We start from the raw sequence: 72,089 nt of genomic DNA on the forward strand, positions 1-72,089 counted from the left end.
GCCACCTGCTGCTGCTTCCCTCAAGGGTAGGGGAAGTGCTTTCAGACCCAGGGCTGGAAACGCAGTCTCTAGCCATGCTTTCTCATTCTCTTTGTCCCTCACTGACCTGGGCCTTGAAATGTCCTCCCCTGTCCACTGGTTCCTCAAATTGTGGGAGTATGTCTCACTGCTGTGAGAGATTTTATAGTCTGGGTCCCTGTAGGGAGTGTCCTGTTTGCTGGTTCTGTGCCTTTTCCACACTGGGACTGAGTGATGGGGAGGGGAGAGGACTGGCTGCTCTGGGACAGAGGATTCCTACCTGATATTTCTTCTCTTCCTTCAATTTGTCATTTACAGGGTCTTTCTCCAATCTATATCCTCCTCCAGAGTTTCAAACAATTCAGAATTGTCCTTTTTTTCAATGAATCTCTAGAGAGGAATTTTCAGTGGTTGCTTACATTGCCATGCTGATGATGTCACTAAGCTCTTATTATTTTTTGATCAAGTCCCCTATGTAGGAAATAGTTTATAACTGCACAATAATGTTATCTAAGAAGGAAGGGAAAAGGCAAAATATAAATGAAGATAGGACAAACACCCACTGCAATTTGAATTCTAATATACAATGGAGACAATATAATATCCTACAGAAAATGGAGGTTGAATTCACAGAGTGAAAAAGTCAGGGAAATAAAAAAAATAAAGAAATTTTGATGATTATAGAAAAAAGGACACAGAGCCAACTTGAAGGCATTCTCAAAGGACAAGTATTTAAAATTTTGAGCTGCAAATTGAATAATTATAGTGTTGGATTATAACCCTAATAATAAAGTAAGCATCCATGAGCTCATAGAGATATATAAATAAATAAATGGATGTAAAGGACAACTCTTCCTTACAGAAAAATTCAAGTTAATAAAAATAGAAGAAATGAAGAAAATGTAAAATTACCACTAGAACACCATAGAACTCATTGCTGCTAGCACACAACTGAGGAATGCTGAAATTGAGCAAAACATTAAGGAGAAATAGAATATTTGCATAGACTCAAATTGCTTCCCACAAACTATTTTCAGATTACTGTGGTGCTTTCAACACATCAAATTATTTGATACACCAAGAGGAGGGGCTTAATTCTCCTACCCTTGAAGGAGGATTGGACTTGCTCCTAATGAATAGAGTTTGGAAAGAGAAAAAAAAATAGTCATTTTAATTAGCAGAAACCTGAATACATAACCATAACCAAATGATCAAGGCTAATATTATGAATAAAATCATATTGATATCATGTACCCAATGCCAAAATGCACTGTGACAGGCAATTCACCTCTGTATAAAAATGATGGTAAAATCTGAATAAACTCTGTAATTTAATAGTGTTGTACCAATGCTAATTTCTTATTTGTAATAATTGCTTTATGCTTATTTAAGATGTTAACATTAGGTGATGCTAGATTAATGGTATACAAAATCTCTCTGTACCATCTTTGCAGCTCTTCTCTAAATAAAGAATTATTTCAAAATAAATTAGTAAAACATGTCAGAGCAAATTCTGATTCTGGTAATGGAAGGCAGAGTTATTTGGTGAAAGTTTATCACTAAGGACAACTTTTCCTAAAATTTGGGAATGAGGTATTTAAAAACCTTCCTTAAAGCACTATGTTCTAAAAACAGTGAAGTATAATGAGATCAAAATCTAGCAGAAGCTAAGAGCCCATTGATTAAGTCATGAATTTGACTCTGCTTTTCATTGAGAGCATTAGCTAATTCTGAGGAAAGAAAAGTCAAAAAACTGAGCAGAGATATTCTTAATCTCACATGGGAATGGGGACAGAAGTCAAAGCATAAGGCCTGCACAAAAGGGGAATCTAAAACAGTTCTTTAGAACATTAAGCAGAGACATTGAATGGCTGTACATTTAGTAGTGACCCAAGAACCTGTAAGAAGCAAGAGCCAATCTTTTCAGGAGAAAGAAAATATCACCCTGGGACTTGGGGAATGGAAACCATTATTTAATGTCAATGAGTAGGGCACAATGATAACCATATACAAAAGGAAACAAGGCACCAAGAGATAAAACCATGTCCAACAACAACAAAAATATATGCAGTGACTATTGACAAAAATTGTCTGAACTCTTAGTCCCAGTTCATGGATGAAGAAGACTGTCCATAAAATGATGATTAGATATATGGTCATAAACTTTGCAAGTGTTTATTTACTGTGTGGTTACATTACATAATGATCAAGTTTCACAGAGCTGACTGAATTTTTAAAATAACATAAGAGGAAGAAAATAGATTGTTTATTTTAATTGAAATGCACATAAATATTCACCTGCAGCAGGAACATTACTGCAAATATGAAAATAAAAAGATTATTAAATCTGCGTAAATGAGATTTGAATACATATTTTATGGGTTCTTCTTTTTTTTTTTTTTTTTTTTTTAAGTTTAAAAAAATCAGCTTTATTTAGATATAATTTACATACAATCAAATCCACAAATTTTAAGTACAGAATTTGATGAGCTTTGACACATGAATACAATCATGTGATCATCACTATAATCAAGCTATAGAACATTGAAAGAGAATTTTAAAAATGTAAACAAAATTTTAAGGGAAGCACAGAGTTTATTACTTTCAGAGAAAGTCATGTGATGTACACACAGGACATTCACGTGTAATCCCATGAATACACAAAAATAAATGCCACTTTTCCTCCTTTTTTTTTTTTTTTTTTTTTTTAATCATCATTTTATTGAGATATATTCACATACCACGCAGTCATACAAAACAAATTGTACTTTCGATTGTTTACAGTACCATTACATAGTTGTACATTCATCACCTAAATCAATCCCTGACACCTTCATTAGCACACACACAAAAATAACAAGAATAATAATTAGAGTGAAAAAGAGCAATTGAAGTAAAAAAGAACACTGGGTACCTTTGTCTGTTTGTTTCCTTCCCCTACTTTTCTACACATCCATCCATAAACTAGACAAAGTGGTGTTTGGTCCTTATGGCTTTCCCAATCCCATTGTCACCCCTCATAAGCTACATTTTTATACAACTGTCTTCGAGATTCATGGGTTCTGGGTTGTAGTTTGATAGTTTCAGGTATCCACCACCAGCTACCCCAATTCTTTAGAACCTAAAAAGGGTTGTCTAAAGTGTGCATAAGAGTGCCCACCAGAGTGACCTCTCGGCTCCTTTTGGAATCTCTCTGCCACTGAAGCTTATTTCATTTCCTGTCACATCCCCCTTTTGGTCAAGAAGATGTTCTCCATCCCACGGTGCCAGGTCTACATTCCTCCCTGGGAGTCATATTCCACGTTGCCAGGGAGATTCACTTCCCTGGGTGTCTGATCCCACGTAGGGGGGAGGGCAGTGATTTCACCTTTCAAGTTGGCTTAGCCAGAGAGAGAGGGCCACATCTGAGCAACAAAGAGGCATTCAGGAGGAGACTCTTAGGCACAAATACAGGGAGGCCTAGCCTCTCCTTTGCAGCAACCGTCTTCCCAAGGGTAAAACTTATGGTAGAGGGCTCAACCCATCAAACCACCAGTCCCCTATGTCTGTGGTCATGTTAGCAACCATGGAGGTGGGGTAGGCGAATACCCCTGCATTCTCCACAGGCTCCTCAAGGGGGCACTACATCTTTTTTTTTTTTTTTTTTTTTTTTTTTTTAACTTTCCCTTCTTTTTTCAAATCACCTGTATGAAAAAAAAAGTTAAAAAGAAAACAAACATACAATAAAAGAGCATTTCAAAGAGACCATAGCAAGGGAGTAAGAAAAAGACAACCAATCTAAGATAACTGCTTAACTTCCAACATGTTCCTACTTTACCCCAAGAAAGTTACATAATATAGCAACATTTCAGTGAACTTGTTCCTACTACAACCATCAGAAATTAACAGACCATAGTCATTTCTGGGCATCCCCAGAACGTTAAATAGCTTATCTGTTCTTCCTGGATTATTGTTCCCCCTTCCTTAATTGCTCTCTACTGCTAGTTCCCCTACATTCTACATTATAAACCATTTGTTTTACATTTTTCAAAGTTCACATTAGTGGTAGCATATAATATTTCTCTTTTTGTGCCTGGCTTATTTCGCTCAGCATTATGTCTTCAAGGTTCATCCATGTTGTCATATGTTTCACCAGATCGTTCCTTCTTACTGCCGCGTAGTATTCCATCGTGTGTATATACCACATTTTATTTATCCACTCATCTGTTGAAGGACATTTGGGTTGTTTCCATCTCTTGGCAATTGTGAATAATGCTGCTATGAACATTGGCGTGCAGATATCTGTTCGTGTCACTGCTTTCCGATCTTCCGGGTATATACCGAGGAGTGCAATCGCTGGATCGAATGGTAGCTCTATATCTAGTTTTCTAAGGAACTGCCAGACTGACTTCCAGAGTGGCTGAACCATTATACAGTCCCACCAACAATGAATAAGAGTTCCAATTTCTCCACATCCCCTCCAGCATTTGTAGTTTCCTGTTTGTTTAATGGCAGCCATTCTAACCGGTGTTAGATGGTATCTCATTGTGGTCTTAATTTGCATCTCTCTAATAGCTAGTGAAGCTGAACATTTTTTCATGTGTTTCTTGGTCATTTGTATTTCCTCTTCAGAGAACTGTCTTTTCATATCTTTTGCCCATTTTATAATTGGGCTGTCTGTACTATTGTCATTGAGTTGTAGGATTTCTTTGTATATGCAAGATATCAGTCTTTTGTCAGATACATGGTTTCCAAAAATTTTTTCCCATTGAGTTGGCTGCCTCTTTACCTTTTTGAGAAATTCCTTTGAGGTGCAGAAACTTCTAAGCTTGAGGAGTTCCCATTTATCTATTTTCTCTTTTGTTGCTTGTGCTTTGGGTGTAAAGTCTAGGAAGTGGCCTCCTAATACAAGGTCTTGAAGATGTTTTCCTACATTATCTTCTAGGAGTTTTATGGTACTTTCTTTTATATTGAGATCTTTGGTCCATTTTGAGTTAATTTTTGTGTAGGGGGTGAGGTAGGGGTCCTCTTTCATTCTTTTGGATATGGATATCCAACTCTCCCAGCCCCATTTGTTGAAAAGACCATTATGGCTCAGTTCGGTGACTTTGGGGGCCTTATCAAAGATCAGTCGGCCATAGATCTGAGGGTCTATCTCTGAATTCTCAATTCGATTCCATTGATCTATATGTCTATCTTTGAGCCAGTACCATGCTGTCTTGGCAACTGTGGCTTTATAATAAGCTTCAAAGTCAGGGAGTGTAAGTCCTCCCACTTCGTTTTTCTTTTTTAGAGTGTCTTTAGCAATTCGAGGCATCTTCCCTTTCCAAATAAATTTGATAACTAGCTTTTCCAAGTCTGCAAAGTAGGTTGTTGGAATTTTGATTGGGATTGCATTGAATCTGTAGATGAGTTTGGGTAGAATTGACATCTTAATGACATTTAGCCTTCCTATCCATGAACATGGAATATTTTTCCATCTTTAAGGTCCCCTTCTATTTCTTTTAGTAGAGTTATGTAGTTTTCTTTGTATAGGTCTTTTACATCTTTGGTTAAGTTGATTCCTAGGTACTTGATTTTTTTAGTTGCTATTGAAAATGGTATCTTTTTCTTGAGTGTCTCTTCAGTTTGTTCATTTCTAGCATATAGAAACATTACTGACTTATGTGCATTAATCTTGTATCCCGCTACTTTGCTAAATTTGTTTATTAGCTCTAGTAGGTGTATCGTTGATTTCTCAGGGTTTTCTAGATATAAGATCATATCATCTGCAAACAATGACAGTTTTACTTCTTCTTTTCCAATTTGGATGCCTTTTATTTCTTTGTCTTGCCGGATTGCCCTGGCTAGCACTTCCAGCACAATGTTGAATAACAGTGGTGACAGCGGGCATCCTTGTCTTGTTCCTGATCTTAGAGGGAGGGCTTTCAGTCTCTCACCATTGAGTACTATGCTGGCTGTGGGTTTTTCATATATGCTCTTTATCATGTTGAGGAAGTTTCCTTCAATTCCTACCTTTTGAAGTGTTTTTATCAAAAAGGGATGTTGGATTTTGTCAAATGCTTTTTCAGCATCTATTGAGATGATCAATTGATTTTTTCCTTTCGAGTTTTTAATGTGTTGTAATACATTGATTGTTTTTCTGATGTTGAACCATCCTTGCATGCCTGGAATGAACCCCACTTGGTCATGGTGTATGATTTTTTTAATGTGTCTTTGGATTCGATTTGCAAGTATTTTGTTGAGGATTTTTGCATCTATATTCATTAGGGAGATTGGCCGGTAGTTTTCCTTTTTTGTAGCATCTTTGCCTGGTTTTGGTATTAGATTGATGTTAGCTTCATAAAATGAGTTAGGTAGTGTTCCATTTTTTTCAATGTTTTGAAAGAGTTTGAGTAAGATTGGTGTCAGTTCTTTCTGGAAAGTTTGGTAGAATTCCCCTGTGAAGCCATCTGGCCCTGGGCATTAATTTGTGGGAAGATTTTTGATGACTGATTGGATCTCTTTGCTTGTGATGGGTTGGTTGAGGTCTTCTATTTCTTCTCTGGTCAGTCTAGGTTGTTCATATGTTTCCAGGAAATTGTCCATTTCTTCTACATTATCCAGTTTGTTGCCATACAGTTGTTCATAATATCCTCTTATAATTTTTTTAATTTCTTCAGGATCTGCAGTTATGTCACCTTTTTCATTCATTATTTTGTTTATATGGGTCTTCTCTCTTTTTGATTTTGTCAGTCTAGCTAGGGGCTTGTCAATCTTGTTGATCTTCTCAAAGAACCAACTTTTGGTGATATTTATCCTTTCTATTGTTTTTTTGTTCTCTATGTCATTTATTTCTGCTTTAATCCTTGTTATTTCTTTTCTTCTACTTGGTTTAGGATTGGTTTGCTGTTCATTTTCTAGCTTCTTCAGTTGATCCATTAGTTCTTTGATTTTGGCTCTTTCTTCCTTTTTAATATATGCGTTTAGTGCTATAAATTTCCCCCTTAGCACTGCTTTTGCTGCATCCCATAGGTTTTGGTATGTTGTGTTCTCATTTTCATTCGTCTCTATATATTTAGCAATTTCTCTTGCTATTTCTTCTTTAACCCACTGATTGTTTAGGAGTGTGTTGTTTAACCTCCAGGTATTTGTGAATTTTCTAAGTCTCTGATGGTTATTGACTTCTAATTGTATTCCATTGTGGTCAGAGAATGTGCTTTGAATAATTTCAATCTTTTTAAATTTATTGAGGCTTGTTTTATGTCCCAGCATATGATCTATTCTGGAGAAAGTTCCGTGAGCACTAGAAAAGTATGTGTATCCTGGTGATTTGGGATGTAATGTCCTGTAGATGTCTGTTAAATCTAATTCATTTATCAGATTGTTTAGGTTTTCAATTTCCTTATTGGTCTTCTGTCTGGTTGATCTATCTATAGGAGAGAGTGATGTGTTGAAGTCTCCCACAATTATTGTGGAAACATCAATTGCTTCCTTTAGTTTTGCCAATGTTTCTCTCATGTATTTTGTGGCACCTTGATTGGGTGCATAGACATTTACGATTGTTATTTCTTCTTGCTGAATTGCCCCTTTTATTAGTATGTAGTGGCCTTCTTTGTCTCTCAAAACATCCCTGCATTTGAAGTCTATTTTATCTGAGATTAATATTGCTACACCTGCTTTCTTTTGGCTGTGGCTTGCATGAAATATTTTTTTCCATCCTTTCACTTTCAGTTTCTTTGTGTCCCTGTGTCTAAGATGAGTCTCTTGTATGCAACATATTGATGGTTCATTTTTTTTGATCCATTCTGCGAATCTATATCTTTTAATTGGGGAGTTTAATCCATTTACATTCAACGTTAAAACCGTGAAGGCATTTCTTGAATCGGCCATCTTATCCTTTGGATTATGTTTGCCATATTTTTCCCTCTCTCTATTAATATCCTTTATTGTATCCATACCGAATCTCTTTAGTACTGAACCTTTCTCCAAGTCTCTCTGTCCTGTCTTTGTTTCTCTGTCTGTAGGGCTCCCTTTAGTATCTCCAGTAGGGCAGGTCTCTTGTTAGCAAATTCTCTCAGCATTTGTTTGTCTGTGAAAAATTTAAGCTCTCCCTCAAATTTGAAGGAGAGCTTTGCTGGATAAAGTATTCTTGGCTGGAAATTCCTCTCTCTCAGAATTTTAAATATATCGTGCCATTGCCTTCTCGCCTCCATGGTGGCTGCTGAGTAGTCACTACTTAGTCTTATGCTGTTTCCTTTGTATGTGGTGAATTGCTTTTCTCTTGCTGCTTTCAGAACTTGCTCCTTCTCTTCTATGTTTGACAGTGTGATCAGTATATGTCTCGGAGTGGGTTTTTTTGGATTTATTCTATTTGGAGTTCGCTGAGCATTTATGATTTGTGTATTTATGTTGTTTAGAAGATTTGGGAAGTTTTCCCCAACAATTTCTTTGAATACTCTTCCTAGACCTTTACCCTTTTCTTCCCCTTCTGGGACACCAATGAGTCTTATATTCGGACGCTTCATATTATCTATCATATCCCTGAGGTCCATTTCGAGTTTTTCAATTTTTTTCCCCATTCTTTCTTTTATGCTTTCATTTTCCATTCTGTCATCTTCCAGGTCACTGATTCGTTGTTCAACTTCCTCTAGTCTTGTACTATGAGTGTCCAGAATCTTTTTAATTTGGTCAACAGTTTCTTTAATTTCCATAAGATCATTCATTTTTTTATTTAGTCTTGCAATGTCTTCTTTATGCTCTTCTAGGGTCTTCTTGATTTCCTTCATATCCCGTACTAGGGTCTCATTGTTCATCTTTAGTTCTTTGAGTAGCTGCTCTAGGTGTGTCTCTTCTGGTCTTTTGATTTGGGTGCTTGGGCTTGGGTTATCCGTATCGTCTGGTTTTTTCATATGCTTTATAATTTTCTGTTGTTTTTGGCCTCGTGGCATTTGCTGTCCTTGATAGGGTTCTTTTAGGGTTTGTAGACCAGTTGAAGTCCTTATCTCTAATTTATCAGATCTACAGCTTCGTGGAGTACACTTTCTCTAACTAACCAGCAGGTGGCGTCCACGAGCCACCTGTTCTCCACAAGCCAGATCTCCCCTGCTTAGCCTTTTTGGTGAGTGGGGGAGTGAGTCTTGTGTGGCCCAATTGGTGTCCCAAGCTTGCGTGTGTAGTTGGTGTTGCCTGCCCTGTATGTGGGGCGTGTTTCTGGGCAGTCGGGGAGGGGGGGTGGCCCTAACAATCAAATCTCCCTGATGATCCTAGAGTTTTAAAGCTACTGCAATAGTCTAATCCTTCAGTTCAGTCCTGCCACAGTTTGTCTCTGCCATTGACCCACAAGTCTTTGGTATTGGCGTATGGCTCCTGAGACTTGCAAGTGGGCCCCTCTTCCAGGCTGTGCACCCCGGGTCCTCTGTTGAGGGATGACTGTGCTATGTCACAGGTGAGTGCCGTCCCTCCAGGGCAGTTCTGGGCTGCTGGGCTGTGTTGGGAGGCTCCCAGTCTGCTCAAATGATGGCTGAATGGGGCTCTGTTAATTCACACTGCTCCCCCTTCCCAGCTCTGGGACATTCAGCTGAGGTTGCAGGGAAGGCTAATGTCCACGCCCAGTTTTGTGGTGTGTGCCTGTTATTTGAAGCACTTCCGTCACACTGGGTTGTCTGGGGCAGCTCCGGGCTATGGGGCTGGCGATGGGCAGGAGTGTTTCCTGTCCACCAGGATGGTGGCTGTGAGCGGACACCCCCCTTTTCTTGGGAAGTTGTGTTGTTTAGTGAATTTTCTCAGCCACTGGATTATTGCCTTTTGTCTCAGAGCTCTCTTATTTCTGCTCTTGACTTGACGTGCCCAAATTTCAATTCTTTGAAGCTTTCTGTATTGAGCTTCTTAGAGTAATTGTTTTAGAAAAAGCAAAAAGGATTTAAAAAAAAAAAAAAAAAAAAACAACGGCCCTCCTCAGAGATCTAATGGGTTATTGAAATGCTAATAGACAAAGCAACCAGGGCCATTAAGGAAAGGTGCCCTGGGCAGAGAGATCAGCCTTGCTTCAGGATTTGCATATGCTCCTCAAGGCCTGATCTCCGCCCTTCCCCTTTCTGTGTTCACCAGAACTCCAAAAATCCTCTGCTTTTACTTTGGAGCTTCTCGTGTTGTTTTCCTTCTATGCCCGTCTCCTCTCTGCTGGGCTGGCTGCTCTCAGAGTCTCTGGTGTCTGGCCTCAGTCTATCTATGGTTGGAGTTTGAATCAGTAGAATGAGTTTCCGATGAGAGCAGCCACTGCAATTCTCCCTTCTCCTTCCTGGAGCTGACAGCCCCTCCTCCCCCGGGACTGAGCCTGGCAGGGAGGGGCGCGGGTCCCCTGGCCGCAAAAACTTACAGATTTCGCTGATCTCAGCAGTTCCACGTTTTCATGAGTGTTGTATAAAGTATGCCCAAAGACAGATTGCTCTGTGGTGTCCAGTCCACGCAGTTCCTGGCTTTTTACCTACTTTCCTGGAGGAGTAACTAAAACATACAGCTCACCAGTCTGCCATCTTGCCCCGCCTCTATGGGTTCTTCTTTATGCAACTTAATTCATCATGATATATTCATTCAATATTACTTAAGGCTATTTCAAAAATATTCCTTTGATTTCTTCATAACTGCAGTATAGAATATCCATTATTTAGGTATGTCTTGATTTATTTGAAGGTGCCACCTGAAATATATTTCTACTTCTCTACCCAAATAAGAGCTTTTTTTATAATATTGATAGATTTTCACTGTCTCTTCTTGATAGAAGACATTATGAACATTACATACAATAAAACTTGCATTCCTGTTATGTGTTACTTTGTTTAAATCTCTATGAATGGATACTTAACACTAGTTTTGCTTGGACACTTGTTTTTTGTGTATTTGTATGTTTGTTATTTTGTGTTTTTTTCTTTGTTATTTTCTTTCTCCCTCACTACTGTTAAATTTAATTGTTCTGTCTTTAAGTGCAACTTGCGTACTGGAAGTAAGCACTTTGAAATCAATAAAATTAACTACTAATTTAACTTCAGATTCTATTTGGAAGAGGTTATCTCTATTTTGTCTTGTGCATCACCACAGTTTGAAAAAATTATTGGATTTAAGATGGTGGGAAGAGTTATGCAGGGTGACAAGGTGGGAAAAAATGAGTCTTTCAATTTTCTTTTGAGTTAAAACTTGACCAAGTGTTTCATTATTTTTAGGTGGCATTGAAGCACAGAAAATAATTAATTCTCACATTTATTCCAAATTTATTTTTCTTCACATAAAAGAAATACTGGTTTATTGTAACAAGACACAGAGGGGACAAAAAAAAGAAAGGGAAAATCATTCAAAATCCCTTTACCTAGAGATTACTTGTTACATTTTTTGTACTTATTTAAAATCAGCTTTGTAATATGTGTCTTATTACAAAAACTCACCTATATTTTACATCTGTTTGATAACTTCTTTTGTTGCTGATTGTGTCAAAAACATGTTTGCACATCATTTTTTTCAATAAATAGTTTCAATGGCTGCATTATTGTTTATTTATTCAAACATCTATTTCCTCAAAGCAATTTTACTGCTTTTCTTTCTCATTAGGTAATGTGTGTTCATTGTGGAACATTTGAAAAATGTAGGAAAATATACAGAAAATTAGCCTCCTATATTTGTTCTATATGAACATGAGTGCTATTAACATTTTCAGCATTTGTTCCTAAATTCTTAGTGCATTTTCAAATCATATTTACATACTGTTTTGTATTCTGTCTTCACCACTTACCATATCAGAAGCATTGATCTTGGAAAACAGGATTTTTTAAAGGCTACATGATATAACATTCTATAAATATCTTTCAATTTATTTTACATTACTATTTGACATTTAGATTGGCTCCAGTTTTTCATGCTCATAACAAGTCTTTAATGAACATCTTGTAGTGAAATCTTTACATATTTTCCTAATTGTTAACATAAATTCCTGGAATGAGAATAACCAAGTAAAATTTATGCAAATATTAAGTTTTTAAAAAATACATGAATTGACATAAGCCCTCAAGAAATTTTATGTCAATTTGTAAGTGTCTAAATAGTTTAAGAAGGTCACCATTAGTAATATTCCAACAGCATGGATATCATCACTTTTTAGATGTTTGCCAATCTAAGTGAAAAGGCTTTAAAATTTGCATTTCATTATTGAGAATGGAATAGTTTTCAAACGTTGATTGGTCATTTGTATTTTTAAGTGCTTATTCAAATCCTCTTTTCGTAATTATAGTAGAGTGCCCATGTATTCTTTTCTCTTTATATAAAACAATATTGACATTTTGCCTCTCATGGATATGACAAATCATTTTCCAGTGTATTCTTTACATTTTTACATGTAGAAATAAATATTTTCCATTATAATTCCTGCTATTTTCCTGGTTATGAACTTTGTACTCAAATCTGAATTGTATTAAATATCCTCCTGTATATTCCTCCAGGACTTTCTAAAATACACATATAAATATATAATCTATATTGGGATGCTTTTGTTGAATAATGTATAGGGACCTATCCTACCTCATTTCTTCACAATTTTTGGCCAACTGTATAACAATACTAATTGTAGAATAATGCATACTTCTAAAACAGAATTTAAAAGTTGCTTTTGTGTCATATTATGCTCTTATATGCATACTATAGATGCAGATTGTAAGCCAAATCTTGCCTGCCAACTGTTCCTGTAAATAAAGGAATACAGTCACACTTATTTGTTTAAGTATTGGCTACAGCTGCTTTCACACTACAACATCCAATTTGAGTAGTTACAACAGAGACTGACCATATGGCTGGCAAATGAAAAAAATGTTTACCATCTGGCTCTTTTCAGAAAAAAGTTTGCTGACTCCTTCTCTTATATAAACTTGGGAAAACTTTATTATAATGTTATTATACATAGGTTTAAATGCATGACAGGAACATCAAGTTATATTTTCTCCTTTTAATTGGCATTTTATGTATGTGTTCTTCTACTCTAGAAGAATTTCAGAACTATTTTATGTTCCAAATTAATTCCGTAGATTTTTTCCTCCTGGAATTGCATTGAATATACAGACAAGTTTGGGTAAGATTGCTATCTGTATAATACTTCATGAAGGCATAGCGATTTATATCAGTGCCTGGCATGTGATTAGCCTTCAATAAACAAGTTACCAATAACTAAAAAACTATCCAATACCGTAGAATGGCACACTTCTGAGTTTATTGATATCTTGTTTTGTGTCTCTGGGTAAAGTTTTGTAGTTTTCTCGGTCTTAAATATCCCTTGTTAAGCTAACCCTTTAGTGTTTTATTTTTATAATTTAGTTGTTTTGTGAATAATATTTTCTCACATTATTTTCCAACTGATCATTCCTGATTTATAGAAATGTTACTAATTTCATAAATTTCTACTGCAACACTCAAAATTACTGAAATACATTATTAGTTATCATACCTTGCATGTTTTAATTGAAAAATTAAAATATGCCCACTGAATATGATTAAAAGGAAAAGATTCAACTGTTTGTGTGGTAACGGAATAAAAAGTTTTAAAAATCCATGGAACTATACTGCCCCGGGGACCCTAAGTTAAACCATGCATTTTAATTAATAGTACAATAATAAAAAATGTGCTATGATTAATTGTAACAAATTTTCCACACCAATGCAAGGTATTGTTGGTAGGGTAGTGTATGGAAATCCTGTACTTTATGCGTTATTGTTCTATAGCACCATAACTTCTCTGACAAAGAAAAAAAATAAGAACAAAATAAAATTTGCTCAATGTGGACTGCATGAGATATAAAACAAGCACAAAGAGGTAAAATTCTTCAATGCTAAATGTAAACACTGCTAAAATCTGACAGTGTTCATTTTAAGCCATTCATTGTCTTTCTTCCACTTTCATATTGATGGTATAGCAAGCAAGCAAAAAAAAAAAAAACACCCTTCAATTTCTACATGGGAGTCTCTGTGATGCAGGAATCCATATGTACTGATACTCTTATAAAATTAACCAATGTTGTTAATATTGCCAAATAATATTTTATATGCAATTTTATTGAGATACAGTCACACAACATAAACTCCTTCAAAGTGTACAATCAGTTGTTCATAGTGTCATTATATAGCTGTGCATTGATCAGCACAATCTTTTGATATTTTCATTATTCCAAAAAATAAAATAGAAATTTGAATAACAAAGAATGTCCAAAACATTCTATTCCCCTCCTCCCCTCATTGTTCATTTGTTTTTCACACTCATTCATTGTTCTTTTAACTTTATCAAAAATTAAAAAAGAAATGATAAAAAACATTTCAAACAAAACCAAAACAAAGGAATAAGAAAAAAATAACCTAAAATAACTACATTGCTTCCAACATGTTCCTACCCACCCCAAGAAAATGAACAGAGCATAACCCAACAAAGGTATAAGAAAAACAAATAACTTGAAATAACTACATTTCTGTGAACTTGTTACTACCATAGCCCCCCAGAAATTAACAAACCATAGTCATTCCTGAGCATTCCCAGAACATTAAGTTTACACTCCATAACATATCTGCTCTTATTAGATTATCATTACCCCTTCATTAGTTGTCATCTCTAGGTCCCATACATTCTACAATATAAGCCATTTATTTTACATTTCTCATAATGTTCACATTAGTGGTAACATATACTATTTCTCTGTTGTTGTCTGGCTTATTTCAATCAACATTATGTCTTCAAGGTTCATCCATGTTGTTGTATGTTTCACATCATTCCTTCTTACTGCCAAATAGTATTCCATTGTGTTTATATACCACATTTTGTTTATAACTTGTGCCAGTTTGGATGTATTATGCCCCCCCCCCAAATTCCATTTTCTTTGAATAACCTTTTGGAGGCAGATGTATTAATGTTGATTAGGTTGGAACCTATTGATTGTTTCCATGGAGATGTGACCCAACCAACTGTAGGTGATAACTCTGATTAGATAATTTCCATGGAAGTGTGGCCCCAGCCATTCAGCATGGGTCTTTATTGGATCACTGGAGTACTTTAAGAAAAGCCACAAAGCCCAGATGTGCAGCAGCTGTGAGTGACATTTTGAAGAGCAACTGTGATGCCTTCAAGAGTAGCTGCAGCTAAGAGAGGAAAAAATGCCCCAAGAGCAACATTTTGGAGAATGTCATTTTCAAACACAACCTGGGAAATTTTCCCCAACAATTTCTTTGAATAATCTTCCTAGTCCTTTACCTTTCTATTCCCCTTCTGGAACACCAATGATTCTTATATTTGCATGCTTTATGTGTGTCCATGATATCCCTGAGATCCATTTTGAATTTTTTTTTATTTTTGTCTCCATTCTTTCTTTTGTACATGGATGCCAGCCATGTGCCTTCCAAGCTAACAGTTTGCTATTCATTTTCTAGCTTCTTCAGTTTTTCCATTAATTCTTTGATTTTAGCTCTTTCTTCCTTTTTAATGTATGCATTTAAAGCTCTAAATTTCCCCCTCAATACTGCCTTTGTTTCATCTCATAAGTTTTGATATATTGGGCTCTCATTTACATTCATCTGTATATATTTAGCAATTTCTCTTGCTATTTCTTCTTTAACCCACTGATTGTTTAGGACTGTGTTATTTAACCTCCAGATATTTGTGAATTTTCTAAGTCTCTGATGGTTATTGGCTTCCAGTTGTATTCCATTGTGATAAGAGAATGTGCTTTCAATAATTTCAATATTCTTAAATTTATTGAGGCTTGTTTTATACCCCAGCATACTGTCTATTCTGGAGAAAGTTCCATGAGAACTAGAGAAGAATGTATATCCTGGTGAATTGTGATGTAATGTTCTCTCTCTCTCTCTCTCACTCTTTCTCTCTCTCTCTATATATATACATATATATATATATATATATATATATATATACATATATATATATATATATCTGTTTATTCAAAGTCATTTATCAGATTGTTTATATATTCAATTTCCTTATTGGTCCTCTGTCTGGTTGATCTATCTATAGGAGAGAGTGATGTATTGAAGTTTCTCACAATTATTCTGGAAACATCTACTTTCAGTTTAGCCAATGTTTGTCTCATATATTTTGGGGCATGTTGATTGGGTGCAGAGACATTTATGATTGTTATTTCTTCTTGTTGAATTGTCCCTTTTATTAGTATATAGTGACCTTATTTGTCTCTTATAAAAAGTCTATTTTATCTGAAATTAATATTGCTACTCCTGCTTTCCTTTGGCTGTAGCTTGCATGGAATATTTTTTCCATCCTTTCACTTTCAATTTCTTTGTTTCTCTGTGTCTAAGATGAGTCTCTTGTAAGCAACATATTGGTGGTTCATATTTTTCATTCCATTCTGTCCATCTATATCTTTTGATTGGGTAGTTTAATCCATTCACATTCAATTTTATTACTGTGAAGGCATTTCTTGAATCAGCCATCCTGTCCTTTGTTTTTTGTTTATCAGATATATTTTTCCCTCTCTGTATTTCCTTTAATGCACCCTTACTAAATCTCTTTGGTTTTGAACCCTTCTCCATAACTCTGTCTCCTTTCTTTGCTTCTCTTCTGGTAGGACTCCCTTTAGTATTTCTTGTAGGGCAAGTCTCTTTTAGCAAATTCTCTCAGAATTTGTTTGTCTGTGAAGATTTTAAGCCCTCCCTCAAATTTGATGGAGTGCTTTGCTGGATAAGGAAATCTTGGCTGGCAACTTTTCTTTCAGAATTTTAAATATGTCATAGCACTGCCTTCTCACCTCCATGGGGGTCACTGAGTAGTCAGTACATAGTCTTATGTTGTTTCCCTTGTATGTGGTGAGTAGCTTGTCTCTTGTTGCTTTCAGAACATGCTCCTTCTCTTCAGCATTTGACAATTTGATCAGAATATGTCTTGGAGTGGGTTTACTTGGATTTCTTCTGTTTGGAGTTTGTTGGGTTCTCTGATTTGCCTATGTATGTTGTTTAGAAGGGCTGGGAAATTTTCCCCAACAATTTCTTTGAATAATCTTCCTAGTCCTTTACCTTTCTATTCCCCTTCTGGAACACCAATGATTCTTATATTTGCATGCTTTATGTGTGTCCATGATATCCCTGAGATCCATTTTGAATTTTTTTTTATTTTTATCTCCATTCTTTCTTTTGTACTTTCACTTTTAAGCCTGTATTCTTACAGTTCACTTATTCTTTCCTTGGATTCCTCTAATCTAGTACTGTGTGTATACAGAATCTTTTTAGTTCGATCAAGTTTCTTTTATTTCTGTAAGATCATGTACATTTTTTTTTTAATTTACTCTTGCAAATTCTTCCTTATGCTCTTCTAGGGTCTTTTTCCTGTCCTTTATATCCTGTGCCATGATCTTGTTGTTTGTGTTTACATCTTTGATTAATTTCTCCAAGTACTGTGTCTCCTCTGATTTTGTGTGTGTGTGTGTGTATGTGTGTGTGTGTGTGTGTGTGTGGAGGAGAAAATATATTCATGAACTTGCAAGAATGAACACACAACCAGAAACTTGGCAGGTGTGCTGGACAATAGAACACAGCAACATTTTATAACCTAAGTCTAAGATGCAGTTCCCTCCCCTGTTTCTCCATTGGCTGGATACTCCAGAGGGTACAGCCTATCCGAAAGAGCAAACTAGTTCACCTTTGGGATTTTAAATTGTACAGCCTATCTGAGAGAGCTAACTAGTCTGCCTTTGGGATTTTAAATTGTACAGCCTATCCAAGAGAGCTCATCCAGTTTAAATTTCCTGCTGAGAGTTCCTGCCTTTGATTATAGCTAGCACCAACTCTGGGCTTACATCAAGGGGCTCTCTCCTTCCCTTTAACCATGGAGCCCATTTGAGCCAGTCTTGTTTAGTTTCCATTTTCCCTACTCCCTGTTGCCCTTATGTGTAAGCTAAACTTAACCCTCTATTACAGATTACCTCCTCTTTCTTTTTAAACTCTTTTTAGTTTTCACATTCTAGTTTCTCAAATATTCTAAGACCTTTTTTACATTCCTCATCATAGGGATCTTTCTCTTTGAGGAGGGTATAGATTGTTCTGCTGATAATGCAACACCCAAGCACTGTGAGTACCATGGCTGAATGATAAGGGAAACTAAAACAGATATTGCAACTCCTTTTCATTTCCTGAACCAATTTTGAGGCTGTTAAGCCTTGTAAAGCCTTGGTGATAGTTCCTTCAGATGCTGTATTTTTGGGGATGAACATGCAACAGCTTTCCCCAATTATAACACAGACACCTTCCTTTTTAGGTAGCATAATGTCTAGGGCTATCCTATTTTTCCATGCCATTCAGCTAGTGGCATTTAACTGTCTTGCTATTCCCTTAATGGCATTTCTGATAGAGTATTGATGGTGACCCACCAGAATAAGAATGATTCAAATCCTGCAGCCACTTGATTTTTAGCTTTAAACTCATCTGGAACTCCCATGGGAACCCCTATACTATCTAAATAGATATGCTCATCAAAAGAACCAGGTACATTTCATACATTTCTTTTATCTCTTTTGCCTTGGGTTGGTACTTTTTTTTTTACTTTCAAATGCCGGGGTGAATGGGATAGCAAATTGAACCAGAGCACAGGTTCCTCCCCACATTTCATGTAATGTTGGGTGGAGGAGGCTCTTCCCCGCAGTACCACCAGATGTCTGCTTGGGGTATAGCTAAGCTGGGGAAATTGCCAGTACTATCCTTACATTCCATGCTCTTGTACACAAAACAATATTTTCAAGATCCTGGAGCCCTTCTTCCCATCTGGAGAGACAGGTGGAGTGGTTTCTGTGACCAAGGAATGAAGATGGTATGGCCTTGACACTTCCCTTCTGGACTGGGGGGAAAAGGGAGGACAACGTACTACAACTTTCACCAGGAATAGCATTTTGAAAGAAGAGTATCATACACTTAAACTACTTTTCATGCTTTTCCATACCCAAGGGGAAGAGGAATATTGCACTACACTGAGAAAGTGATCATGAAGGGCAGGATTCAACCAAATTAACCAAGTCCACTAATAAGACAATTTGATAATCCAGAGTAATTGTCCGGCGCCTTCTCGCTCGGTCCCACGCGTCCTGTCCTCGGCCGGCAAGGAGAACAGAGGGAAAGAGGGAGAGACACAGACAAACTGACACTTGAGGCACACAATGGCAGTGAATGCAAGCCCTTTACTGGAGCCAGGAAGAAAACTTTCTCTGTTACATATTCCACACGAGGCCCTACGCCCCGTGGGAGAACAACCTCTATGCGGCCGTCAGGCACGGCTCCCTGTGGGCTGTCTCCCCGAGGCTAGCCCGGGCAATTTCTTATATACAATAGTTACAACCAATGTGCTGGCACTACGTAAGCGTGTACAATAGGCTAGCAGCAACCGCTGCCTCATGCGTCATATGCGGAAGCAGGATACGGGCGCCATCTTGGCTCAAACGATGGGCGGGGGCTACTCTAGAGCAGGTCGCGGCGTGTCCACCAGGCCCCAACCCGGAAAGCGGCTCCCCACATCTCCCCCTTTTTTATATATTTCAACCCAGTGTCTCCATTGATGAGTGTACTCCCGTGGGCTTGAATGACCCACTACATGTTTTGGTGCTTTGGGGAGTCTGGACTAGGCCCCTGCCATTTTACGGCGGAACCTCTGGCACCGACCAGAATGCTTACCTCATATAGAGACCGGAGAGCCCGTGAGCTGGAAACAACGTGACTCTCCCTACAGTACTTCGCCTCGTAACTGGGGAAAGACGGTTGGGGCAGGAGAGTGGCAACCAGTGTCAAAGGCGTCACTAGGCGTCTCTGTGCAATGGCCAGAGCCCAGTCTGGCCACAACTGGGACTCCGCCTAAGAGACTCGCCTGAGACAAAAATTAAGACTGCTGGAGCTATATGTTATATCCGGGATACGGCCATGGACTTTGCCGCGAACCTGGCCCCAGAGCGCCCCACCCCGAGTGGCCGGGACGGGGATCGATCAGTGTAGAAGCTGCTGTCAAAAGTACTACAGGTTGAAGACATAGCCATCATAGTGGTAACACGCAGTTGCTGCTGTGCTTGAAACAAGCGTTCTAACAGGCATTTGACGATTACTAAACCCACCAACAGCCCTATAGCGAGGAAAACCCAAGTGGTCAGATTGGGCCATGAAAACCAGGAGGTAACTCGGTTCCACAGGTCAGTTACCAAACTGGCAAGGTTGAACTTAACGGGGGTCAACTTAACGGTTCCAATCTTGTCCAGGCTGACGTCCACCTGCTGGGTAAGATTGGCAAAAGTTGGCAGATAAGTATTTTTAAGCCAGTCAGAGACTTTGTGGGTGTTAGTAGTTACATTGGCCCTGACCGGAGTGACACAAAGTCTGAAAAGGATCCATCGGGTGTCACACAGTTGCACAACTGTTTTCCAGAGCCCATCTATCTCTTGTCCAAGTTCCTGTATTTCACTTTGCATTTTCTGGATCGCTTGCGAATTCAACTCTAACATTAGATTGTGGGCGTGCAACGCGTCCCGGGTGGCATTGGCTAAAGTGTTGACTGTTTCCATCGTCAGGGCGATCTGCTCCGTTGTCCAGGCTTGAAGCACCGCATTCCCTACTGCTGGGACGAACACTGAAGCGACGATGCCGCCGAGGTTCCACAGCCAGCTTTTGACACTTCTTGGTTTCCTGTTAAGGGAGGGATTAAAAGGCCCAGAAAACGGAAAGTTTTCCGTTGACACAACCTGGGTAATAGGGCCTACCCAATCAGTGGTATTGACCGGGACCCAAACATAGCTGGGACGGTAGGTTAGGATGGCGTAGGGAGGGAATCCGTTCCAGCATTCAGACAGGGTACAGAGGACGCTGGAACAGTTGAAGGTAGGCTCTGTAGAGAGTAGAAAGGCGAAGGGAGGGAGCACGCAAACCTGTCTGTGCAAAGGGAAGGAACAATTTTTATCCGCATATGTTCCCTCTGCACCCGAAAAAGAACAATTGGGAGAGTTACCCGTCGCGTCGGTTGACGTGTTGGTAAGGGTACCATTCAATAACATGAAATAGCGCAGGTCCAGACATGCCCCCAGGGGGTTGCAGGCCAAATGCTGAGCGAAGGTTTGGATACGGGAGGCTATGGGGTCAATTAGCGGTTCTCGACATTGGTTTACGGTACCCCACGCCGATGCCTCAGTATAGTTTCGGATCTTGCTTATTGCTGTGAAATTACGTATGTGAGGGCGCACGGACCAGAGCCACCAGTCCTCACTTAAGAGGAACGGGTGTCTCACGGGCACACAGCTGTGCCAAGAGAAGTCCTCCAGAGTGGCTTTCCTGTGCAGGTCATGCGCGCAAGGAGGGAGAGAAGGCTGCGGGACATCAGGATCTCGAGAGCAGTTAAGGACTGTTGGTCTAAACCCAAAAAACTTGAGGCATCTTTTCGTCTCATTTTTGTTAAGCAACCCCTCACAGTCCTGTTGATAGCCAGCCGAGGTATTAAGAAATTCTAGCAAGACTCCAAAAGTCACCTGAGTGCAATGGGTATCACAGGCAGTACTTGTGCTGTTTGCGCAGGAACAATTAGCTATAGAGCGATTAGCAAATGAAAGGATCAGCGTATCATCGGTTAGAGGAAAAGTCTCGTTGAAGGTTATGGAGGAAGCATTGGCAGGCAAAGGTAGATGATGGAGGCTAAGAGTTAAATTAGGAGTGAAGAACTGAGGAGAGGCGGGAGACCCCGCAGAAAAGGGAGCTAACGTCGGGGGATGGTGCCAGAGGCCCCAGAGGAACTGATCTTCTCCCTGAACCACTGCAACACTGCTGAGAAAGAGAAAACAAATCAGGAGGGTATTTATAGGGGAATAGGGGTTGGGATCACCGGTCCTCCCCCTGGACGACGGGGAGGCGGTCAGGATCATTCTCATCATCTTGCTGGTCATCTTGCTGATCGTCACCAGTGTTGAAGGTTGGGTCTCTTGTGTCATATTGGGGTTTTCCCAATTGGTCAGGCTGCAGCTTCTCAGCGCTCTCGGGCGTTGATACGGTTCTCACCAATCTCTCCGGAACCCACACCGGTTGACGTCCTGGTTCCTGTGGGAAGACACAAACAGAGCCTCTGGCCCAGCTGAGCACGGGGTCAGGGCCTTGCCACTGTCCTGACAGGACATCCTTCCATCGGACTAGACCTCTATGTGGAGGACTCGGGGTGGTGTGTTGAAGGGCAGGTGTCATGCCCTGCGAATTTTCATTTAAGAAATTATACGTAAACAAGGCTACAGACAGTTGAGCCCTTGGGGATAGGCCGTGACCTATCCCCTCTTTCTGTTTGTTGAGCAAGTCTTTCAGAGACCTGTGTGCTCTTTCAATGATACCTTGTCCTTGAGGGTTGTAAGGGATTCCGTGCTTCAATTGTACTCCCATATTATCACAAAATTTTTGGAAAGTTTTACTGGTATAAGCAGGTCCATTATCTGTCTTTAACATTTTTGGCTTGCCCCACGCTGCCCAAGCGGCAAGGCAGTGTGCAATGACTTGGTGGACTTTCTCTCCTGTCTCAGCAGAGGCAAATAATATTTGAGAACATGTGTCTACTGACACATGCAGGTATTTGACTTTTCCGTACTCTGAATGATGAGTGACATCCATTTGCCAAATGTCTCCTGGAACGAGACCTCTAGGGTTAACCCCCACAGATGGGATATGCTGTTGAGTAACACAATTTCCACAAGCTCGGACTATGTCTCTAGCGGCCGCTCGCGGTATACCAAACCGCTTAGCCAGGGTACCTGCATTGATATGAAATTTGGCGTGGAACTCTCGGGCTTGCTGATATGGTGTCAGCACGGGGAAGACGTGTGGCTGTCGAGTGGCCACATCTACTATGTGATTTCCTTGGGCCACGGGACCAGGTAGGCCTGTATGGGCCCTAATGTGAGTTGTGTAAAAGGGATGTTGCCTAGTACGAATCGTCTTTTGCAGCTCGAGAAAGAATGTGCTTACAGTGGAGGAGCATTTTATAATGCCCACAGTTTCTAGGATTTGTAGAGAATTTACGACATAAAGGGAATCAGAGACAATATTCAGGGGGCCAGGAAACTCTCTCAGGACTGTAATAGTAACCTGCAATTCAACCCACTGCGGTTTTTGTGGTTGAAAAAACACTGTTTTGGGAGTGTCCCCTTCCACACAATACGCCCCTGTACCGGAGCTGGAGCCATCCGTGTACACGGTGAGGGCGTTCGCTAGTGGCTTAGACGAAGTCACTTTGGGAAAGATTACCGGATGTTGGGTGACAAACTGTAAGAGGGGGTCTTTGGGATATTGGTTATTAATACATCCCGAAAAGGTGCATCGGAGAACAGCCCACTGATCTATGCATCCGGTAAGCACCTCAATTTGTGGGAGAGAGTAGGGTACTCTAAGGTTTTTTGGTGGTTGGCCAAAATGTTGGATGGCCTTCTTGATGGCCTCCAGGGCCAGATCTGCAACTGCGGTAGGGTAATGCTCTAAGATCTTTTTTGGAGAAACTCCGGGGTGGATCCAGAGTAATGGCCCCTGTTGCCACAGCACCGCCGTGGGCTGTGACACCGTCGGCAGCAGGCAAGCTTCGAAAGGCTTATCAGGGTTTATTCTTTTTAACGTGGCACTACTGAGTGCCTGTTCTACGTGGCATAGTGCTTGTCTCGCTTCAGGGGTGAAGGACCGGGGCGAAGCTAAGTCCGGATCCCCTTTAAGCAAGTCAAACAAGGGTCTTAATTCGGCATTGGGTAACTTCAGGTATGGGCGAACCCAATTTATGTCTCCCATGAGCTTTTGTAGGTCATTGAGGGTGTTCAGGTTATCTAACCTGAGAGACACCTTTTGGGGGGAGACTTGAGTAGACGTAAGTTTCGCTCCCAGGAAGGTGACAATCTCGGTCATCTGGATCTTCTCCGGGGCTATTTCGAGATTGACCTCTCTAAGTGTAAGAACCAAATGTGATAGTGCAGCGTTAAGGAGATCTGGGCTTTCATGAGTCAGCAAGATATCATCCATGTAGTGAAGGATCCTTACTTTGGGGAATTGCTGCCGGGTATCGGCCAACTGTGCAGCGACATACAACTGACACATGGTAGGGCTGTTGGTCATGCCCTGGGGCAGGACTGTCCACTCAAAGCGGTGACAGGGCCCCTCTTGGTTTAGAGAGGGCACAGTAAAAGCAAATTTTTGGGTATCCTCTGTGTGAAGTGGGATAGAGAAGAAACAGTCTTTGATATCTAAGATGATAACAGGCCAACGCTCTGGCAGGGCCGAAAGGAGGGGCAACCCCATCTGAACGGGCCCTAAAGGCTCCATGCAATTATTGATGGCTCTTAAATCGTGCAGCAACCTCCACTTGTCTGATTTTTTCTTTATAACAAAAATAGGGGTGTTCCAAGGTGATGTGGAGGGAATGAGGTGGCCCTCTCTTAGCTGATCTGACACCAGAGTGTGTAGTGCAGAGAGCTTTTCCCGTGATAAGGGCCACTGAGGCACCCAAACCGGAGATTTGGTCTTCCATTTTAACTTTATGGGTGTGGGTGGGAACATTCCCTCAGTGGCCCCCAGGAAAAACCCAGGCCTTGCTTGGCAATGTTGGAGGTAGCTTGTATGGGCTCTACACGTCCCTGTAACGAGGCTCCTAAGCCTTTGCCAGGGACATATCCCATTCCTTTTAACAATCGCTTAGAGGTTGGGGAACAACCACTGGTCAAGGTAACGTCCATCTGGGTAAGAATGTCTCTTCCCCAAAGGGAAACAGGCAGGGCCAATACATATGGCTGAAAACTACCTTGGTGTCCTTCTTCGTCTGCCCAATGAAGGGCAGCGGCACTCAGCATGGGTGCCGAAACCTGGCCTATTCCTCTGATGGTATCTTCCGCCTTGCACGTCGGCCAGGTGGAGGGCCAGTCCTGTTGTCTTACAATTGACCGATCGGCCCCGGTATCTAGCAGGCCTAGGAAAGATCTGCCTTGTACCTTGATAGTCAGCATGGGTCGAGACTCCAGAGACATATGGAGGCCCTCAAAAACTTCCCCTGAAGACCCAAATCCCTTATCTCCTCTCTGTCTGGGTCTACTCTGAAAGAGTGTATGCAAGCTGGGTAAGAGCAAGAGCTGTGCCAGCTTGTCACCTTTTGCAATGACCAGCGCACCTTGTTGAGATTGTACCATAATCTGGACGTAACCTGTGAAATCTGAATCCACAACACCTGGTATGACACTTAGTCCTTTCAGGGCTGTGGATGCTCTCCCAATTATGAGCCCAACAGTCTTTGCTGGCAAGGGCCCTTTAAAGGAGGTCCCTACCAACTGGACACCCATGGAGGGGGTCAGTACGAGTCTGGAGGTGGCACAGAGGTCCAGTCCCGCTGACCCAGGGGATGCGCGAATTTGGGCGGACTTCGTGTCGCCGGATGGCATGCAGGGGGGCCCACCGAAAGGGTGGACCCCCCCTGCCCGTTTTTTGGGTCCTGTTCAGGACGGCCAGAAAGGCGCACACCTTGCGCATCGAAGGCTGACCTACAGTCTTCTGCACGATGAGGTCCCTTGTGGCAACGGCCACATAGCCTGGTTGCTGCATATGGTCTACCAAACTGTGGAGTGGCAGGTGGTTGACCTTTATTGGGACAGTTCCTCTTAATATGTCCCAGCTGGCCACAATGATAACATCCTCTGGGCTTCATTTCTAGTTCTTTAGATTTCTTTGCAGACACTTGTAAGGAGTTGGCTAGCATGGCAGCTAGACCTGCATTAGTTAACGGGCTGCCAGCATCTCTGCAAAGCCGAACCCAGTCCGTTAGCTGTTTTCCTCTGTTTTGTGCTAGAATAACTTTACATTCTTTATTACACTGTTCAAATATCATTTGTTTAACTACAGTCTCTGCCACCCCTGGATCTGAGAAAATTCTCTCGGCTGCAGTCTGCATTTTGGCTACAAAGTCCACAAAAGGTTCTGTGGGGCCCTGATGAATATTACTGAGCGATGCTTGAGCCTCTCCCTCACCTGTCAGCTTTTTCCAAGCTCCCACAAAACAACGGAAGATTTGGGCATAGACCTCTTGAGGGAACCGCGTTTGATTTTGGGCATGGGCTCCCCTTCCTAACAGCATGTCTGTATTCCATGCGCCATGTCTTCCCGCTGCGTTCTTAGCCGCTTGTTCCTCAGCTAACTCCTCAAACCACGCTTTCCAATCTATAAATCGGCCTGGTGGCAAACAAGCACGGGCTAACTGAACGATATCTGCGGGCGTATGATTTAGGGCAGAGAGGTTTTCAACCATGTTCAGGGTATAAGGGGCATTGGGGCCGTACTGATGGACGGCCTGCCTTAGCTCCTTCAAAAGTTTGTAATCATATGCTTCATATTGATTGTTGCCTTGGTGGTTAATAATAACCGGGTACATTTCTGGGGATGGTTCTGGCTTAAGTGGTTGGTACCCACCTAGTATACCGAAAGGCCTAAAGGTGAAAGAGGGGACCCATTTCCAGAAATGCCTCCCCCTACATTCTGATGATGTGGGGTCTAGGGGGCCTGAGTATTCAGGTGGGGGATACGGCTGTGAATGCCCCTCCCCCGGCCCGCCTGCAAGGGGTTCCGGGTCCCGCAAAGGCGGACCATCGTGATTATCGGATTCGGGCACTAGTGGGAGCTCTCGGTAAGGGCCTTTGACGGAACCGCTCAACCAGCCCACCGGAAGCCGCGGCGCTTTTCGTGACGCGGCAACAGGCGCCGGCGGGGCGGAAGGCCGCGTGGGTGGGGCGGGAGGCTCCTCCCAATCAATTAATGGAGGCGCTTCCGCTCCCTCACCTTCACCGCTATCCGATTCTGAGGCAGAGGTGTCCGAGCTACCACCACTCAACTCTGGCTGCTTGCCTTTATGGGAGCCGACCGCAGATGACACCGACTGGGTTTCTTGGAGAGCGTGCCGTACCTCTTGCAAGGCGGAGGACGGACTTAGGCCTGTAGTCGACTCCAGTTCAAGGACCGCGCGGACGGTCTCCCATATAGGGACTAGAATTGGATCCAGACAAACGCCCGTCTGACGCGCCCGGTCTATATCGTGACCAAGCTTCAGCCAAGAGGGCAGACTGAGGCTGCCGGTGGAGGGAAACCAAGGGGCAAAAGTTTCAACATCATCGAGAAACCTCTGTAGGGAGCTTTTCTTAACTGAAATACCCCTCTGCTTCAGGAGGGTTTTTAAAGGAGCCAACAAAGGTGAACTTCCAGACTGCCCCATGCTTGCAGTCGGCACTGTACTTTAACCACTCGGAGAGCTCTTCCGAGTCCCCGGGACCGCCTGAGAACCCACGGGCCCTGACTCTCACGTAAAAGGAACACTCACCTTCTCGCGCTGATCAGGCACGGGAAGTCCGCTGCAATGAAAAAAGGAGCGAGGCGAAAGGTATGTGTGCCAAGGTCGCGGGTTCGAGTGCCCCGTACGGGCCACCACTTGTCCGGCGCCTTCTCGCTCGGTCCCACGCGTCCTGTCCTCGGCCGGCAAGGAGAACAGAGGGAAAGAGGGAGAGACACAGACAAACTGACACTTGAGGCACACAATGGCAGTGAATGCAAGCCCTTTACTGGAGCCAGGAAGAAAACTTTCTCTGTTACATATTCCACACGAGGCCCTACGCCCCGTGGGAGAACAACCTCTATGCGGCCGTCAGGCACGGCTCCCTGTGGGCTGTCTCCCCGAGGCTAGCCCGGGCAATTTCTTATATACAATAGTTACAACCAATGTGCTGGCACTACGTAAGCGTGTACAATAGGCTAGCAGCAACCGCTGCCTCATGCGTCATATGCGGAAGCAGGATACGGGCGCCATCTTGGCTCAAACGATGGGCGGGGGCTACTCTAGAGCAGGTCGCGGCGTGTCCACCAGGCCCCAACCCGGAAAGCGGCTCCCCACAAGTAATCACCCAAGTGCTTTTTTTAATATGGTGTTATTGAGATATATTCATATACACTACAGTCATCCACAGTGTACAATCAGTTATTCACAGAACCATCATATAGTCATGCATTCATCACCAGAATCAACTTTTGAACATTTTCCTTATTCCAAGAGTAATAAAAATAAAAGTAAAGAAGAACACCTAAAACTGGGTTGGCCTGTTGCACAAGAATAACAGTCACTTTTGTTTAGACTCTGGACAGTATATTTGACCCATTATACCCAGGCATTTGTATCTCTGTAACCTGTCTCTATTTCTATGGTCTGCTTTAACTTTCTGGCCTCAAGTACTCTAATGACCTTGGGGTCATTTTGAACTGGAGAGTTGAACTGCAGCTAAGAATTCCTTAAGGGTTTTCCCTCCAACATGGGTAGGACCCATCCCTTATACTGTGTTGCCCACCAAACAGTGTTCCAAGAGTAACAGGGTTCAGGTGACTTATAAATTATACTCCCAAAAGTTCACTCCCCCATCATTCTTGCTCTCTATCTGGACAGTCTGCACACACAAATACTTTTGTTCCTTCCTCAGTTGTTGCTGATGTTTTAAATTCCTACAGTTAATTACCTGACAAGCATCAAACTGAATGGCTTGGGATTCTAAGCCCTCGATTACACTTACAACCAATTTGATGGAACTTGTTACACTTTGAACATGGAACATTACAACCAATATAAGTAATTTCATGTTTAGGCTGAACGTAAGGTACTAGGCAAGCACAAGATTTGATTTACCCCCCTCTTCCCTCCCAATATGCTTTGCTAATTACTATCCTTTTTAGTGATTCTCAGTAATCATTTTCAAGGACTCAGGCTGAGTGATTGGGTACTTATTGTCTGGTTTAGGAACTGGTCTCTTTACTCAGGTGTAATGAGTTCAGCCTCTTTCTGCTGTTCAGACTGCTGTTTCAGTCAACAGCAAGACCTGATAGGGTCCTTTTCAGATTGGCTGAAGTTTGGATTCTTTCCATGACTTGATTAGGACACAGCTTGTTTTTTTTTTATTGCTGTTGATGAACAGCAAATTTGAGAGGTAGGGTCTTGGCAAGCAAACCACAACACCTTAGTCTATGCATAGAGTTACCTGGTAGCTGTGAGGCATGTATTTTCTTCCCCTTTTCTTGTCCACAGTTGGCAGACCTAAGCGTCTGATCACAGGTTTCTCCAGCAGTCTGAGGCATGTCCCCAATTATGGAGTCCAAGACCACTCAAACGGCAGCATGTGCCTTCCCTTCTTCTGCCCCAAGGGTCTCTCTCAATGCTTCAGATCCAGGGCAAGCCCCCAAGTTGTCAGAAACAAGCATTATACCTAAAAACAATCACCTGATTGTGGAGGAAAAAGGAATTTATTCACAATCTTGCAAGGATAGACACACAGCCAGAAACATAGCAGGCACTTTTCTGATTTTTTTTGATTTTGGTGTTTGGATTTGGGTTATCCACATCTTCTGGTCTCTTCATATGCTTTAAATTTTTCTGTTGTTTTTGGCCTCTTGGCATTTGCTTATATTGATGAGGTTCTTTTAGGCTATGCAGGCTTATTTGAATAATTATCGATAATTTTTCAGAGCTACAGCTTGGTGGAGTGCACTTTCCCTGACTTACCAGCAGATGGCACCCCTGAGACACCTATTACCCTTAAGCCATTTCTCCCCAACTTTGTCTATGTGGTGAGTGGGGGTCTAAACATTGTGGAGGTACAATCAGTGCACCGAACTTCCATGTGCAGTTGGTGCAGCCAGCCCTGAAGTTCACGGGTGTGTCCTGTGCAGTTAGGAAGGGAAGACAGCTTTAAGACTCAGACATTCCAGCCATTCCTGAAGACTTAAATCTGCTGCATGAGCCCAGCACTTCAGTTCAGTCTCCCCACACTCTCTCTCTGCTGTGGGCCCAAAAGTACCTGGGATTGGTGTAAGGCCCTTGGGACTTCTGTGCAGGACCCTGCCTCTGAGCCATGCAACTCTTTGGGACTCCCTGGAGGAGGACTGCACAACATCACAGGTGAATGGATTCCCAAGGGAAGCTCTTGGACATGATGCCACACATGGCATTCCAAGCCCACTGAAAAGATGGCTGTACAGGGTGTTAATTTCCCACTACCACAGACCTTTGCCTTCCTAGTTCTGGGACAATTAGCTGCAGGTGTGTGAAAGGCTATCATCCACACCAGATAATGAGGTATGTGCCTGGGGAATGGAAGGCACTATCCACCACATTAGACTCTGCAGCTACTGCTGCCAGATCTGTAGCCACTTTTGGGGTTTTTAAACTAATTGGCCTCCAAATGCCAACCCCATGTTTCTCCCCACCATGGCATGGCTACTATTTCCCAGTAGCCTTGCTCATTCATTTCCAAATGCAGACTCTCAGTTTCAAGTGCACAGACACTGTGGACACAGCAGACCTTTTCCAGCTGGTACAACACTGGAACTGGTATTCTGGAGCATTTTCTGTCTTTTAGCTAGTGTTTTTCATGGAGAAGTACTTTGCTCTGTCTCTCCTAATCCCCAGATAATATTTTGTAAGACGAAAGGAAGACAACATGCTTTTCAAAACTCATCAATGAGAGATATTTTTACTGTAAATAGAATAAAATTCCTATGAAACCCCTATTAATAAGGAAGACATAAGAAAAGCCAAGCTAAATTTTATGTTCTTTTATTTAAGATTACATATCCATGGGAGGCACAGATTTGTTGTGAAAATGCACAAAGCTAGCTATAAATTGGCATACATAAAGTGCATTGGATTGTCATGGGGGGTGGAAAGTCATGAATTTTTTTTTACATAGTTTCTGTTAATTATAGTCTCTAGTTTGCATTGATTGTATTTCCCCCCAATCCCACCCTATTTTTAACCCCTTGAAATGTTGACATTCATTTGTTCTACCACATGTAAAAACATATTTGTACCTTTTATTACAATCCTTGAGCACCCTAGGTTTTCCTGAGATACACAGTCCCAGTCTTTAACCTTCATCTTTTGTTCTGGTGTCTCACATGGTCCCAGCCTTCCTCTTTCAAAAATATTCACAGTTATCTTTGTTCTATGTACTTACATTGCTGTGCTACTGTCTCCCAAAATTGTTTTCCACACATCTCACTCCTGTGTCTTCCTTTCTGTCTGCAGTGCTTTCTTTAGCGTTTCCTATAGAGAAGGTTTGTTTATAAACTCTGCCATTGTCTGCTTGTCAGAGAATATTTTAAGCTCTCCCTCATATTTGAAGGACAGTTTTGCCAGATACAGGATTCCTGGTTGGTGGTTTTTCACTTTCATTATCTTAAATATATCACCCCAGTTCCTTCTTGCCTTCATGGTTTCTATTGAGAAATCTGCGCATAGTCTTATCAAGCTCCCTTTGTATGTGATGGATTACTTTTCTCTTGTTGCTTTCAGGTTTCTCTCTTTACCTTTGATGTTTGATAATCTCATTATTAAGTGTCTTGGTGTAGGTCTATTCAGATGTATTCTGTTTGGGATACACTGCACTTCTTGGATGAAGCATGTAAACTTCCCACTTCTGTGTTAGTCTGCCTGCTGCAGTGGCCCATTCCTGGCTCAGGGGCTGTTAGTTGTGTGTGTGAAAGGCTGTCACCCACATGAGATACTGAGATGGGAACCCAGGGCATGGAAGCCACTCCCCACCATGCTCAATTACAGCTCTTGCTGCTTGTTCCTGGACCACAGCTTTCTGAGTTTTTAAACTAAACATCCTCCAAACACTCTCCCCAGGTTTCTGCCTAATGTGGCATGGCTCAGCTACCATTTCCCTAGCAGCCTCAAAGACTCACATGATTCCTATTGCAGTCACTCAGTTTCTCCAAGTGCACAGTCACTGTGGATGTAGAAGGCCTTGTCCAGCCAGTGGAACCCTGGATCTGCTATTCTGCAGCACTTTTTGTCTTTTGTCTAGTGTATTTCACAGAGGAGAATTTTGTTCTGTCTCTCCTAATTTGCCATCTTTGATCTAAGGTAAAAGCACACTTTCAAGAGTAAGCCTCCATAACAGTTGTTTTTGTTATCATTGTAGTTGTTTCTTAATAATTATTCTTATGGTTACTGTTAAGACTTTAAATAATATACTTACATCTCTAGAGACTCATTCATGTAGTTGGATCCCCACAATGATATAAGCAAAATGTTAGTCTATTTGCACTATTCCATCTCTCAAAACACTTTGTCATCCACTTCCCATTTCATTATGACAACACACATAGCTTTTCGAATGATTTCCATTATGTGGCATTAAATAATACTATTAAAAAATTGTTTCTTGATTTATGAACTCTAGTGACTCCATACTGATAATCATCTTTAAATGCAAATGGAATTGTCACATTGCTCATGTCATCCACAATCTCTCTCCTGTCACAATTTATATTAGTGATATAAATTCTAGATTATCAAAGTCAATATTATGCACATTATATTCTGTACTTCTATGTAAGTAAGTGATCCAGGAGTCAATATCAAAATGATTAATTTAACTTTTTAGTTACATTTGCTGTTTTATAATTTCATTTTATTGAGATATATGCACATACCATACAATCATCCACAGTGTACAATCAATTATTCAAAGTACCATCATATAGTTGTGCATTCATCACAATTTTTGAACATTTTTCTTACTCCAAAAAAATTAAGTATAAAATAAAAGTAAAAATGAACATGTAAAGCATTCCATTTCCCCAATCCCACCCTATTTTTCATTGAATTTTTGTCCCCACTTTTCTATTCATCTGTCCATACAGTGGATAAAGGGACTGTGAACCACAAGGTTTTCAGAATTACAGGGTCACACCTTGTAAGCTACATAGTTATACCATTGTCTTCAAGAATCAAGGCTTCTGGGTTGCAGTTTGATAGTTCCAGATATTTTGTCTAGCTATTCCAATACACTAAAAACTTAAAAGGGGTATCTATATAGTACAAAAGAATGCCCCCCAGAGTGACAGTTTGATGCCTTTTGAAATCTCTCAGCAAGTGAAACATTATTTTGTTTCATTTCACTTCCTCATATTGGTCAAGAAGATTTTCTCAAGCTAATGGTGCCAGGTCCAGGCTCATCCCCAGGAGTCATGTTCCATGTTGACAGGGATATTTACAGCCCTGTGAGTCATGTCACATGTAGGGGGGAGGCAGTGAATTTACCTGAAGAATTGACTTAGACAGAGGCCACATCTGATTAACAAAAGAAGTTCTCTTTGGGTGGTTCAGGCACAATTTTAAGTAGGCTTAGCCTCTCCTTTGTAGTAACAAGCTTCATAAGGGCAAGCCCCAAGATTTAGGACTTGGCCTAATAAATTGGTAATTCTTGATGCTTATGAGCATATCAGTAATAACCCATGTGAAGTCCCACATTTCTGCATTTTTCCCCAGTTCCTCAGGGAGGAAATACACTTTTATTCTCTGACAAAATTACTTTGGGATGTATCTGGATTTCACAGTAACCTGTACAAACCTACCAGATCTCACTTCCTTTTTAAAGCTGCATGTAATTACAGTGAATAGACTGACTGTACAAGTGAAAGTATTTAGTGTGATACAGAAAATATAGATCCTGCTCCAAGTAAACATCTCTTCCCTTGGTCTCACACAGAAACTGCAGTTTTAAAACACAGTTAATATCATCCTTTACTATTTGACCTGATTTGCCTTAGCCCTAAACAGATCTGCTTCATTCATATCTCCAATTGAAGTCTGAACTCTTTTTCAGCTCTTTTAACAGTTGCTGTATGAGTTAATACTGAAAGTCATAACTGCCAAGCTATAGCTCTGAGTTTCATGTATCACACATATACTCAAAGTTCCAGACACCAACAGGGTTATACAAAAGGAGCTCAGCATCTTAGAGTTTGGATGTGAATATATGTCTGTAAAATTGCATCTCAGCATCTCAGAGTTTGGTATGTGACTCGGGAATAGATATGACTGCTGTAAGAGCTTATAATCTAGGGACAATTACAGTAAGCATTCCCCAGCTAACCTGTGCCCTATAGATTCAATTCTCAGTGTTTACCCATTACAGTTCGTCCATATTAGTGAGGCATTATCATGTTTGTCTTTTCAGTTCTGGCACACTTCATTCAAAATGCTGTCCTCAGGATCCATTTACCTAGTCATGTGTCTCACAAACTCATTCCTTCTTGCAGCTGCTCAATATTTCATTGTATGCATACACCACAGTACACCATTCTGTTCATCATTCAATTTATCATTAGGCCACCTCCATCCATTGCAAATAATGAATACTGCCACCATAAACACAAGTGTGCAAATGTACATTCATATCCCTGCTCTCAGATTTTCCAAGTATATATCACATAATGAAGTTGCAGGACCTTTTGGCTCCCACATATTTAGCTTCTTGTGAAACCATCACACTGCCCTCTAGATGGGCTACACCATTCCACTTTCCCAACAACAGTGAATAAATAATCCCTCTCTCCATGTTTCCTGCAGCACTTGCATCCCTCTGATTTTCTCCCCCTGAAATTTTATAGATATATATTCACACACCATACAAGCATCCACAGTATACAATCTATTGTTTATAGTATCATCATATAGTTGTGCATTCATCACCACAATCAGTACTTGAACATATTCATCACTCAAAAATTTTTAAAAATAATAAAAAAGATGAAAGAAAAATTAAAATACAGTAAAATGAAATAATAAGGTCAGACAACAATGCCCCTACCAAGAATCCCACATCCCTCTGTTATATTCCTATCTCATAGACATTTAGATTTGGTATATTGTCATTGTTACATTTAATGGAAGAATATTATCATGTTATTGTTAACCATAGACTCCAGTTTGCATTGATTAAATTTTTACCCCTATACAATCCCTTTTCCCACACCTTGCAAGGTTGACATTCATTTGTTCTCCCTCAAGTAAAATCATTTTTTTATATTTGTACCTGTAGTCATCATCCTTGACCACTCTAGGTTTCACTAAGTTATACAGACCCAGTCTTTATTGCCTACCTTTCCTTCTGTTGTCAGACATGCCCCAGCCCTCCCCTTTTAACTTTTCTCACAGACTCCTTTGCTCAGTTTACTTACAATATTGTGCTTCCATCATGCAGTACTGTGCTATGCATTTCTGGATCTATGCTGTCACTCGTGTTGAACATTCTATACTTGTTCAGCATCAAGTGCCCAATCACTACCCTTTTTCTATCTCTTGATATCCTGTGTTTTCAGCTTTACCTCTGAAATTTGCTCATTAATGTCAGTTCATATTAGTGAGACCATACAGAATTTGTCTTTTGGTTTCTGGCTAACTTTGCTCAATGTTATGTCCTCAAGGCTCACCCATGTTATTATAGGTTCCATGATTTTTTTCTATCTTAAAGCTGCATAATATTCCATCATATGTGTATACCACAGTTTGTTTATCCACTCATCCATTGATGGAACTTTTGGGCTGTTTCCATCTCTTGGCAATCATGAATAATGCCAGTATAAACAACAGTTTACAAATATCCATTTCTATCTTAGCTTTCAGTTCCTCTTAGTATTATACCTAGTAAAATACTTGCTGGATCATATAGAAATTTTATACTTAGCTTCTTGAGGAAATGCCATACAGCCTTCCAGAGTGGCTGCACCATTCTACATAACCATCAACAGTGAATAAATCTGCCTTTTTCTCCACATCCTCTCCAGCACTTGTAATTTTCAGGTTTTTTGATATTGGCTATTCTAGTAGGTGTGAGATGATATCTCATTATGGTTTTGATTTTCATTTCTCTACTAGCAAGTGAAGTTGAGCATCTTTTCTTATGTTTTCATGCGATTTGTATTTCCTCTTCTGGGGAGTGTCTGTCCATGTCTTTTTGACAGTTTTTAATAGGGTTGTTTGTCTTTCTGTTGTTGAGTTGTAGGATCTCTTTTTATACTCTGGATAATAAACAATTGTATGATATGTGGTTTCCAAATATCTCCTATTGTGTAGGCTCCCTTTTAAATTTTCTGGTAAATTCCTTTAATGTACTAAAGTGTTTACTTTTGAGAAGAACCCATTTGTCTATTTCTTCTTTCATTGCTTGCCCTTTTGGTTTAAGGTCTGGGAAACCACTTTCTATCACAAGATCTTTAAGATACTGCCCTATATTAAAAAAAAAAAAAGTCTTATGAACTTAGCACTACTCTTTAGGTCTTTGATCCATTTTGAGTTAATTTTTATATAAGGTGTGAGACAGGAGTTCTATTTCATGCTTTTGGATGTGGATATACAGTTCCCCAAACACCATTTATTGAAGAGGCTGCTCTGCCAAGTTGTGTTGGCTTGACTGCTTTATCAAAGATCAGATGTATGTAGATGAGAGGGTCTATTTCTGAACACCAACTACAACTCCATTTGTCAGTGTATCTACCTTTATGTCAGCACCATGCTGTTTTGAGTACTGTAGCTTTGTAATATGCATTAAAGTCAGGTGATGTGAAACCTCCCACTTCATTCCTCTTTCTCAAGATATTTTTGGCTATTCAGGGCATGCTGCACTTCCAAATAAATTTGGTTACAGATTTTTCTATTGTTGGGATTTTAATTGGTATTGCCTTGACTCTATAAATAAGATTAGGTAGAATTGATATATTAACTCTATTTGTCCTTGCAATATATGAACACTATATGTTCTTCCATTTTTGGGTCCTTTTTATTTCTTTTAGCAGTTTCTTGTAGTTTTCTGTGTCTGTTTCATTTGTGGCCTTGGTTAAGTTTATTCGTAAATATTTGGTTCTTTTGGTTACTATTGTAAGTGGAATTTTTTCTTGATTTTCTCCTCCTGTTCCTCATTACTTGTGTACAGGAACACTACTTATTTTTTCTTTGTCTTGATCTTGTACCCTGCCACTTTGCTGTAGTGATTATCTCTAGTATCTTTGTTGTAGATATCTCTGGATTTTCTATTTATAAGAACATGTCATCTGCAAGCAGTGAAAGTTTTACTTCTTCCTCTCATATTTTGATGCTATTAATTACTATTTTCTGCCTATTTGTTTTAGTTAGAACTTCTTGCACAATGTGGAATAACAATGGTGAAAGTGGGCATCCTTTTCTTCCTGATATTAGAAGAAAAGTTTTCACTATTTCCCCATTATGATATTACCTGTGGGTTTTTCATCTATAGCCTCTATCATACTTAGAAAGTTTGCTTCTATTCTTATCATTTTGTTTGTTTTCATCAAGAAAGTGTGTTGAATTTTGTCAAATGTCTTTTCTTCATCAATTGAGATAATTGTGTGGTTCTTCCACTTTGATTTATTGATGTGGTGTATTACATTAACTGATTTCCTTGTGTTGAACCAGCCTTGCATACTTGGAATAAATTCCAGTTGGTCATGGTGTATAATTCTTTTAATGTGCTGCTGGATTCAATTTGCTAGTATTTTCTTGAGGATTTTTGCATCTATAATCATTAAAGAGATTGGTCTATAATTTTCTTTATTCATAGTACCTTGTCTGATATTGGTATTAAGATGATGGCTACATAGAATGAGTTAGATAGCTTTTAGTCTTCAATTTTTTTGAAACAGGATTTGTAATAATACTTTCTTGAATTCTTGGTAGAATTTACATATGAAGTCACCTGGTCATGGGATTTACTTCTTTTGGTGCTTTTTGATGACTGAATCTCTTTACTTGTGATTGTTTTGTTGAAGTCATGTCTTTTTTTCTGGAGTCAACGTTGGTTGTTCATGATTTTCTAGGAAATTGTCCATTTCATCTTAGTTACCTTATTACCATATAATTGTTTCTTTTATTCTTTCATTATATCCTTTATTTCTGTGGGGTCAGTAGTTGTGTCCCCTTTCCCATTTCTGATTGTATTTATTTGCATCCTGTCTCTCTTTGTTTTTGATAGCATAGCTAAGGGACTATCAATTTTTTTAACCTTATTGTTTTAATATCATGAAATGCAAGTACAAAACATTGTACAAGTACACTTTTTACTACCTGGAGATGAAATAATACATTTGTGTTTTTATGAGAATCTGTATCACCCAGTCTTAGCCACTAACAATGGTTTTCCACAGAGATATCTTACTAGTCTTATGAGGTTTTTCATGAATAAAAAAGCTCACAAATTTTCCACAACAGATTTACATTTTTCTTAATATTCTTATTAAGCTGCTATGAAGAACTGTTAAGAAATAGAAAATTGCCTTATTCAAGACTTTTGAGTGAGTTCATACTGGCCAGAGATCTCCCTTACATTGGCTTTGCAAAGACACTGCACTTATTTGAGATAAGAGAAAAAGTATAGCCTCAATAGCCCTCTTACTGTTTTGGCAAATCACCATTTCCTGAAAAGTCCAGAATATTACAATAGGTGATTAGTGGTTAACCAGTAATTCATGAAACCCCATTTATGAAAAGCTAATTCACTGCAACAGAGGACCATAAAACCCCACACGCACTAAATAGAATGTGATTTTTCAAACTGTCTCATTCCTACCTCTAAACTTACTTAACCACATCAAATGAGAGCAACATCAGCCAATAAAGAAAAAGCAAACTGTGCTGAAATGTTCAGCATTCAGCTTCCATAGCAGACCTCACAGTTTTCAGCCATTTCAGCTAAGGGTTTTCTTACGATAAAAAAAAAAAAAATGATGAAAGCAGCATTTAATTTGTTGGGAAATGTGAAAAGAAACAAACGAACGAACTTAAACTTACTTATTTCATAAAATATTTTTGCCTAATCTTGTTTTTATAAATAAATAAAGTGACATTCTTGCTTTTAAAAAATCAGTTATGTCAATCTTTACAAATAAATTTTAGGGTATTAAAGTAACATATGTTTGGAAAACTGAACCACATTTTTATATGCTGACATTATGCTTTGTTCTTAGCAGAATCATCTTTGTTTTTCTTTTAACATCCCAGTCATAAACCCTGGCCATATTGACTTTGGTGGTAGTAAACTGATCTCGAAGAAAGTCAAGGTCTTCCTCAAGGGAATCAAGATTCTTTGTGCCAGTTGATAAATTCTTTTCCAACAATGCCTGTGCTCCATCAATATCATATTCAAGCATTACATTAGCCCCCAACCACAGTCACATTTTGTCAGTACGAGGAACTGAAGCTTCGCAGGATAGATTATCTGCCAGTAAGAATCTGGTCTACAGTGAATTGGTGGATTCTTTTTTCTTCTGCATGTATTTCAGAATTTCTAGAATCTGCTTAATTTCAGGAATCTGACCTTTTAGCCTCCTTTTCTTTTGATCAAGGTTGAGTTCCATAAACATACTCTGGTACTGTTCCATCCAGCTTCTTTTGTACTGTATCTGCAATCTCATTCCCAGGTTGTTTTGTGAAAGAATCTACATATTCCACAAACACAGCTTCAGAAATCCCCAGATGGTGTTGCCGCCCATTCCCTTCAGCCATTTCTCCAAAGCCACAAGTGTCCTTAGTGGCTGCCATCTTGGGGGAGCCAGGTCTATCAATTTTATTGATTTTCTCAAAGAACCATCTTCTGGTTTTGTTGATTCTCTTGTTTTCCTGTTCTCATTTTCATTTATTTCTGTTATAATCTTTTTTATTTCTTTCTTTCTGTTTGCTTTGTGGTTACTTTGCTGTTCTTTCTCTAGTTCCTCCAGGTGATCATTAATTCCTCAGTTTTTCTGCTTCTCATTTAGTATAGGCATTTAGAGCAGTAAATTTCCCTCTAAGCACTGCCTTTACAGCATCCCATAAGTTTTAATATGCTGTGTTTTCATTTGCATTTTCCTTGAGGTATTTACTAGTTTTCCTTGTAATTTCTTCCTTTACCCACTGGTTTTTTAAGAGTGTCTTATTTAGCCTCCATATATTTGTGAATTTTCCAATCTTCTGCCTGTTACTGCTTTCTAACTTCATTCCATTGTGTCTGAGAAAGTGTTTTTTCCCATATTATCAATATTTTAAAATTTGTTAGGATTTGCTTTGTGACCCAACCTGTGGTCTATCCTAGAAAATTATCCATTAGCACTTGAGAAAAATGTGTATCCTGCTTTTGAGGGGTGTAGTGTTCTATAAATGCCTGTCAAGTCTAGTTCATTTATTGTAAAATTCAATATTTATGTTCCTTTATTGATCCTCTTTCTAGGTGATCAATCCATTGATGAGGGTGGTGTATTGAAGTCTCCAGCTATTATTGTGGTGATATCTACTTCTCCCTTCAGTGTTGTCAGTGTTTGCCTCATGTATTTTGGGGCACTCTTGCTTGGTGCATAAATATTTATGATTGCTGTGTTTTCTTGATGAATTGTCCCCTTTATTAATATACAGTGTTCTTTATTGTCTCTTTTAATTGCTTTACTTGTGAAGTCTAAATTGTCTGATATTATTATAGGTACTCCCACATTTTTCTGGTTGTTGTTTGCATGAAATACCTTTTCCCAACCTTTCACTTTCTACCTATTTTTGTTCCTGTGTCTGCAGTGAGTTCCATGTTGACAGCATATAGATGGGTCTTGTGTTTTAATTCATTCTGCCACTGTAAGTCTTTTTTATTGGGGAGTTTAATCCATTAACATTTACTGTTATTACTGTAAGGGCAGTTCTTTCTTCTACTTTTTTTTTGGATTTTATATGTAATATCTTCTTTTTTCCTTTCTCCTTCTAACCTTTCTGATAGTCTTCATTTCTACACTCTTCTCCAAACCTGTGTCTCCTGTATTTTCCTGTCAGCCAGTAGAATGTAGATCTCCCTTTATATTTCTTGTAGAGCAGGTCTCTTATTCACAGTCTTTCAGTTTCCCTTTGCCTGAAAATATTTTAATCTCTCACTCATTTCTGAAGAAGAGTTTTGCTGGAGACAGAATTCTCAGTATCTTAAATATATCATACACCTGCCTTCTCACTTCCATTTTTTGTGAAGTAATCCACATATAGTCTTAGTAAGCTTCCCTTGTATATGATGGATTGTTTTTCTCTTGGTGCTTTCAGAATTCTCTCTTTGTCTTTAACATTGGACAATCTGATCAATAAGTATCTTGGAGTTGCTCTATTGTGATCTATTCTGTTTGGAGTTCATAGCACTTCTTGAATCTCTAATTTTATGTCTTTCATAAGAGTTGGGAAACATTTTGGTGATTATTTCTTATTTTATTCCTTCTTTCCCTTTTCCCTTCTCTTCTTCTTCTGGGACACCCATAATTTGTACATTCATCTGGTTCACATTTTCATTCAGTTCCCTAAGACCCTGCTTGTGTTTTTCCATTCATTTTTCCTGTGTATGATTTCAGATGTCCTGTTTGCAGTTCACTAATCCTTTCTTCTGCTTCTTCAAATCTATTGTTGTATGTCTCCGTTGGTTTTTCATCTCTTCTGTTGTGTCTTTCATTCCCATAAGTTCTGCTATTTGTTTTCTCAAGATTACAAATTCTTCTTTATCATCATCCACTGTTTTCTTTGTATCTGTCACCTCTTTTGCCTCATTTTCCTTGAGCTCAGTGACTTGATTTAGGAGATTTGTTTGAACATTTTTAATTAGTTGTTTCAATTCCTTTATCTCAGTTGGAGTGTTAGTTTGTTCTTTTGTCTGGTCCATATTTTCATGTTTCCTCAAATGGCTAATCATTTTTAGCTGTGTAGGCAGCTGAATTTCTTGGTTAGCTTATTCTGGAGCTCAGTTTTTCTCTTCTACCTAGGGTTTTCTTGTTGGTTGGCTTTGTTCTCTATCTGTTATTTGCCATTCAGTTCAACTTATTTTAGACCTCTAACATAGCTTCTGTTTGTTAATCAGAATTTTTAAGCTCTGTTTTCCTGATTCTTGCCTCACATCTATGTAACATTTGTGTGAGAAAGTGTCCCCAGATATGATTGACCCTAATCAGATTTTCTCAGTCCAGACAGGCCCAAGTCTCAGGAGGAGGGTGTAGTTCATATCCTGTTTCCCTGAGAATGAGATCCTGCAGGTTGTTAGACCCTCCTGTGAAGCCCCAGACTTTGTGCTTTTCCTATCCTGTACATCTGGTTCACTTATCAGCCCATAGTTCCCCATTGGAGTAAAGAGGTGTGGTGTCTTTAATTCTCTGCAGACCTTGTCTCTCCAGGGGATATGGCTGACTCAAGCTGTTTCTGCTGTCAAGCCCCTGGGGTCTGAGTTCTCTGAAGACTTGCTGCCACTTGAACTGGGACTTGCCCCCCCTTGTGTTGGGGGAGTTATATCATTTATCATATCATCTCCCCCACTAGACTTATTGCTTTGTTGCACAGACCTATCTTAGCTCTGCCCTTGCCTGGGTCAAACTGCCAATTGAAAATACCTGAGGCTATCTGTAATGAGCTACTTAGAATAGTTATTTTTTTAAAAAATTGAAATCCCTTTACAAAACCTTTCCCTGGACCACAATGTTGTCATTCCCTTTACAGGCTATTTAAAGATACACCCTTTAGGCTATTATCTCTTTCACCTGAATAGTTACTGTCAGACTCCTTTAATTTCACCCTTGCCTGGGGCAGTGCTGATGCCTAAGCCTTCCAGCATCTCTGATGGGCTACTGAAAATTTAAAAATAAAGAGTTGGAGAGAAAGAAAAAGAAGAAGCAAAAAAACCCTTTTAAGAGCAAGGCCCCAGCTCCCTAGGTTTGCAAACAAGAACCAGAGGTGTCCATCCCTTTCCCTGTATTTTGAACACCTGCAACTCCAAAATCTTTGTTTTTATTTTGTTGTTTTTGTTGTTAGGCCCACCTCTTCTGTGTTGGACCAAATCCTCTCAGTTTTTTAATTAATTTTGGAATTGGGGCCTGTTTGAGCACCCCTCCTTTCTCCCATTGCAAATTGTTTCTTTTTCCCTCTGGCAGCCAGCTCCAAGACACTCTCCCATGCCTATGGGGGAGGGTCACCAGCCCCTGCCAAGAAAACTCAGTTTTTCACTGTAATCTCAGCTGTTCCACCTGTTCCAGACCAAGGTGTGATGTGTGCCAATCACAGAATTCCCTGAAACTGCTCTTTCATACAGTTTCTGGCTGTTTATCAGGTGCTCTAGAGGAGTAACTAAATTCCACACCTCTTCACTCTGCCATCTTGCCTCACCTCCAGCTACATTTCCCTTTTCTTTGTTTCTTTCTTTAATTATTTTTGGAGAAATAATTCACATACCATGAAATTCACCCCTTTAAAATTTACAGTTCATCTTTTGGTATGTTCAGAAAGTTGTGCAATCATGACTACAATCAATGTTAGAATGTTTGTGTTATTCTAGAAGGAAATCTAGCACCTTTTCTACAGGCTTATAAGCATGTCTATTTTTGCCCTGACAGAATATTTTCCTTTAAATGTTTTGAAAAATGAGAAGGTTTCTGCCAATATTTCTTCAAATAAACTTTTGACATCTTTTCCTCTCTTTCTTCTCCTATGGAATTCCCATTATGCATATGCTGTTAGGTTTGATGATATCCCACAAGTCTCAGTGTTTTTTTTTTTTGTAGAAAGTATGAGAATCATTAACCTGTTTCCTGTTTCATGTAATATTACTTTTAAATATTTTCAGACATATGAGAATGAATTGTTTTTCAATTGTTTGTGAACAGAGAGGAAATATAAGTCCAAAAATGCTTACAAAGTTTTTTTTTCCCTGTATTCAACCGTATTATTAGCAACTTGCATTAGCATGGCATATTTGTTATAATTTATGAAAGAAAATTTTTATAATTGCTCTATTAACTATATTCCATCATTTATAGCAGGATTCACAGTGTTGAACATTTCTGTTTTTACATTTTCTTTTTGTTCTAGTAACAGATACATGACATAACATTTCCCCTTTTAACCATATACACATATGTAATTCAGGGCTGTTAATTACACTCACAATGTTTGCTACCACTACCAACAGCCATTTCTACAACTTTACTATCAACTGAAATAGAAATTCTGTACAATTTAGACATTAAATCCCCATTCCATACCCCCAACCCAGACCCTGGTAACCTATATTCTACATTATGTCTGTGTGTTTGTTTATTATAACCATTTCAAATCAGAGGTCATACAACATTTGTCCTTTTCTGTCTAGCTTATTTCACTCAACAAAATGTCTCCAAGGTTCATCCATGTTGTTGCATGAATCAGAACTTCATTCCTTTTTAATGCTGAATTACATTCCATTGTATGTATATGCCACATTTTGTTTACCCGAATAAACAAAGTTGGGTTGCTTCTTTTTCTTTTTCTTTTTTTTTTTCTTTTTTTTTTTTTTTTTGGAAATTGTGGGTAATACCCCTATGAACATCAATGAGAAAATATATGTTCCAGTCCCTTCTTTCAGCTACTTTGGGTATATACCTAGTAATAGGATTGCTGGGTCATAGAATAACTCTATACTTAGACTGCTGAGAAACTGTCAAACAACTCTCCTCCAAAGCATCTGCACCATTTTTCATTCCCACCCATAATGAATGAATGTTCCTATTCCTACACATTCTCTCCAACATTTTTAAATTTCTTTTTGTTTAAATAGTAGCCAATAAAGTTGGCTGAAATGGTGTCCCTTTGTGGTTTTGATTTGGATTTTCCAAATATCCAGTGTTGTAGAGCATCTTTTCATGTCCATTTTAGCCAGTTGTATATCCTCCTTGGAAAAATGTCTATTCAAATCTTTGGCCCATTTTTAAATTTAGTTATTTTTCTACTTATTGTTAAGTTGTAGGGTTTCTTTATATATTCTGGATATTATACCCTTATGGAATGTGTGGTTTCCACATATTTTCTCTCATTGTTTAGGTTGTCTTCTCCCATTCATTATATTTCCTTTTTATTTTTTTTTCTTGTGTCCCATCTGTGTCCCTTTGAGCCTCCTCTCCTCTGACCTCAGATCCCATCAAGGATCATCCTTGGCATTTAACTGTCATCTATTTAGACTGTCTTATATTTTTTTCAATTGTGGAAAGATATATATATATAGCCTAAATCTTCCTATTCCACCCCTCCCTAGCATTCCATTAGTGGGATTAATCACAATTAGAATGTTGCAATGCTATCACCTTCCAACCATCCATTTCTAGAAGTTTCCCTTCACCCTAAACAAAAACCCTACACTCATTTCTTTCTTTCTTTCTTTTTTTTTTTTTGATTATCAGTTTTTATTTTATACCATTTTATGGAGATACAGTCACATACCCTACAATCGTCAAAGTGTACAATCAATTATTCACAGTACCATCATATAATTGTACATTCATCACCAGAATCAATTTTTGAACATTTTCCTTACTCCAAAAAAATTTAAAATAAAACTAAAAAAGAACACCTAAAACATTCCATCCTCCCCACCCCACCATATTTTTCATTTAGTTTCATCTTTCTACTCATCTGTCCACACACTGGATAAAGGGAGTCTGAGCCACAAGGTTTTCACCATCACACAGTCACACTGTGTAACCTATGTAGTTATGCAATTGTCTTGAAGAATCAAGGCTACCGGGTTGCAGTTTGACAGTTTCAGGTACTTCTTTCCAGCTATTACAATACACTTAAAACTAAAAAGGGATATCTATATAGTGCATAAGAATGCCCTCCAGAAAAACCTCTTGATTCCATTTGAAGTCTCTCAGCCACTGAAACTTTATTTTGTTTAATTTCTCTTTCCCCTTTTGGTCAAGAAGATTTTCTCAATCCCACAAATGCTGGTTCCAGGCTCATCCCCCAGAGTCATGTCCCATGTTGCCAGGGAGATTTACACCCCTGGGAGTCATGTCCCACATAGCGGGGAGGGCAGTGAGTTCACCTGCAGAGTCAGCTTATAGCGAGAGGCCACATCTGAGCAACAAAGAGGTTCTCTGGGGGAGACTCTTAGGCATAATTATAACTAGGCCTAGCTGCTCCTTTGCAGTTACAAGCTTCATAAGGGCAAGCTGCAAGATTGAGGGATCATCCTACTAAATTGTTAGTGAGAATATTGGGAATAACCCAGGTGGGGAAGTCCAACATTTCCACATTTACCTCCAGTTCCTCAGGGGGGTCCTGCAACCTACACTCATTTCTTAACTCCCCATTGCCCCTTACCCCACTTCTTGGAACCCCTATTCTACTTTTCATCTCTTTGGTCATATTCTCTGATACTTTCTTTGTGTTTACCATGGGGCTTAAATTTAACATCTTAAATCTATAACAATCTTATTTTTCTTTGATACCAACTTAACTTCAATAGGACATGTAAACTGTGTTCCTATACTCCTCCATTCCCCCACCTTTATGTAGTTCTTGTCAAAAATTACATATTTTACATTGAGTCCAAAACCACCAATCTATCATTACAGTTTATGTATTTTAGATCCTGTAAGAAGTAAATAGTGGAGTTATAAATCAACAGTACAGTAGTATTGGTATTTATATTTACCATGTGATCTTTACTGGAAATCTTCATTTCTTCATGTGGTTTCAGTCAATTGTTTAGTGTCCCCTCCTTTCAGCCTGCTTAGGACTGATCTACTGGTGATGAAGTCCCTCAGGTTTTGATTATCTGGGAATGTTTTCATCCCCCCTCATTTTTATCCTTCAGGTGTTTGTGAATTCTCCAAGTCTCTGATGGTTATTGACTTCTATTTGTATTCCATTGTGGTCAGAGAATGTGCTTTGAACAAATTCATTTTTTTATTTTTATTTTATTGAGGCTTGTTTTTATGCCCCTGCATACAGTCCATTTTGGAGAAAGATCCATGATCACTAGTGAAGAATGTGTGTCCTAGTGACCTGGGATGTAATAGTCTATATATGTCTGTTGAAATTCTCTATATCCCCCTCTCATTTCTTTGTTTCTATATTGGTACAGCTCCCTTTGGTATCTGAAGTAGGGCAGGACTTTTATTAGCAAAATCTCTCAGCATTTGTTTGTCTGTGAAAAATTTAAGCTCTCCCTCAAATTTTAAGGAGAGTTTTGCTGGATAAAGTATTCTTGGTTGGAAATTTTTCTCTCTCAGAATTTTAAATATGTCATGCCACTGTCTTCTCACCCCCATGGTGGCTGCTGAGTAGTCACTACTTAGTCTTATGTTGTTTCCTTTGTATGTGGTGAATTGCTTTTCTCTTGCTGCTTTCAGAACTTGCTCCTTCTCTTCAGTATTTGACAGTCTGATCAGAATATGTCTTGGAGTGGGTTTATTTGGGTTTATTCTATTTGGAGTTCGCTGGGCATTTATGCTTTGTGTATTTATATTGTGTAGAAGATTTGGGAAGTTTTCCACAACAATTTCTTTGAATACTCTTTATAGACCTTTACCCTTCTCTTCCCCTTCTGGGACATCAATGAGTCTTAAATTTGGATGTTTTATTTTATCTATCATATCCCTGAGATCCATTTCAATTTTTTCAATTTTTCCCCATTCTTTCTTTTGTTCTTTCATTTTCTGTTCTGTGCTCCTTGAGGAGGCTGAGTTGTTGTGCAACCTCCTCTAATCTTGTATTATGAGTATCCAGAGTCTTTTTAATTTGGCCTACAGTTTCTTTAATTTCCATAAGATTTTCTATTTTTTTATTTCCTCTTGCAATATCTTCTTTATGCTCTTCTGAGGTCTTCTTTATGTCTTTTATATTCTGTGCCATGCTCTTCTTGAAGTCCTTTATATCCTATGCTGTGCTCTCATTGCCTGTCTGTAGTTCTTTGATTAATTGTGCCAAGTACTGTGTGTCTTCTGATCTTTTGATTTGAGTGTTTGGGTCCGGGTTCTCCATGTCATCTGGTTTCATCATATGCTTTAATATTTCCTGTTGTTTTTGGCCTCTTGGCATTTGCTTTACTTTATCTTTAATTTGTTAGAATTGCAGCTTGGTGACATACACTTTAACTAACCAGCAGATGGTGTCCGTGAGTCACTTATTCCCCTCAAGTCAGTTCTCCCCAACTTTGTGTTGTGTGGGGATCTGATTCTTGTGGGGTCCAATTGGTGCACTTAATTTGGGTGTGTTGTTCGTGCTGTCTGCCCTCAATGAGGGGTGTGTGCCTGTGCAGTTAGGGAGGAAGGGCAGGTTTAATAATCAAACCTCCCAGGTGTTCCTGGAGATTTAAGGCTGTTCTCTGCCACTGACACAAAAGTCCTTGGTATTGGCGTAGGTTCCCTGGGATTTATGAGTGGTTCCCCCCTCCCCGCTGTGCTTTTCCAGTACCTCTGCTGAGGAGGGGATGGCCGTGCCACATCACAAGTGAGCACCAGCCTCCAGGGAAACCCTGGGTCACCGGGCTGTGTAGGGGCATTCCCAGCCCACTTCAAAGATGGTTGAATGGGATGTGTTAAATTCCCCTTTTCTGCACAGCTCCACCATCCCAGCTCCAGGACAATCAGCCATGGGTGTATTCAAGGCCACTGTCCACAGCTGATATTGTGTCATGTGAGCAGTGCTGCAGGAAAAACTCCTGTCAGGCTGAGTTTCTTGCCTGGGCCCTGTGCTGTGTGTTCGGCCCCTTGCAGGAGTAGCCCCGCCCGCTGGGGAGATGGCTGCAAGTCATGCGTTTTGTTTTTTTTTCTCTCCTTTTGGCTCCCCTTTGCTCCCCCAGACCCTAGACAATCAGCAGTGGGTGTGGGAAGGGGTATCCTCCACCCCAGACACCGAGGCGTTAGTCCAGACCCCTCCTGTCTTATCTGCAGCTGTTCCTGGGCTTCTTTTTTTAAAAAAAAAAAAATGCCAATCCACCATTTCCCCACACCGCAGCATGGCTGAGGGACTCAGCTGACTCACTCACTTGTTTCAAAATGCAGACTCCTGGTTTTACCAAACACATGTTCCCTGTGGCTTTAGCAGACCTTGTCCAGCTGGTGCTACTCTGGAAGTGGTGTTCTGGGTCACTTTCTGTTTTTTATCTAGTCTTATCCACGAAGGTGATTTTTGCTCTGTCTCACCTAGCTGCCATCTTAGGTCTCTCTCCTCCCCATTCATTATAAAGTCATTTGATGTCAAATGTTTTTAATTGTGATGAGGTCACATTTATCTATTTGTCTTTGTCACTTGTTTTTTTGGGGGTGTGCAGTCTAAGAAACCCATGTCTAACACAAAATTGTGAAGATGCTTCCCTATATTTTCTTTTAGGATTAATTTAATCCTGTTTCTTATATATAAGCCTTTGATCCATTTGGGGATAACTTTGGATATGGTGTGAGATAGGAGTCCTCTTCATACTTTTGCCTATGGATATATATTTCTCCAAGCACAGTTTGTTGTAGAGACAATAGTTTCCCAATTGAGTGGTATTTTCAGCCTTTTTAAAAATCAATTGGCTCTATTTCTGAATATCAATGAAGCTCTATTTCTGAACTCTCAATTTGATTCCCTTTGTCTATATATCTAATCTGTGCCAGTACCTTGCTGTATTGAAAACTGTAGATTTGTAGTAAGTTTTATAAGTGGAGAGTTTGTGTTATCCAAATTTGTTCTTTTCATAGATGATTTGGATGTTCAGGGATGCTTACCCATCAACATAAATTTGATTATTGGCTTATACATTTCTGAAAATAGGCTCCCAAAATTTTGATCACGATTTGGTGAATCTGTAAATCATATGTATACAATTGACATTGTGGCAATATTTAATATTCCAATCTATGATCATGAAATTTACTTTCATTTATTTAGATCATCCTAAATTCTTTTTTGCAAAGTTTTGTAGTTTTATGTGTATGTCCTATACAGTTTTGTTTAAATTTATTCCTAGATGTTTGATACTTTTATTCACTATTCTAACCAGAATTTTTTCTTGTTATTTTCCTATGATTGCTCATTGCTAGATATAGAAACATTACTGACTTTTTCATGTTGATATTGAACCCTGGCACAAGATTGAATTCATTTATTAGCCCTAGAAGTTTTGTTGTTGATTTTTGTGACTCTCTACATATAGAATCATCTCTTCTGTAAGTAATGAAAATTTTATTTCTTCCTTTCCAATTTGAATTCCTTTATTTATTTTCTTTCCTAATTACTCTGGCCAGAACTTCCAGTAAAATGTTGAATAACAGGAGTGACAGTGGGCATTCTTTTCTGGTTACAGAAAAAGATCTCAGTCTTTCACCATTGAGTAAAATGTTAGCTACAGACTTTTCTTATATGCCCTCCATCATGCTGAGGGAGCTTCCTTCTACTCATATTCTCTAAGTATTTTTATCAAGAAAAGTTGATGGATTTTGTCAATTCCATTTTCTGTGTCAATTGTGATGACCATGTGTTTCTTTTCCTTCATTCCATTAGTATGGTGTATTACATTAATTGATTTTCTTATGTTGAAACACCCTTGTATACTTTGGATAAATTCCACTTGATTATGTTTTAAAATTCTTTTAATGTGCTGTTGGATTCAATTTTCTCATATTTTGTTGAGGATTTTTGCATCTATATTCATTAGAGTTCTTGGCCTGTAATATCCTTTTCTTTTTGTAACTTTATCTGGCTTTGCTATTAGGGTGATGTTGGACTCAGACTGAATCAAGTATTGTTTCCTCCTATGGAAATATTTGGAAGAGTTTGAACAGGATTGGTATTAATTCTTCTTGGAATGTTTGGTAGCATTAACCAGTGAAGCCATCTGGTGCTGGCTTTCTCTTTTTTGGGGGAGGGTTTTGATGACAGAGTCAATCTACTTACTTGTAATTTTTCCATTGAGAACTTCTATTTCTTCTAGAGTCAGTGTAGGTTGTTTATGCATTCCTAGGATCTTCTCCTATTTCACTAGGTTGTCTAATTTTTTGGCATAGAGTTGTTTATAGCATCCCCTCATGATCCTTTTTATTTCTGTGTGGTCAGTAGTAATCTCCCCTCTCTCATTTCTGATTTTATTTATTTGCATCTTCTCTCTCATTTTTGCCAGTCTAGCTAAGGAATTGTCAACTTTTATTAATCTTTTCAAGGAAATAATTTTTGTTTCATTAATACTCTATTTTTTAATTCTCTATTTCATTTGTTTCTGCTTTAATATTTGTTGTTTCTTTACTACTGTTTGCTTTGAGATATGTTTGCCAATTTCAGGTGTTTCTTATTCTTTAATGTAAGCGTTTAGGATTATAAGTATCCCTCTCTCCACTGTCTCCACTGTATCTCATAAGTTTTCATACGCTGTACTCCCATTTTCATTCATATCAATATATTTAGTGATTTCTCTTCTAATTTCTTCTTCAACCCATTGATTTTTTTTTCAATAATGTGCTATTGAACTTCCATATATTTGTGGATTTCCCAATTCTCTCCCTGTTAATTTCAAGCTTCATTCCATTGTTGTCTGAGAAGATGCTTTGCACAAACTCCATCTTTTTAAATTTATTGAGACTTTTTAATGATCCATGTGCACTTGATAAGAATGTATCTCCTGCTGATTTCAGGGTGCAATGCTCTGTATAGTTCTGCTAGGTCTGGTTCATTTATCATATTATTCAAGCTCTGTATCCATATTGATATTCCTTCTATAGGTTTTATCTATTGAAGACAGTGGTGCATTGAGGTCTCCAACAATTATTGTATGGATTTCTATTCTTCCCTTCAGTTTTGCCTCATATTTTTGGGCATGCTGGGTAGGTGCATAAATATTTATGGTTGTTAATTCTTTCTTAACTAGTATATAGTATTCTTCTTTGTGTCTTATAACAGCTTTTGACTTAAGGTCTATCTTTTTCTGACATTAATATAACTACCTGAGCTCTATATTGCTTAGTATTTGCATGGATTATCTTTTTATGTCCTTTAATTTTCAACCTATTTGTGTCTTTGGGTATAAGGTACTATTTATGTCTTTGGGTCTAAGGTGCTTCCTTATAAATATCATATTGAATTGTGCTTTTTTTAGATATTCATTTTATTGAGATATATTCACATACCACGCAGTCATACAAAACAAATCGTACATTCGATTGTTCACAGTACCATTATATAGTTGTACATTCATCACCTAAATCAATCCCTAACACCTTCATTAGCACACACACAAAAATAACAAGAATAATAATTAAAGTGAAAAAGAGCAATTAAAGTAAAAAAAGAACACTGGGTACCTTTGTCTGTTTGTCTGTTTCCTTCCCCTATTTTTCTACTCATCCATCCATAAACTAGACAAAGTGGAGTGTGGTCCTTATGGCTTTCCCAATCCCATTGTCACCCCTCATAAGCTACATATTTATACAATTGTCTTTGAGATTCATGGGTTCTGGGTTGTAGTTTGATAGTTTCAGGTATCTACCACCAGCTACCCCAATTCTTTAGAACCTAAAAAGGGTTGTCTAAATTGTGCATAAGAGTGCCCACAAGAGTGACCTCTCAACTCTTTTTGGAATCTCTCTGCCACTGAAGCTTATTTCATTTCCTTTCACATCCCCCTTTTGGTCAAGAGGATACTCTCCATCCCACGATGCCAGGTCTACATTCCTCCCCGGGAGTCATATTCCACGTTGCCAGGGAGATTCACTCCCTTGGGTGTCTGATCCCACGTAGGGGGGAGGGCAGTGATTTCACCTTTCAAGTTGGCTTAGGTAGAGAGAGAGGGCCACATATGAGCAACAAAGAGGCATTCGGGAGGAGGCTCTTAGGCACAATTATATGGAGGCCTAGCCTCTCTTTTGCAGCAACAGTCTTCCCAAGGATAAATCCTGTGGTAGAGGGCTCAACCCATCAAACCACCAGTACTCTATGTCTGTGGTCATGTTAGCAACCATTGAGGTGGGGTAGGCCAATACCCTTGCATTCTCCACAGGCTCCTCAAGGGGGCTCTACATATTTTTTCCCTTGTTTTTTTAACTTTTTTTTTAAATCAACTGTATGAAAAATAAGAAAAAATTAAAAAGATTAAAAAATACAATTAAAGAACATTTCAAAGAGATGGTAACAAGGGAGTAAGAAAAAGAAACTAACCTAAGATAACTACTTTACTTCCAACAGGTTCCTACTCTACCCCAAGAAAGTAACCTAATATAGCAACATTTCTGTGAACTTGTTCCTACTATACCCATCAGAAATTAACAGACCATAGTCATTCCTGGGCATTCCCAGAATGTTAAATTTACCCATGATAGCTTATCTGTTCTTCTTGGATTATCGTTCCCCTTTCCTTAATTGCTCTCTATTGCTAGTTCCCCTACATTCTACATTATAAACCATTTGTTTTACATTTTTCAAAGTTCACATTAGTGGTAGCATACAATATTTCTCTTTTTGTGCCTGGCTTATTTTGCTCAGCATTATGTCTTCAGTGTTCATCCATGTTGGCATGCAGATATCTGCTCGTGTCTAATTGTGCTTTATTTTGTATGCTGCCAATCTGTGCCTGTTGATTCAAGAATTTAGCCCATTAACATTTAGTGTCATTACATAAGGAAGTACCTACTTCAGCCATTTTGTCCTTCATTTTTTATATGTCATACCATTTTTTTGTTTCTCTTTTCCTTTATTTCAGCCTCCTTTTCAGTATATTTGAAATTTTCTGAAGTATCTGACTGGTCACTTTCTTATTTCTGGTTCTATATATTTTTAAAATACTTTCTTTTGTGATACCCCATGGTTTGTACTATACAAACTATATGTATAAACTACTGAATTATAAAGATGTCAAGTTAGCCTCAATAGCATACTTGTTCTCTTCTCCCATATCCTATCCCTCTATTCCCCCTCTTTATGATGTTTTCATTCCACATTACCTCCTTATAATTTGTCCATTATCAGGAAATGTGACTTTTTATTATTTTATTTTATTCTCACTCATTAGAACTAAAGTGTAGAATTGTATGTTGAGGATGAATTACTATTTGGTTTTGCCTTTTTCCTTTCAGTTACCCTTACTAAAGATTTTCATTCATTCACATTACTTGAAGCCACACTCTCCTGTGTTTTCCTTTCAACCTGCAGAACATATTTGAGCAATTCTGGTAGGTCAGATCTTTTGCTGATGAACTCTCTCATTTCCTGTTTAACTGTGTATATTTTAAGCTTTCCTTATTTTAAAGGACAGTTTTTCTACATAAAGAAATTTTGGCTAGCAGTTTTTCTTTTTCATCATCTTAAATATATCACATTAATTCCTTCTTGCCTCCATTTTTTAATGAGAAATTGGCACTTAATCCTATTGGGGATCCCTTGTACATGATGACTTGCTTTTATCTTGGTGCTTTTGGAATTCTCTTTAACTTTTGCATTTTACATTAAGATTAATATATATCTTGGAGTAAGTCTTTCATAAGAGTTGGGATGTTTTCAACAATTATTTCCTCGAATGTTTTTTTCTGTCCCTGTGCCTGTTTGGATATATTATGTCCCACAAAAAGTCAAGTTTTATGATGCAATCATGTGGGGGCAGACTTAGTAATCTTTTTGATTATGGTATGCATTCTTGATTGAATGTTTCCATGCAGATTTGACCCTACCATTTAGGGTGGATCTTGATTAGTTTACTAGAGTCCTTCAAAGGGAGCTCACAGAGAGCAGCTGAGAGGGACATTTTGGAGAGAAGTTAAGAGAGCACAAAATGTCCCAAGAACAGCTGAGACTTTTGGAGAGATGCTTGCTGATGCATTGAGGTCCTTGCAGACATTTTGAGATGCTAGCCCAGAGTTTGCTCTGGAGAAATTAGGAGAGGATCCTGCACTTAAATGCACAGGAACTGAAGAAGCCAAGGGAAATAAGCTGTTGTGTGAGGTGAATTGTGGGAGGAGGGAAGAGACACAAACTGATATAGTATAACTTTACAGAGAAAATTTATTGAATTACAAGACTACTAACATTTATTATTAATGACATGATAGTTGAAAGTAAAGCAATCTGTCCAGCAGACAAAGGAAAGGAAAAGAAAATGAAAAACTCACCAAGCTGGGGAAAGCCCCCACATCTGATACTGCTGGCTAGGGAAGTCCCAGTTCTTCAGCCTATCAGAGTCCCAGCTGGCACATGGTCCCAGGCAGAGTGGCCCTTCCTGGGTGAGACCTCCAACTTTTCCTGGGACTTTGGCCAGTATTTATGGCAATTTGTCTAAGAGTAGAAGTGCTTTGCTGCACATACCCAGGAAGGGCTAATTCCTTGGAATGGGCACAAAGACTTCCTTATTTTAGTTTCACCAGCACATCCACAGGGCTGAGCCTACCCCTCAGTGGAGACACAGGTGATCTATTAACTATTATCAAAACTCTTAGGCAAACTTTGTTAGGCTTCAGTGACTTCCTTTTTTACACATATCTTTGGTTCTCATTCTCATTCAGACAGGCTAGCACATGCTGTCATGCAGGGCAGCTATCTGCTTATGGTTCATGTTGGTTTGATCCATACGTTACACATTCTTACAATTTTTAACACATAAGCAAAGAGAGAATTTGGAGAAAGCCATTTTGAAAAAGAACCCAGGGGCAAAGGACAAACAGACACCAGCCACATGCCTTCCCAGCTAACAGAGGTGTTTCAGATGCAATTGGCCATTCTTCAGTGAAGGTATCCTCTTTATGATGCCTTAATTTGGACACATTTATGGCCTCAGAACTGGAAATTTGTGACCTGATAAATCCCCTTTATAAAAGCCAATCCATTTCTGGTATTTTGCATAATGGCACCAGTAGTAAACTGGAACAGCCTCTTTCCCTTTATTTTCTCCATCTTGGATCTCCATGATGCATATGTTTGGATACTTCATACTGTATCAAAATTCCCTGAGACACCACACAGTTTTTTTTTTTTTTTTATTCTATTTTCTATCTGTTCTGATTTTATGGGATCCATTATCCTCTCTTCTAGTTTGCTGATCCTTTCTTCTGCTTGTTCAACTCTGCTGTCTTATACCTCTAGTATATTTTTAATCTCCAATACTGTGCATTACATCCCCATAATTTCTACTTGTATCATCTTAATGCTCACCCATTGTCTTATTAATATCCTTTAGCTCGAGGGATAAGGGATGGAGCAATATAGCAGCATAGAGAGGTGTGTAATTTAGTTAGTCCTCCAGAGCAGCTAATAAATAACCAGGAAAAACTAGTAAATAATCTGGACCAACTGTTGGGAGACATATGTGAATGGACACACATCATACACCAGTCTGGAATGGGTGAAGCGGCTGAGATTGTAGAACAGAATCATAAAAAAACTCCACAAACTCAGAGCTGAAGCCCCTCTCCACTCAGACAGGGCAGGCTGAGCTGAAACACTGCCTTGTGAAAAAAAGAAACAGGTTACAGGGAAAGTAACTCAACCAAGCTCCAATTGCAGTTTTAGTTAACAGATTTGGATTACTGAATACAACTACAAGCAAGGAGCAGGAAGGGAAGAAGATTCCTTTCAGCAGGGAGGAGGCAGGGCTGATGGGAAAAATACATAAATAAATAAAAACAGAGACTTTTCAAAATACTGGAAGATGGCTGTGTCCCAAGAAAACTGAGGGACTAGGGACTGATTCTGAAAAGCTCTGAACAGCTTTTGCTCTGTTCCCATATTTTCTCTCATTCTAAGCAGCACATTAGAGAAAGCCTCAGACATCTTCAATTCACTGCTGACCCAGACAAGGGTGGATTTAGAAGAGCCAGAAAGACAAAGGAGGAATTAAAATGGAGAAAATAAATCCCTTGGGGGTTTATCTTTCCAAAGAAAAGGGGGATGGGACCAGATCAAATGGCTGCCCTTCCTCAGAGAACACAGACCCCAGAGTTTAGGGAAAAACAAACTGGAAACAACTTAAGCTTGGCTTCTGACACTCTTAGCCCCTCATCATGTCAGGGTCCACTATGAATTAAAGGGACTGCACCTCTTTATGCTGGTGGGTAGCTGCAGGCTAACAAGCACCACCTGTTAGGCTGGATAAGGAAAACAGAGTCTATTGGCCTCACAGGAAATTCTGTCAAAATTCTTGGACTCATTCTCAGAGAAACCTAATATTGAATACACAGCTTTCTCCTGAGACCTGAGCCCATGGATCTGGGAATATCTGATTGGGGCATTCAAAGAAATCAGCAGCTTAGTAAAAAAAAATCACACTAGGAAAAACAAAGGTATGACCAAGTCAAAGGAACAAACTTGCACTTCAACTGAGATACAGGAATGGAAACAATTGATTATTAATCAAGCAAATCTCCTAAATCAATTAAAAATCAATTCAAAAACAAATTCAAAAAGTTGGGGGGAGATATGGAAAAAGAGATGAAGGAAATAAAGAAGATATTGGGTGAACACAAGGAAGAAATTGAAAGTTTGAAAAACAATTGGCACAATTTATGGGAATGAAAAGCACAATGCAAGAGATGATGGACACAATGGTGACATATAGCTGCAGATTTCAAGAGGCAGAAGAAAAGATTGATGAACAGGAGAACAGAGCATGTGAAACCCTACACACAAAAGAAGAGATGGGGAAAAGAATGGAGAGATATGAGCAACATCTCAGGGAAATGATTGACAATATGAATCACATGTATGTACATGTCATGGGTGTCCTGGAAGGTGAAGAAAATGGGAAAGGGGCAGAAGCAATAATGGAGGAATTAGTCACTGAAAATTCCCCATCCCTTATGAAAAACATAAAAGTACAGATCCAAGAAGCAAAGTGAACTTCAAACAGAATAGATACAAATAGAATTACTGCAAGACACTTAATCAGATTATCAAATGTCAAAGACAAAGAGAGAATTCTGGAAGCAATAAGAGAAAAGTGATCCATCACATACAAGGGAAGATCAATAAGACTATGTGCAGATTTCCCAGTAGAAACCATGGAGATGAGAAGGCAGTGGTATGATATATTTAAGATACTGAAAAAGAAAAAGCACCAAACAAGAATTTTATATCCAGCAAAAGTATCCTTTAAATATGAGGGAGAGTTTAAAATATTCTCAAACAAAGAGAGATTGTTAACATGATACATGCTCTACAGGAAATACTAAAAGGAGCACCACAGACAGGAAAGAACAGGAAAGCTTGGGAGCAAAATGTTGGGAGATGTAGCACAATAATGAAAGTACACTGAACAAATATGACTGTGAGTATGGTTGAAAGAGAAAGATTAGGGGCATGTAGGACACCAGAAGGAAAGATAGAAGATAACGACTGGCACTTGGTGGCTTAGTGAAACCTAGAGCAGTCAATGACTGTGATAAAATGTACAAATATGCTTTTGCATGAGGGAGAACAAACAGGTGTCAGCTTTGCAAGGTGTTAAAAAGGGCATGATATTGGGGGAAAGCACAATCAATACAGACGGGAAACTATAGTTAACAGCAACATTGCAACATGCTTTCTTTATTGTAACAACAGCAATATACCAAGACTAAAAGCCTATAGGAAAGGGATAAAGGGAGGGGTACAGAATTCTTGGCATTAGTGTTTTCTGACTTTTTAATAGTATTTTATTTTCTTTTAACCTTTTCTTTTGTTGCTTTTTAGTTGCCATGTTTTCTTTCTTTTTCTTTCTTTTGGCTTTTTAATTTTTTGCTTCTTTGCCTTTCTTTGTGGCTGTATTTTATCTTATTTTTACTTTTCTTTTTATCTGTTTTATTATTCTTCTGTTTCAATTCTTTCTCTGACTCATGAATATATGTAAGTGCTAATTGTGATGATGAATGCACAACCATATGATGGTACTGTAAACAATATATTGTATACAGCAGATTATTATATGGTATTTGAATACATACTTATAAAATTTCAGGGAAAAATAAACAGAGGGACACAGTGCTTGAGAGAACTTGGAAAGAGATATATATGTATTCACTGTTGGTGAGGAAGTAGTATGGTGTAGATTATCTGGAGGACAGTGTGGTGGTTCTACTAGAAGCTAGGTATGTGGGGGTCACAACTCCTGCAACCCCACTCTGGTGTATATGCTTGGAAGATCTGTGAGCAGGGACATGAATGGACATTTGCACACTGGTGTTTATGGTGGCAATATTCAGGATTTGCAAAGGACAGAGGTCATCTAGGGGTACATTGACTGATGAATAGAATGGTGAACAGAAGTGTATGCATGCAATAGAATATTGAGTTGTTACAAGAAGGAATGTAGCTGTGAGACATATTGAGTACAGCATTTTGAGTGAAGCAAGCCAGAAATGAGAGGGCAAACATCATAATGCCTCACTAATATGGACTAACAACAATGTGTAAACTCTTAGAACTTAGGGCACACCTTATCAGGGTTTATACTTCCTGTAATTGTCCCTAAATTGTAAGCTCTTATAGCAGTTGCATCTATTCCTGAGTTGTAATGGTTATCTCTAAATCCTGAGATTCTGAGCTCCTTATGTATAACCTGATTGATCCCTGGAACTTTGGGTATCTATGTGATATCTGAAACTTGGAGCTACAATTCACAGCTATGAATGTCAACATTACCCTATAAGGCAACTGTTGAGAGAGATGAAAATGAGTTCAGACTTCAATTAGTGATATGAACTAAGTGGATATGGTTAGGACTAAGGCAAATCAGACCCAAGGGTAAAGGATGATACTGACTGGGTTTTAAAACTGTAACTCTTATGCGAAACCAAGGGAGGAGATATTTATTTGGTGCAAGATCTATATTTTTTGTGGTGCACTAGATAATTTAACCTGTATGATGAGTTTGTTTGAACACAATAGGCACTTGGAAATATGAAAGGATAGTGGGACTTGATGATTTTTTACAGGATGGGGTGAAATCCTGATACATCCCAGAGTGATATGGGCAGAGTAAAAGTGTATTTGTGAGGCCCACTTAGAACTGGGGAGAAATGCAGAAATGTTGTTATTCCCCTCCTGGGTTATTGCACATTTTACCACAAGCATTGAGAACTGCCAATTTAGTGGGTTAAACCCTCGATCTGAGGGCTCTCCTTTGTGAGGCTAGTTGCTGCAAGGGAGAAGACAAGCCTACTAATAATTGTGCCTAGGAATCCCCCCAGAGTTCTTCTGTATTGTTCAGATGTGGCCCCCTTTCTCTCTAAACCCACTTGTCAGGTGAACTCACTACTCTCCTTACTAAGTAGAACATGACCCTCAGGGGTTTAAATCCCCCTGGCAACACAGGAAATGACTTCTGAGGATGAGTATTGACCCAGCACTGTGCGATTGAGAGGATCTTCTTGACCAAAAGGGGGAAGAGAGATGAAACAAAATAAGGTTCCAGTGGCTGAGAGATTTCAAGTGGAGTCAAGAGGTGACTCTGGAGGGTGTTCTTATGCACTCTATAGATATCACCTTTTAGGTTTTAGTGTGTTGGAATGGCTAGAGGGGAATACCTGAAGATATCAAACTGCAATTCAGTGACCTTGATTCTTGAGGATGATTATATAACTTTGTATCTTTAACAGTGTGACTGTGTGATTGTGAAACCGTATGGCTCACACTCCCTTTATTGAGTGTATGGACAGATGAGTGGAAAACTGGGGACAAAAATTAGATGAAGAATAGGGTGGGATGGAGGGGGTGGAAAGATCCAAGTGTTCTTTTTTGCTTTTATTTTTGTCTTGTAGTAAGGAAATGGTTCAATAATTGATTCTGGTGATGAATGCACAATGTATGATGATGCTGTGTATAATTGATTGCACACTGTGGATGACTTAAGGGTGGGTGAATTTATCTCAATAAAACTGTATTAAAAAAGGTAAATGAAAATGGGGGGAGGAGGGAAAGGGGTTGTTTTGGAAACTTTCAATTTTAATTTTAATTTTACTTTTTGGAATAATGAAATGTTCAAAGATGATGGCAATGAAAGCACAACTCTGATGATACTGTGAACAATTTATTGCCCACTTTGAGTGATTGTAGGTTATGTGAGTATATCTCAGTAAAATTGCGTTAAATATCCCTTAGCTCTATACCTACAGTTTATTTCTTTCCTTAATTTCCATTATCTCGAGTCAATTTAGAAGACTTGTTTAAATGTCTTTGATTAGTTGTTCCACATTCTGTGTATCCTCTGAAGTTTTAAATTGTCTAAATCCTCTGGTTTCTTAGTATATCTTGTAATTTTTCATTGATGTCTGGACATCTGATTTTTTGTGTGTATTAACTCTGAAGGGCAGATTTTTCCCTCTTGCCTAGGATTTTATTGTTGACTGGGATAGTGTTAAGACTCTTCTTTGGTGGTTGGTGCAACTTATTCTGGACCTTTAGAGTAGCCCCTATTTAACTGTACAGATTTTGTCAGTTGTTCTGTACCTGGTTCTTGCCCAGGACATGCAGTCCAATTTTTAGCATTGCTTTTTCATGTGCATTGTTTCACCTCCAGGATAAAACTTCCTTTCCTATTTTCCTTTTCAGGGAGCCTTTATATACTGTGTTTTTAATGCAGAATTTTCTCCCAAGTGCCTATGATTTATTTAAGTTCTTTCCTTCACTCAGTGCCCCTTTTTCATTACTCTTTTCAGTTCTGAGTCATGTCCTGTCTTACATCAGCTCATCCCCAAACCTTTTTTTTATTAGGATTTCCTGCCTCTAGTTTCCTTCCCATTATGGTGTCCCCTCTGTGGGAGTCAGATGGGTTCAATTCAGAAAATCTGCTTTGTATTCAGGTAGCCCAGCAAACAGAGACTGGATTGCATGTGTACACCTCTTGCCAACAGTTCTGTTGTGGTCCATTTTTCCCCTGGGTGTACTTTTGTATTTCACACTCCTTGGCCACTTGTGTTCTTCCCTGGGTCTCTGTGGACTTTGGAACCTGTGACTGGATATTTGGGGGTTTGAACCCATGATGATGTGAGGGGCTCTATAATCTGCATCTGTGGCAGAAGGGACCTATGCCATGCTGTCTCTGTGTGACTCTTCACCTGTGCAAGACCAATTTGGGGGATGTATTCTAGAGTAGTGTATCTAGGACATAAATAAACTACCTGATTTTCATGATGCTTTTCCTTTTTTTGAGTTAGTATTTGTGGGGTACTTCTCAAGTCATTATTATACCCCAGAGTTCCAATGAAGTGGTATTTGTCCTTTTTTCCTTTTTTTCAGAAATAATAAAAAATATGATGAAAAGAAAAATAAAATATGATACAATACAATGTAATAGTCAGGTCAGATGACAACACCACTACCAAGAATCCCATATTCCTCACTTATAACACATTTAACTTTGGTATATTGCCTTTGTTACATTGAATGGAAGCATATTACAATGTTACTCTTGACCATAGACTCCAGTTTGCTGTGACTATATTTTTCCCCAATACCATCCCTTTCTAACACTCTGCATAGTTGACATTCATTTGTTCTCCCACATGCAAGAACATTTTTTTTTTATTTTTACATTTAGTCACAATCATTGACCATTCCAGTTTTGGCTAAGTTAAATAGTCCCAGTCTTTATCTTCTGTCTTTACCTCAGGTGTCATACATGCTTCTAGCCCACCTCTTTCAACTTTACACATGAATATCTTTGTTCTGTAGTTGCAATATTATGATACCATTACATAGTATCATGCTATAAATTTCTGAGTCTACACAATCAAGCTTGCTGAACATTCTGTAGTCTTTAAGCATCAGATGCCAATCTCTACCCTTTTTCTATCTACTGGTAGCCTGTGTTATCAGCTTTTAACTCTAAAAGTTGGTCATTAATGTTAGTTCATATTAGTGAGACCATTCTGTATTAGTCCTTTTGTTTATGGCTAATTTCACTCAACATTATGTCCTCAAGGTTCATCCATGTTATTATATATTTTGTGTTTTGTTCTGTCTTACAGCTGCATAATATTCCATCATGTGTATGTTTCACAGTTTGTTTATCCACTTGTTGGTTGATGGACATTTGGGCTGCTTCCATCTTTTGGCTATTGTGGATAACACCACAATAAACATCAGTTTAGAAATGTCCATTCATGTCTTAACTTTCAGTTACTTTGAGTATATACCTAGTAATGAAACAGCTTCCCTAATAGCCAGTGAAGAACAATTTTTTATATGTTTTTGAGCGATTTGTATTTTCTCTACAAAAGAGTGTCTGTTCATATCTTTTGCTCATATATTAATTGGGTTGTTTGTCTTTCTGTTGTTGAGTTGAAGGATTGCTTTATATATTTGGGATATTAAAACCTTATCTGAGAGAGAAGATCTAAGATGGCAGCATAGAGAGGAGTGGAAGCTAGTTAGTCCCCATGGAACAACTAAGAAGCAACCAGGAATAACTAGTAAATAATCCAGAATAACTGTGGGGGGACAAACATGACTGCCCACTCATCATACACCAACCTGAACTGAGAGGAATGCCTGATATCACAGCATAGAGTCTGTAAGTAAAAACTGAAAAGCCAGGAGCCCCCTCCCACTATGCCTGAGCTGAAAAGCCTCATGGTGCCAGAGAGCAGCTCTTTCTGAGCAGGTGAATACAGCTCAGCTGACCTCCAAATGGTGTTATAATTAAATTGTGGACTTCTCAATACAAGCTATGAATCTCCAACAATCAGACAGAGGCTTTGGATGACGACTGACCATGGAGAGACAGAGGGTGGTCAAGGACTGGCCCTGAAGGGGGCTTTCTGTCACTGTTTCAGCTAAGTGGAGAAAGCCTCAGCCATTTTCAGTTCCCAGTGTTCTGACCCAGACAGGGTTGGAGACAGCTGACAGGGAGAGTTCATTAAAATGCTAATGACTTCTCCCTAGGGAGGATATCTTCCCTAAGAGGAAAGAGGTGGGGCCCACTTCTATTACCCACCTTCCATTCAGAACCAGGACCCAGAGCCAGGGGGGAAAAAGCCATAGGCTACACCTCCTTACACCAGTCCGGAGCTACAGGCTGAGAGGCACCACCAGCTGGGCAGAAAAGCAGAGTGATCTGAGGCCACACAGGGTGTACCAACTTTCTAAAACACAACCTCAGAGAAACCAGATACTGAGTAGTTCTTCCTTTGGGGAGTGGAGCCTGTTTTGGTCTGTAAAACCTGATTGGGGCAACCAAGGAAATCATGCCTAGACAGCAGAAAACTACAACCTACACTAAGGAAAATGAAGTATGGCCCAAAGGAACAAACTTAACACTTCAACTGAGATACAGGAATTTAACTAATACTAAGTCCATTCAAAAAGTTTAGGGAAGATATGGTGAAAGAGATGAACCATACAATGAAAACACTGGGCATACATAAAAAAATGAAAGGCAAAACACAAGATATGAAAGACACAATGGAAACACCCAACAGCAGGTCTCAAGAGGCAGAAGAAAACACTCACAAACTGGAGAACAAGACACCTGAAAGCCTACACACAAAAGAACAGATAGATAAAAGAATGGGAAAATATAAGCAACATCTCTGGGAACTTAAGGACAAAAAGAAAAACAAGAATGAACATATCATTGGTGTCCCAGAAAGAGAAGAGAAGGGAAAAGGGACAGAAGCAATAAGAGAGGAAATAATGAAAATTTTCCATCTCTTATGAAAGACATAAAATTATGGATGCAAGAAGTGCAGCATGCCCCAAACAGAATAGATCTGAATATGCCTATGCCAAGACACTTAATAATCAGATTATCAAATGTAAAAAATAAAGAGAGAATTAAGAAAGCAAAAATAGAAATTTATCCATCACATACAGAGGAAGCTTGGTAAGACTATGTGTGAATTTCTCAATAGAAGACATGGAGGCAAGAAGGAAGTGGGGGATATACTTAAGATACTGAATGAGAAAAACCACCAACCAAGTATCCTATATCCAGTAAAACTGTCCTTAAAATATGAGGGAGAGCTTAAAATATTCTCTGACAAGCAGACAAGGACAGAGTTCATGAACAAGATACCTGCTCTTCAGGAAACACTAAAGGAAGCCCTGCAGACAGAAAAGAAAAGACAGGAATGACAGGTTTGGAAAACAATTTTGGGAGATAGTAGCACAGCAATGTAAGCACACTGAACAAAGATGACTGTGAGTATGGTTGGAAGAGGAAGGTTGGGACCACATGGGACACCAGAACAAAAGATGAAGGATAACAACTGGGACTGTGTAACTCAGGGAATCCTAGGGTGCTCAACAATTGTAATAAAAGTTACAAATATGTTTTTACATGAGGTAGAACAAATGAATGTCAACATTGCAAGGTGTTAAAAATATGGTGGGATTTGGGGGAAAATGCAATCAATGCAACCTGAGACTATAATTAACAGAAATATTGTAATATGCTTCCTTTAATATAACAAAGGCAATATACCAAAGCTAAATGCATTGGGGGTGTAATAGGGGAAGGGTATGGGAATCCAGGCATTGTTGATGTTGTCTGACTCTTTATTCCACTGTAGTTTAATGCTATCTTTCCTTTTGTTGCTTTCTAGCTGTCATGTTATTTTTCTCTCTCTTTCCCTTTTTTTTCTTTTGCCTCTCTGCCTTCTTTGTCTCTTCCTCCTTTGTGGAAGAAATGGAGATGTCCTTATATAGATAGTGGTGATGGTGCAGACTACATAATACATAACTACACAGGGATCCAATGATTGTTTACTTAGGACATAATGTATGGTGTGTGAACAAAATCATCTTAAAAAATCAGTTGATGAAGAAATCTTGAGGGCACCATAGTGAGTGAAATAAGACAGACACATAAAGGCAAATATTGCAGGGTCTTACTGATATGAACTAATTGTATTATGTAAACTCATAGACATGAAATATAAGTTACTAGGGTATACAGAGAGGCTGAAGAATGGGGAGGAGTTGCTTATTATGAGCAGAATGTTCAACTAGGGTGAACTTAAACATTTGGAAATGGACAGGGGTGAGGGTAGCATGTTATAAGAATAACTAACAGTGCTGAATGGGGTGTGAAAGTCATGGAAAGGGTAAGCTCAGAGTCACATATGTCACAAGAAGGAAAGTTGGGGGTTAAAAGATGGGAATGCATAGAACAGTGAATCCTGTGGTGGACAATGTCTGTGATTCACTATACAAATATTAGAAATCTATCTCATGAAGTAAAACAACTGCATGACTCTGTAACTAGAGGATAATAACAGAGAGACATATAGGAAAAATATATACCTATTGCAAACTATATACTATAGTTAGTAGTATTTGAACATTCTTTCATCAACAGTAACATATATACTATACCAAAACTATGAATCAATAATGGAGGGGAGGGGGTGGTTAGCAGTATGGGAGCATTGTAGTTTCCTTTTTTTGTCTTTATTTCTTTTGTGGAGTAATGAAAATGTTTTAAAAGTTTTAAAAGTTGAAAAAAATAATTGTGGTGATAGATGTACAGCTGCATGATGGTACCATGAGCAATGAAATGTACACTTCCTTGGATAGTACAACTATCCTTGGATAGTTGCATGGTATGTGAAGAATCTCAAATATATATACTTTTCTCTTAAAACCTTATCTGATATGTGGTTTCAAAATATTGTTTCCCATTGTGTAGGCTATCTTTTTACCTTTCTGACAAAGTACTTTGATGTACCAAAGTGTTTAATTTTGAGAACATCCCATTTGTCTATTTGTCCTTTGTTGCTCATGTTTTGGGTTTAAGGTCTAGGAAATCACCACTTATCACAAGATCTTTAAGAAATTGGCCTATATTTTCTTCTAAGAGTCTTATGGTCCTAACACTAATATTTAGGTCTTTGATCCATTTTGAGTTAATTTTTGTATAAGGTGTGTGATCCAGGACCTCTTTCATTCTTTTAGAAATGGATATCCAGTTCTCCAAACACCATATGTTGAAGAAGCTGCTCTGTCCCAATTGTTTTGGCTTGACGGCATTATCAAAGATCAATTGTCCATAGATGTGAGACTCTATTTCTGAACATTTAATTTGATTCCATTGGTTGCTATATGTATCATTATGTCAGTGCCATGATATTTTGAGCATTGTGGCTTTGTAATATGCTTCAAAGTCTGGTAATGCAAAACCTTCTACTTTTTCCTCTTTCTCAAGATATTTTTGGCTATTTGGGGCAACTTGCCCTTCAAAGTTAATTTGGTTATTTGTTTTTCTATTTCTGCAAAGTAAGTTGTTGGGATTTTAGTTGCTATTGCATTGAATCTATAAATCATTTAAGGTAGAATTGACATCTTAATTATATTTCATTTTCCAATCCATGAACATGGTATGTTCTTCCATCTTTTAGGTCCTGTTTGATTTCTTTTAGCAATCTCTTGTAGTTTTCTTTGTATAGGTCTTTTTGGATTTTTTTTTCTTGCTTTCTTCCTCTTGTTGCACATTACTTGTGTGTAAGAACACTAAAGATGTTTGCATGTTGATCTAAGAAAGATTTAGCAAATTATGCAAATCCTGGTAAGTGAGTGACAGCATTAGTATGGTGACATAAAACAACCTATTCAAATAAACTAATAAAAGGACAAATACTGGGGGCAGGGCAAGATGGAAGAGTGGTGAGGTGTGGGTTATAGTTACTTCTCAGGGGCAGCTGATAGATAGCCAGGAACTGTGTGGAACAGACACCTCAGTGGAACCTGAATTTGGATATGAATCATACAACATTTTTTGGCATGTGGAGTGGCTGAGATCAGTGAAATCTTTTTCCCATGGACAAGGGGCCCATGCCTCTCCCTGATAAGCACAACAGACCATTTTCTGGCTGGTTCTCTTAGGGAGGATGAGCCAAAGGTGCTGGGAACAAGGAAGGAAAACTGTAGTTGCAGAACTGGTTAACAAACTCAGACTACTGAACAAAAACCCCAACTGTAGAAAAACTGAGACCAGACACTGGAGAATCTGCGAGCAATCAGCCCAGCAGAGAGGAGATAGGGCTAGCAATAAGAGCAAAAAAAAAAAAATGAAAACAGAGACTTTTGGATTTGGGGGAGAAGAGAATACAGAGAAGGGCTGAACTCAAACAGAATCAGGTATATATGCAAACAAAGGGGGCCAAGGCCCTTCTCTGAAAAGATGGTTTTTCTGTTTTTTTTTTTTTTTTTTTTTTTTTTGTGCTCCTCAATTGCTCTCCAACTCCTTGTATTTTTGCATCTCAATAGTCCATCAGAACTGCACGGATGGAATTAAAGCCCTTTTCTTTAGATAGTCTATACCAGGCCTTTCTTGTTCTTTCCTCTTGTTTTTTTTTTAAACATTTTCTGTGTTTTTTAAATAACTCTTCTATGTAGCCAGTTACAGAAAGCCTCAAAGACTTCCTATTTGGGCCCAGGCAAGAGCAGAGGTAAGATAGCTCTGAGAGACAAAGCAATAAATCTAGTGGGGGAGTGAGTGGCAGCCCTACTTTGGGGAACTCAGACACCAGGGACTAGAATTCAGAAACTAACTTTAGTCAGCCACTCACCCAACAGGGTCAGGGCTACCAGGAGAACTAAAGGCTCCATACCTCCTTACATTGGTTGGGGAGCTGCAGGCTGGTAAGTGCCACCTCATGGACAGGATAGGAAAAGCACAGAATCTACAGGCCTCACAGGAGGGTCTCATTCTCAAGGAAACTCCATAACCTCCTCCTGAGATGTGGGCCTCCCTGGACAGGGAAAACATTACTGGGGTTGAACATATCTGAGGAGACCCTCACACAAAAAGATTACATAGAGGCAGGGCAAGAAACAAACAAAGAAACAATAGGTGAAAAACTCTGATCAACTAAATAGAACCTAAGTTAGAGGCCTAGAATAAGCTGAACTAAACACCAAAGGTTAGAGAACAAATCCTACAAACAAGAAAATCCTGGGTAAAAGAGTGAAAATGAACTCCAGAATAAAATAATCAAGAAAGTCAGATGCTTAGAGAGCTTAAGATAATGAGCCGTACCAGTAAACAGGAAAATATGGATGAGTCAAAGGAACAAACTAATAGTTCAATTGAGATACAGGAGTTGAGGCAACTAATGCTAAATCAATTCAATGAAATGAAGGAAGAACTAATTAAAGAAGTTCAAACAAATTTCCTAAATCAATTCAAAAATCAAGGCAATGAACTGAGGGAAGATATAGAAAAAGAGATGAAGGATATAAGGAAGACACTGGATAACCATAAAGAAGAATTCACAAACTTGAAAAAAACAAATGGCGGAACTTACAGGAATGAAGGGAATACTGAAGCAGATGAAAAAGACAAGGAGGGATACAACAGTAGATTTGAACAGGCAGAAGAAAAGATCAGTGAACTGGAAGACCAGACATTTGAATTCATACACACAAAAGAAGAGATGGTGAAAAGAATGGAAAATTATGAGCAGGGTCTTAGGGAGCTGAGCGATAACATGAAGTGCACAAATATACATGGTATGGGTGTCTTAGAGGAAGAAGAGAGGGGGAAATGGACAGAAAGAATAATAGAAGAAATATACACTGAAAATTTCCCAACTCCTATGATAGACTGAAAAATAGACATTCAAGAAGTGCAGTAAATTCCAAACAGAACAGATCCCATATGCCTACACCAAGACACATACTGATCAGAGTGTCCAATGTCAAAGACAAAGAGCAAATTCTGAAAGCAGCAAGAGAAAAGCAATCCATCACATACAAGGGAAGCTCGATAAGACCATGTACAGATTTCTCTGCAGAAACCATGGAAGCAAGGAGACAGTGGTATGATATATTTAAGATACTGAAAGAGAAGACCTGCCAACCAAGAATTCTATATCAAGCAAAACTCAACTTCAAACTGAGGGAGAGATTAAAATATTTTCAGACAAACAGACATTGAGAGAGTTTGTGAATAAGAGACTGGTGCTACAAGAAATAGTAAACAGAGTGCTAACAGGCTGATAGGAATTGTCAGGAGAGAGAGTTTTGGAGAAGAGTGTAGAAACAAAGATTATCAGAAAGGGTAAAAGGAGAGTGAGGAAAAAATAAGATATGACATAAAATCCAAAAGACAAAATGGTAAAAGATAGTATTTCCCTTACAGTAATAATACTAGATGTTAATGGATTAAACTCCACAATAAAAAGACACAGACTGACAGAATGGATTAAAAAACAGGACTCAGCTATATACTGTCTACAAGAAACTTATTTTAGACACAGGGACAAAAATAGGCTGAAAGCAAAAGGATGGAAGAAGATCTTTCATGCAAGCAGCAACCATAAATAAAGCAGGAGTAGCTATAATAACATCAGACAAATTAGACTTCAAAAGTAAAACAATCAAAAGAGACAAAGAAGGACACTATATAGTAATAAAAGTGTCTATTCATCAGGAGAAGATAACAATCATAAATATTTATGCATCAAGCCAGAGTGCCCCAAGATTCATGAGGCAAACACTGAGAACATTGAAAGGAAAAGTAGATATTTCTACACTTGTTGGAGATTTCAATACACTACTCTCATCAATTGATAGAACAACTAGACAGAGGATCAATAAGGAAATGGAGATGATGAATTGTACAATAAATGAACTAGAATTGACAGATATTTATAGAACACTACACACCACCACAGCAGGATGCATATTTTTCCCAAGTACGTATGGAGTGTTCTCTAGGAGAGACTACATTTTGGGACAAAAAGGAAGTATCAACAAATTTAAAAATATTGATATTATAACAAAACACCTTCTCAGATACAATGGAATGAAGTTGGAAATAAATAACAGGTGGAAGATTGTAAAATTCACATATATATGGAGGCTAATCAACACACTCTTAGAAAACAAGTGAGTAAAAGAAAAAAAATTACAAGAGAAATTAGTCAATAACTCAAGGCAAATGACAATGAAAATACAACATATCAAAACATATGGGATGCAGAAAAGGAGTGCTGAGAGAGAAATTTGTTGCCCTAAATGCCTATAATAAAAGAGAAGAGAAAGCAAAAATTGAGGAATTCACTGTTTACCTGAAGGAACTAGAGAAAGAACAGCAAAGTGATCCCAAAGCAAAGAGAAGGAAAGAAATAACAAATATTAGAGCAGGAATAAATGAAATTGAGAACAGGAAAACAATAAGAGAATCAACAAAACCAAAAGTGGGTTCCTTGAGAAAATCAACAAAATTGATGGACCCCTAGCTAGGCTAGCAACAAAGAGAGAGAGAGAGAGCAGACACAAATAAATGCAATCAGAAATGGAAAAGGAAACATAACTATTGACCCTGTAGAAATAAAGGAGGTAATGAGAAGATACTATGAGTAACTATATACTGATGAACTAGACAACTTAGAAGAAATGGACAACTTCCTAGAAAAGCAAAAAGAAACAACATTGACTTGAGAAGAAATAGAGGGTCTCAACAAACCAATCACAAGTAAAGAGATTGAGTCAGTCATCAAAAAGCTCTCAAATAAAAAAGCCAAGGACCAGATGGCTTCACATGTGAATTCTACCAAGCATGTGAGTAGGAATTATTACCAATCCTGCTCAAATTCTTCAAAAAAAGTGAAGAGAAGGGAAAGCTACACAACACAGTCTATGAAGCCAACATCACCCCAATACCAAAATCAGACAAAGATACTAGAGAAAAAAAAATATAGACCAAGCTCTTTAAAGAATATAGATGCAAAAATCCTCAACAAAATACTAGCAAATTGAATCCAGCAGCACATTAAAAGAATTATACACCACGAATAGGTGGGGTTTATTCCAGACATGCAAGGCTGGTTCAGCACAAGAAAACCATGTGATATAGTACATCATATCAATAAATTAAAGCAGAAGAAATGCATGATCACCTCGATGGATGCGGAAAAGGCATTTGACAAAATGCAACATCCTTTCATGATGAAAACACTTTAAAGTGAGAGGAATAGAAGTGAAATTTCTCAATATGATAAACCCACATCTAACACTGTGCTCCATGGGGAAAGACTGAAAGCTTTCCCTCTAAAATCAGGAACAATGTGGGAATGTCCACTGTCACAATTGTTCTTCAGTATTGTGCAGGAAGTTCTAGCTAAAGCAATTAGGCAAGTAAAAGAAATAAAAGGAATCCAAATTAGAGAGGAAGAAGTAAAACTTTCACTGTTTGCAGAGGACATGATTCTGTTTGTAGAAAATCCAAAAAAAAATCTACAGAAAGGTATTAGAATTAATCGATGAATTCAGCAAAGTAGTGGGCTACAAGATCAACATGCAAAAATCTGTAGTGTTCTTACACACTATCAATTTATCTATAAGTTTGCATACTCTTTCTCTGCCTTTTCAAATATGCTGTTGTTGTCCTCTAGTTAATTTTTCATTTCAATTAGTGTACTTTTCACCTTCACAGTTTTTATTTGTTTACTTTATATAATTTCTATTTATTGATTTAATCTATTTGATGTGACATCTTTAACATGGTTTTCTTTCCCTCCTTAAACATGTTTGTAATAGTTTGTTTAAAGTCTTTATTTAGTAAGTG

At 38.8% G+C, this 72,089-nt stretch overlaps 1 pseudogene; it reads right to left on the reverse strand.

Annotated features, from left to right (window-relative positions):
• Nucleotides 1-38,806: 38,806 nt before the first annotated feature.
• On the reverse strand, nucleotides 38,807-39,397 carry LOC119523750 (annotated as a pseudogene).
• Between the last annotated feature and the right edge of the window lie 32,692 nt (nucleotides 39,398-72,089).

Source organism: Choloepus didactylus, chromosome X, assembly GCF_015220235.1.
Source record: "Choloepus didactylus isolate mChoDid1 chromosome X, mChoDid1.pri, whole genome shotgun sequence".
Classification (NCBI taxonomy): Eukaryota; Metazoa; Chordata; class Mammalia; order Pilosa; family Megalonychidae; genus Choloepus; species Choloepus didactylus.